Below are 72,089 nucleotides of genomic sequence, written 5' to 3' on the forward strand. Positions count from 1 at the left end.
CATCCATTATATCCCCTTTTCTACATGATGGTGAATCTAGGTCCATAATTATTTGAGGATATAGGAATAGGTTCTTTTTCTACTTAAACCTTTCCAATCCATGTAGATGTGTTTTCATCAACATGTTCCTCATGTAGGCCACCTCCACTAGTGAAAGTAATAGATAATTTCTTCTAAAATGTGAATTTAGGCTTGATCTACATAAGCTATAGTTTACCATATGACTTGGGAGAAAGAGGGAGTTTCCTAATGTGAAAGGTCTATGACATGGAATACTCACCAAAACCTTGGTCTTCAATTTTGAGCTTTCCTTTGAATGTGGGCATGAGTGTCGAAGGATCAACATATTTAGAAGACTTGAGTGGATTTTTTTCATGGTTTTTTGGGGCCTAGTATGTAGTGGTTCCTCTAAGATTGGCACAGAATTGGAATGGGTCTGGATTGCTAGGGATGGTAACCTATACATTTTTATAGGAAAATTCTAAGCATTCGTGGTATATAGAAGGTATTTATTTCATAGCATGGATCCAAGGGCATCCTAGCATCATGTTATAACACATTTCAATATCTAGGACTTGGAACAATGTATTCTTAGTAGCTGGAAAAACTCTAATGGGTAATATGATGATGTCCTTAGAGAAGCTTTCGCCATCATAATAGGCCTTTATTATGATTCTGTGAGAGGGATTCACACATTCTTCAAAGTAACCCAGACCCTTGACAACTTTAAGGATATAGATGTTCATTCCCTCTCCTCCATCTATCAAGACACATCTGACCTTCACATTATAGATAAAGACTTTGAGATGAAGGAGGTCATTGTAGTTTGGTCTATCTTTAGGAATATCCCTAGGGGAAAAGGTGATATGATGTGATGTGGATAGGTTCCCAAACATGGCCTAGAACTAGGAAACATTAATGTTATCTAGGACTACTAACTTTTTAAGGGATTGATCCAAGATCTTTTGAGGTTGAGGAGATACACATAGTAGGTCCAAGATGGATATTTGCATAGGGGTCTTATCGAGCTATTCAATGAGGCTATAATTAGATGAAGTAGGAGCATTAGGTCTACTAGGGGGTACAAGTCTAGTAGAGGCATTAGGTATAGAAGGAGTTCTAGGTAGAGTGATCTTGGTAAGACATGTAGTGACAACACAATGAGGGTTTTCAGCCTTTAAGGTGAGTCTAGATATGCGAGAGTTAGACTCATCGAAGCAATTTATGGTATAGTCATATCTAGTGCATGTGTAGTTCACATTAGCTTGTGAGTTTGAGTTTGAACTAGAGGCCTTATCTTTGTCGTGATTATCCAAGGGATGTTTAAAGATAGTGTGATCAGAGTTGAATGCTACCAATAAAGGATCTAAACTACTTATATCATCATCAATGAGGTCTTGGATTTCATATTTGAGCTGAAAACATGAGGTAGTCTTGTGCCCTCTACTACAGTGATAATCACATAATTTCTTTTCAGCTCACTGTTATGATTTTTTTGGTGTCTCATCCCTAATTGGGGGTAATTGCAAGAAGTTACTACTCAGTAATTGTTGTAGTGCAATGTTGAAAGGTATCCCCAAGGGTGTGAATTTCCTATACTTAGTTCTAGGATGTCTTCAAGGTTTGTCTTGTGTGGAAGTCTCAATTTTCTATTGTTGAGGTGGTGTTTGATTGGGAGTTTGTGATTTTTTAGGATTTATACCTTTCAAAGTTAGTTGAGATTGTGTTGCGCTACTTGTTCGTGCATCCACAATGCTATCATTGGTCACATACTTGTTTTTGGAGAAAAAATTTTCCTTGTCATTAAATGAGTTGGTGTTTGTGTTTTCCTTGTTCATTTTGAGGATTCCTTTATAGATGAGAGCATCCTCAATGCTATCCCCTTTTTCAAATGGTGCTTGGACTTTTGATCTTGAGTTCATACATTAAGTTGGGGACTAGGTTTTCAATGCACACCAACTTGTTGTTCCTTAGGAATATTCAATGAGAATTGACTAACTAATTTTCTCCAGTGTAATAAGAATGTGATAAATGGTTTTCCTATCTTCTATTTAGTTGAACAAAAATTAGAAAGTTTCACCTCATTTGTAATGTTGAAGGCAAAGTGGGAGATAAACTTGTTTGCTAATTCTGACCAAGATTTTATGTTACCAGGAAGTTTGAAGTACCATTTGAGTGTGGGCCCACCCAAAGAACAAGGGAACAATCTAATGAGGTAGGTGGGCTCATCGTTATGTTTAGTACAAGAGGCATAGGATTCCCTGATGTGATCAATAGGGTTTCCTTTTCCTCAATATTTCTTGAATCTAGGTGCTTTGATGTGTTTTGGGAATGGAGGCATATATAGACTTTTATTAAATGGATTAGGACGTAAGTCCCTTTCTATATATAGAGCAAATTTCTTTTGGACTTCCAATGCCTTGACTTGTTTGGATAGTTATTTGAATTGTTTTAGTAACTCTTCATTATGGTTTTGGATGATAGTCTTCTCTTCAAGTCATTTGTGTTTGTGAGTAGATCATTTTCTATGACGAGAATTATGTCTACTTGGTTCTGACATTTGTGTGTCTGAAGAGTCAAGTGATGTGTCACTAGGTGGTGGAGGTTTGTTAGTACCTCAAAGACAAAAGGTCCTTATTGTGGTACATGTTGGGGTACTTATTGTGATACTTGTTGTGGTACTTGTGGTATTGATTATGATTATTATACCACCAGTTGTTGTTGTATCACTTGTTGTGGTTTTTTTTGTGCCATTTTTTGTGATTGTTGTTACAATACCTCTATTGGTTTCATGTGAGACCATGTATGTGACTATTTTTGGAGAGATATCTGTTGAGGTTATTGCAGCATATGTTGTTTTTATAACAAGTGTTGTTGATAGGCAATTTGTTTCTCTAGATGTCTTTAGTATTCCAACTGTTATCTAAGTTGCTCTTATTGTTTAGAAACCAAGGCTTTCTGTTGTTGGAATTGATGTTGTTACATTGCATGTAAGTCAAGTAGATTCACATTGGTTTGTGCATTAGGGATGTTGGATCCTTGCACCACTTGAGGTTTTTGTTGCGGTTGATGTTATTGTTGATATGTTGTATGAGAATTAAGTAGATTTTTACTTGGTTGTGCATTAGAAATGTTAAGTCCTTTTACCATTGTAGGTTTTTGTTTTCTTGGGAGTTGGTTATGTCCTTGAGAATTGAACATTGTGTCTAGGTTGTTTTTTTGATACCTTCGTGTGTTAGATGTTTCTCCTTGGGATATCATATTAATTTGACAATGAGATGTGTTCCTTTTGGAAATGGGTGATATGTTGATAAGACTCTTTCTTTGTATGTCTATAGGGGTTGTTGCAATTGATGTTCCACATGGCACACTCATGGGAGGCTCCATAATATTTGATGTCATAACATTTGGTAAAGTTAGGAGCAAGGGTGCACTTTGTTGATTTTCCTCCAAAGGAGGTATGTTTGGCATCCCTAGAGTGAAAGTCCCTTAAGGCATGTCTTGTTGTTGTATTATGTGATTGAGATCAAGTCTTAATATACTTTTGGGATATTTAGGAAGAGTTGTGTTTCCATTTATTGATGGCAGTTCATCAAATAAGGGACTAATGTTGATGTGTTCAAATGTACTTTTGAGGATTTCAATGGTTGATTCTTGATGGGATCTTATAGCTATTGTTATTGTGTTTGAAAATTCCAAAGGTTGTTTACCCTTGTCTAAGTCCAAATTAATCATGGTTTGTATGGTTTCAAGTGTTGGGTTGGTTTGATGTTTGGACTTAGGTCCCTCCAAGTTTGGGTTGAATTTGACAATTTCTTGGCCTACCAAAAGTTTGAAATTTTTGCAGAAAGTCTTATCATGGAAAACCCTAGCCATTTCTTTGTCATTGATACCATAATCTATGTTAGAATCATCACTTAGGTGTAAAGTACCTTCTATGTTTAGAGGATTAAAGGTACTTGTGTCAGGTTTACTAAATTTGAATGGGTGAGTTTCTTTGTCCTCAGGAGTTGTAGGTACACTTCCACATCCAAGTGGTATAGGTACGAAAAATAGGTTTGAGATTTAGAATCCATTGAACCATTCCATGTATAGGGGAATTCCTTGAAGGAAACCTCATGATTGGTGTGTGTTTTATGGTTTTTAGTATCATTCCTTGATGTTTATGATCTTGTGGATATATGCTTAAGGGGTCCACAAATAAGGGTTGTGATGCATCAATTTGGTCTTCATCAAATGTTTGTTGGGGTTTCTTGTTCTTATTTTATCTTGGATGAACTTTAGGTTGTGTTTTTACCTCAAAAAAAAAGGGTCAATATAGTGCTTTAGGTCTTTGAGTTGATTGTGTCATTGTAAGTGCTAGGATGATACCTAAGGATGGAGATACAATGGAGAAAACACTAAATGGACACTCTGCCTCCCAAATGTGCACCTAAACTACCAACTATGCTTAGACAATACCAAGTGAACCCTTGGTGAACTTGGGGATGTGAAGGTAAGTAGTTGGTAAGTAGAAGGTATGCAATTTGTAAAAGGAGGTGTTAGGCTGATTATTATGTAGAATGTGAATGATTTGACTGTTTTTAGGTGTTTTCTAGGGCATAGGAATGTAGCTCAAGCTATGGAAGTGCATATTAGGATTCTAGAACCTAAGATGAAATCCCTAATTACCAAGTGTGCTCTAAAATTTCCAACTATGCACCTAAAGTGTGCATTTGGTAAAACAAGGGTGCAGTTGGTAACATATGGAAATACTTGGAAATCTTGAACTGGGTATGCAAGATATGATTATTTCTTGGATTTTTAAATGTTTAGGAATGTTATGCAACCTAAGGAAGTTCCAAATGAACTAGGGTTTTGATATGCAAGATGCAAATTTCCCAGGGAAACTTTGCAAATGCAAATGTAAATCACATTTTGGGTTTTGACTAAAGGGGATGAAAATGACTCTATGGTATGCAAAATTAAGATTAGGGTTGGACTTTGGACTTGGGAATGATGTTGGAGGTTAATGTATGCAATTTTGACTATGCAAAGGATGGTGTGCTAAGGTCGATAATGGCATTTTGAACATACAAAATGAGGATATGTGATCAAGGAAAAAGTTGATTGATAGACAAGTTGATAGGGTTTGATATTGGAAATAATGCTAGGGTTTTGGACAATGCAAGATGAAGGGGATATGTAACTATGGTAGGTCAAAATGAAGTTTAAGGAGAATAGAAATATGATAATGCTATGACAAGGGTGCATGAAAGGTTTTAAACTTAGGATCAAATATTTAGAAAATATTTTCTCTAAGAGTTTAACCTTGTGAAGATGGACTTTGGATCTTGACCAAAAAGAGATAAAATACAAAAGATCAAGTTGATAAAGATGAAAAGGTCAAATCCATCAAGACATAGATAGAGTTTGACCAAAGAAAAATGATAAAAATGACAAAAGGACTAGTCAGGATCCATCATCCATGAGCACCAGGAGATACTCCAGGACTCATACTTTGTTCTAATTATTGACTAAATTTAAAGGTTTAGGGTTCAAAATGTTGTTTAGGATGGTCAAAATGATGGTTATGCTGATCGGATATGCACTATGAAAAGGTTCCAAGATGAAAAATGATGTTTTGGGTGCAAGATGATGTTTTGGGTTACATATAGAATAAGGACCTATATAGACTTCTAGATGCAATTTTAGGGTTGCAAAATGTAGTTTGGAGGCCCAAAATGGTCATGCAAGTACCCAAGTGCACTCTGATAGCATGAAGTGCACTCCAACTACACCAACTACACCTATGGTGCACTTTTGGCCTAGAAGGGAACAACTGATTGTTTTGGAGCACAATTGCTAAGTTTTGAACATTAGAGGAGGGTTATGGTGACTCCTAGGCCCCTAAAACTTCCTCCTAGAGGTCCCAAGTGTGTCTTGATAGAACAGAATGTACCCTAGGAAAACAATCTACTAGAATGCATAAATTGAAATCTAAAATCATATTAATAGGCCCCATAATTAAACTATATGTGATAAGAAAGAGTATATAGCCATTATACCCTTCAAAACAAGTTCTTTCCTTGCACCTACAAGCACAAAATAAAAAACCAAGTTAGTTAAGCATGATATTCATGTTGAGTTCAGCAATTGTAAGACTAGAAAATGAGCTAATATCTAACATACTCTAATAAAACCACAAACTCAATAAACATACATTGATAGCCTTTACTTTACCATGAAAGGAAACTAAAAAATAGGAAAGAACACAAAATAAAACTCCCTCTTTAGTTTTAGCTCCCATGACCTTTCTTATCCATATGATATAGCTCCAATTGTCCACAATGTACACTAGAAGAAGTGATTTGAATCTTAATGATTATGGAATTAGGCATTAGGACTTGAAAGACTAAGAATCAAAGGACCAAAAATGGGAGGAATGTGGTTCATTTTATAGCTAATATGCAAGAGGAGAGCATTGGACTCATCACCTTTAATATGCGACTTGACAAGAGATTCCTTTGAGAATGCATGATACATATATCACAAAATGCCAAATGTAAGATTGTATGATGCTTAGAACTCAAACATGGGTAAAAATGGTGGAGGATCTATGACACATCACGTGACACCTCAACAAAACTTACAGCCAAGAATCTATGACAATGACAGCTAAATATAGACATATGTAAGTCTTGGTGTAAATACGTACTTTACTATTTACACTTACTTAAGTTTACTTAGGTTAATGCATTATTTTATTATTTTTATTTGTGAGACACTTAGGAGTTTGTACACCTTTTTGAGTTGTCATGTAGACAACATAGGAGTACGTAACTCTATTTGAGCACATGGTGTCTACAACATTGTTTTGTGTGTCCCACCCTTGGAGGCTTATCCTCACATCACCGTACTTACTTATGTGCTTAATGGAGGATAACCCATATCTGGTGGACATGTGCTTGGTTGTATGACACATCATGATGCTAACTTCTATGCATTCTAGAAGCTCTCCTGAGGCATTTATATTTAGGCACTCCTAGTGTACTCTTAAAAGAACCAGTTATTGAATACATTATTATTCTAATCATACTCTCTCTCTTTGGTCTACAGTGTGCTTGTGTTTGAGTTCTTAGTTTTTGGGTGAATTTTTCCCTTAGAAAAATTCTTACATGGTATTAGAGCAGCTTGGAGATTTTCTCATCACAAGCCATTCAAGAACTCTTTTTTGCTTTAGCACCTCAGCCCAAATCTAGAGTGCTGTAGAAATTGGGAGCATCTAGCACCAGATCTGACCTCGACATTATGTCCAAAATGCTGAACTAGTGAAAATTGACTATAAACTCAGCTACCTTGGCTCAAAGTTGACTGTGAGGCAAAAAAATTTTGCAAATCGAAACCCGGAAGCCCCAATTTGCGGTATGGGTATGGTCTTTTTAGGAGCTATAATTTAATTTTTGGATCTGTCATTTATTTCTTTGAATTTTCATCAAATTTTCAAAAATTATTTTTTCCCTTTCGAGCACTAGCAGAGAAACATATTTTTAGCATACCTAGGCAGTGACACCCTAGATCTACCTTTTTTGGAATAAATTTATTTCATTTGTCTGTAGGGCTCTTTTAACACCCTCAGGCCGTACTACTAAATTGCAACAAATTCAGCTAACCACAATCACTCGCAGGAGGCCAACACACCCATCAACACCAAACACTGACGACAGCCTCTCAACCACATAGTGTACCTTTGTTTAACTTTCTGCGGCATTTTCCTTTTAAAGAGCGCACTGCACTCACCCATAATACATGTGGGACTATTTGCCTAGTTTCAGCATTGCAGAGCCACACCCAACGAAGATAAAGATTCTAGTAGTGAATAGGTGTATTTTCTGACGTATAGTGAAGGAGATTTTTTATCTCCTATTTCTTGCCCATTCCACGCAAAGTTCTTCCCTTGACACATAGACTCTTCAAACTATGGCACGTGGTGATAAATAATTTTCCCACGCGAGATATATGCCAACTCAGCTACAGAGTCAACCTGGGGACTATCATGTCACCCGTGGAACCCTACAGTGCCACATCATCATATGGATTTCACACATGCCGATATTTCATATAGTACAGACAACCACATCAGCTGTCAAGTCATCAAGACAGCTCAAATTTTTGCTGACATCACATTTTCACTAAATTTAATTTGATGGCTATTTGATCGTCATTCCTAGCCATTTTATAACTGCATTGACGATTGTTTGACCATTAAATTTAGACTCACAGTTTTCCTTCTAGACCCCTCTCTAGATTACTTTTCAGTTTGGCAACCCGACTTTGTGAGCTTGTATCTTGGACATCTAGACTTCGATTCAAGTGCAATTTTTTTTTGAAATCAGGTAGAATTTCCTAAATTTCCTAGTGGCAGTATTTTTTTCTAGTTTTGGTGCATAGATTTTGCAAAAATTGCATTTTTTGGTGTCTGTACCTACATGATCTTGCATTTTTCAACTTTAGAAGCTCCGTACAGGCACATCTGATCACTTTTCAAGTTCTTTTTTTTTTGAAAGTGTGTATTTTTTCATCTACTTGCTAGATCTAAAGTCATATTCTAGGGTTGTGTAGACCAATTTCTCACTTTTAGAATTAGGCCTTCTTTGGTATTGTAAAGCTTTTATTCTTTTTTAGAATTGTTGTAAAACTAAGCTACAGTGCTTAAGAGACAACTTTAAGCCTCATAAGGCACTTGTAAAAGCAAAATTAGAAAGTCCACTTTGTTCATTTTGACAAGTGGCCCATTGTAAATGCACTACTTATAAAGTGCCAAAGCATCTTTTTTGGGGCAGTCTTTTGATTGAGTGAAAAGGGGGGGTGTGTACTATGTTTTTTTGTGTCTCTCTATTGTGCTCTTTTCATTTCAGCATCATGGGTTTTAAATGTCCTCCTTTAACTTCATGCAACTATTCTACATGGAAAGATATTGCATCGAGTAGATTAATGGAAAAAGGATATAGTCTTTATATTGATGGTACAATTACCAAACCTACTGATGCTAAAGAACTCATTGATTAGATAAGACAAGACCAACAAGATTCAGGTGTAATTAGGAGTTGGGTACATGGGGATCTTCTCTTTCACATTAAAAATTGTTCAGAATCTAAGGAAGCTTGGGATAAACTTAAATAGTTGTATGGTAAAGTGGATGAAGAAAAGGGATTTCAAATTGAGGATGATCTACTTCACTTGGATCCTAAGAATTATGACACAATTCAAGATTATATCATTAAATTCAATGAGTATAGGGCACTTCTAAAAGATTGTGGAAATCCCATGAAGGATGACAGGTTGATTCATCACATCCTAAAGAAGCTACCTACTGATTATGCCAACTTTGTTTTGAGTTTTACTACTCATAGGTTGACCATGGGATCTACTTACCAGAAGCCTTCCTTTGATGGATTTGCAAACATGTTGATTGTTGAACAATCTCACTTGGTGGCTTTTTGACTTCTCAAGTCATCTAAGACCAAAGCCTTAGTGGCTAGTGATGATCACAAATCTAGTCAAGGGGGAAAAAGAAACAACAACAAGAAGCAGTGGAAGCTAAAATCACAATTTGAGACACAACAATCATCCTCTCAACAAGGCATTTCTTCTTCAAACAAGAAGGGAAGTAATGAAAAGAAGGACAAACTCTTTTGTGCATATTGCAAAAAGCCAAATCATGATGAGTATCATTGCAAGACAAAAAGAATCAATGAGTTAGAAAATCTACTCAAGAAGAACAAGATTCAAGTGCCAGGTACTTCCAAGGATTCTACTCCTACCTCTTCGAATGGTAAAGGTCAAGCACTTATGGCAAACTAAAATTCTTCTTCGGAATGGATACTTGACTCAAGTGCCTCTTACCATATGGGTTCTTCAAAGCAAGAATTTGCTTCGTTGAAGCAGTCAAAGGTACCATACATCTTTGTGGGAGATGATGCTAAAATTGAAGTTGAAGGAAAAGGACATGTAGAAATGGAAGATGGGGAATTCAAAGATGTTCTTTACATTCCAAATATAAGCTTCAATCTCCTATCAATTTACCAAATCACTCACCTTGGAGATGGTCATAAGGTTGAGTTCCTTCTTGATTCAGTGATGGTGTTAAGTCTCAAAGATGATTCATTAGTAGCAGTGGGGAAATTCAATGATGACAAGAGGCTTTAATTCTTCTCCCACTTTGTGCCTAAGAGTCCTTCTCAAGCCTTGTTAACTCACTCTACTTCACAAATCAATTTATGGCATGAGCGGTTTGGTCACCTTGACTTCCTCTCTCTTCAGAAACTTTGCTTAAAATGCATGGTCAAAGGTCTACCCAACATCAACTTTTCTAAGGGAGAATGTTCATCTTGTTCAATCGATATGAATCTCAAGGAGAATTATGATAAAGGGAAGTCTTCTCAAGCTCCAGTTGTTCTTTAGCTAGTTCACATGGTATTAGCAGGACCCTTTGTAGTGACTTTAGTTAGCCAAGGCCACTACATACTCACATTTGTTGATGACATTTTGAGATTCACTTGGGTCTTCTTCCTTCATCATAAGAATGAATTGGTTCATAAGCTTCAAGACTTCAAGACTCATGTTGAACACAAGTCAAGGAAAGCCATTAAAGTACTTAGAGTGGACAATGAGAATAGATATGTTGACAGAAGACTTAAAAACCTTTTCAAGATTGAGGGGATTGATCTTCAAAACTCACGAGCATTCAGTCTGCACAAGACTGATGTTACAACTATGAGGATTAGAACTCTCAAGACCATGGAAAGTTGCATGATTAGGGCCAAGTCTCTCAATCCTACACTTGAAGTTGAAGCCATTAGCAGTGCTACTCACATACTTAACAGGTCTCCTCATCCAGCCTTAGATGGCAAGACTCTTTTTGAGGCATGGTGCAGTAGAAAACCTATTGTGAGTCACCTTAGAGTCTTCGATTGTCTAGCATAGGAAAACCTTTCTTCTCGGAGTTGCAAGGCACTGACACCTAGGCCTTGTACCTTTATTGGTTATGAAGACAATGTGAAGGCTTATAGACCTATGGATCTAGAGACTCATGCAATTTTTGTGGAGAAGGATGTTCACTTTGAGGAAAGTTCTCCTAGCTTGTCCTCTACTCCTCTCCACACATCATACACAGTGGAAACTGATAGTGACTCCAGTGATATTGCTTCAATAGGTTCAGACACATGGTGCTCTATCGATAGTTGTAGTGAGAGGTCACATCAGTCCAGTCCATGTGCTTATATTGCCACAATGAAAGGTCCAACACAACATGGTACATCTATTCTTCTAGATCCAACTTCGGTTGACTTGGGAGATAGACTTGAGGACTTACATCTTCTCATTGATGATGATTCTTCTATAGTTATTGCAAGGGCTTACTCTAACCCTCATGTCCATTCTCTACATGATCAATCTACATAGGTTGGCATGATTGTGGATCCTTATGAACAACAATTAGTGGAGGTCCCTTTGTCAGTAGAGGAGATAGATGGTTTAGTGGAATAGGTTCAACAAAAATCCTTGCCAGATTTGCATTCATTCTTTCAATACAGTTGGAAGGGGTGAACTTCAGCATCAGTATAGGGATACTTGAGTAGGTTTTAGGGCCACCATATATCTTTAGAAGTGTACCTTTTCCATTGTACCTTCCTAAGGGGAGGAACACTATTCTACATTCTTGGACTAGCTTCTTCATCAGAGCAGCTTTCACTTGCTGGCATTCTTCTTTTGGGGGGGGCTATTCTATCTCTCTTCCTTCTTTTATTCTCTTATGTATATACTGGATGTATGTCGTAATGGGGGGGGGTCTTGATTACTCCATCCATTGATGCATCCTTACTTATTTCTCTTTTTGGGGGAGGGTTTTTCCCATGAGGTTTTCCCTCTTTCCTCACTTTATGGGAGATTTGCATCTTCATTATGTACTTGGGTACCTAACATGGCCTAGTAGCTGGGATCCATTATGCATCTTCATCCTAGTTCATAAGCTTAAGGGCATTCCCCTAAGTTGCACTTAAGGGGGGGTTTTTGTGTAAATAAGTACTTTACTATTTACACTTACTTAAGTTTACTTAGGTTAATGCATTATTTAATTATTTTACATTATTTTATTATTTTTATTTGTGAGAGGCTGTTGGTGTATTTACACTTAAGTTTACTTAGGTTAATGCATTATTTATTTATTTTGCATTATTTTATTATTTTTATTTGTGAGACACTTAGGAGTTTTCACACCTTTTGAGTTGTCATGTAGACAACACATGAGTATGCAACTCTATTTGAGCACATGGTGTCTACAACACTATTTTGTGTGTCCCACCCTTGGAGGCTTATCCTCACATCACCACACTTACTTCCGTGCTTAATGGAGGATAACCCATATCTGGTGGACATGTGCTTGGTTGTATGACACATCATAATGTTAACTTCTATGCATTCTAGAAGCTCTCCTGAGGCCTTTATATTCAGGCACTCCTAGTGTACTCTTAGAATAACCAGTTATTGAATGCATTATTATTCTGATCATACTCTCTCTCTTTGGTCTATTGTGTGCTTGTGTTTGAGTTCTTAGTTCTTGGGTGAATTTTTCCCTTAGAAAAATTCTTACAGTAAGGAATAAGAATATATGGATTATGACATATCTTAGCCAAGTGTAAATGGAGAATCCATGATGTGTCATGATGATGTCAAGATTATGTCAATATTATGTGGAATATTAAAATTTAAAATTCATATATCCACACAAATGGAAATTAATGGTCAAAAATATGACTTAGGAAATTGTGAATTTCCATAGTTTGTGAAGATGAATCAATTCATTGAAAATGTTAATTAGGAATAATAATTAGCAATGTGAGATGGAAATTATTGAAATGACATAGGATTAAATTATGGGTTATTTAATCCTATAGAGAAAATTAGTAGATGATTGGCCAATTTGATTAATAAATGTGATAGTATCTTTCAATGAAATGTGATGATTATGCATATTGACTAGGATGATGATAGGTAAACCAAAGCCATGGTCAGATTGATTGAGTGACTAAAATTGATAACATGCTAAGGACACATGACATGAATTAAGGACATGTAAAATTTAATTGATATTGTAAATGCTACATGATTGAGATTGATTGATATGATAATAACATTGAAATTCATTGCCAATGTTATTAAAATGATTGATAATGTCATAATTTAACAGTGAGGGATTCAACAATGTCAATGATCAGATGGCAAGAATGATAGTTTGACCTAGCACTGAGAGCTAGGCCAATACTAAGGTAAACTTGATAGGTTTAATAGTTTGATAGGTTTTTGAAGCACAAAAAGCCACAATAATGCCTAGGATTGGACATATGATGATTGATTCAAGATGTTTGAGATGTTTTGGGTTGATTAGGACTAATTTGAGACAGATTTGGGATGATTCTAGGTTGATTTGATATGATTTTGATGATGTTGAAATGGTTTTGGGTTGATCAGATATGATTCTTAAATGATATGCAAATGATGTGAAAGGGGATACAAACGATGAAGAATATTGTTGAGATATCATCAAGCAGGTGAAAAGATTAGAATTAGTGAAATGAGGAAATGGGACAAGTTAGTATGAAAATGTGATGAAACCATAGATGTAGACTATTTTTGATCATCTATACACTTATCTTAAGTGAAAAAATCTTTTCCTAAGCCTACTCCTAAATGTAAAATTAACTATGACTCTAATAACTATCCTATTAGTAATGTGCCCCATTTATAGCTAATCATGTTCTAATTGTAACCCTTTCAATAACTCTAGTCGTAACTCTAACAATTTTTGTAACAATATCCTTAAATAATAACAACACAGAAAATTTATGCAAATTAAACATTACATATAGAATTAAATATGATTGAGGAATAATTTTGCACTAATTTTAACAAAATATGCAACTATTATTAAATATTAATTAATAATTTGATACTAACCTCATCAAAATAAAAATAAATAAAAATGTTTTTCCTATTGTGCCACGAGTGCCATTAACTTATATATACCTATGTATAATACACCAAGAATAATCATTCTCAAGATGCCTATTCTCATCAATCCCAACTAAGAAAACATAACCTTGTGATTAAATGAAAATAAGCACCTTGAGAACGATTACTCTTGATGTATTATATATATAGGTATATATAAGCTAGTTATAATAATAAGAATTCAATGGATGTCAATCAATGCATTATACATGTCCATATATATAATTAATTTAAATGTGACTTGACATAGGAAATAAAAGAATGCTAATAAATTTTATTATTATGTATTTGAAAAGATAAGATAAAAGATAATGTTTAAATAATTTTTGGTAGATTTTTACTATTATTTTTGAATTTTGATAGGTGTAAATTTTATTAGCAATGATCTCTTGTTTCATGTTTATCATTATAATTCTTAATTTTTAAAATCCTAGATAATGTTTGTATGCAAATGATGATGATGAATCAAACGAAAGAGTTCTAAATAAAAGTGATGATGACTTAGGACTTGTTACTATAAAAGAAGAAAATCCTAAAAAAAAGTTAGAGAAGAAAAATCCTAGTATAAAAAGTTGAGAAAAAATCTGTTTGGATTATAGATAGTATTTGTTCACAACATATGACTAGTGATATGAATAATTTTTTTGAGTTCAACAATTGTGATGGAGGAATTGTTAGAGTTGGTAACAATGCAACTTGTCACATTAAGGGAATAAGATTTATTACCCATCATGGTAAAACTAACATAAATGATGTTTATTTTGTTTATGGAGTGGAAAATAATATTTTAAGTGTTGGATAGTTGGTTGACAAGGAATATATATTACAATTCATAGAGAAGACACATTATTCAGGATAAGAATGACAAGATGATTTGCATTCTCATGAGATATAGATGTAATGTTTCTCAGTTGAATCCTATAAAGATGGTATGCTTAGTTGCTAAAGTTGATAATAGTTTGTTGTGGCATAAAAGGTTTTGTCATATCAAATTTGATAACATTGTGAAAGCAAGTAGCACATTTTCTATTAGGGATTTCTCTAAAATTGAGATTCCTACTAATATTGTGTGCAAGGAATGTGTTATGCATACACAAAAGAAAACTTTCTTTCCTAAAAGAAATTAACTACAACAAAAAAATTGTAAATTGTTCACACAAACATAAGTGGTCCTACAAGGACAAGATGGTTCTATGCTGAAAGATAATTTATGATTCTTTTTTATTATTTTACCAATATGATGTGGGTAGCATTTTGTAAGGAAAAGTGTGAAGGATTTGATAATTTTAAGGTGTTTAAGAAAAGAGTTGTGAATGAGTTTGGATTAAAGATTATGTGTTTAAGATCTGATAGAGGTGGAGAGTTTACTTTGAATGAATTTAATAGTATTTGTAAAGTGAATGGTATTAAAAGACAAATTTCTGCCCCTAAAATACCTAATCAGAATGGTATAACTAAGAGAAGAAACAAGTTTGTAATAGAAGCATCTAGAGATATGATGTTTGAAAATGATGTATCAAAGACATCTAGGAGATAATTAGTTAACACAAAAGTGTATACAATGAACAAAGTGTAGATCTGAAAAGGTATAAAAAGACTCCTTATGAATTATGGCTTGGACATGCACCATCAGTGAAGTATTTTAGAATTTTTTAAAGCAAGTGTTATATCAAGAGAGATGATGATATTGGCAAGTTTGATTCAAGAAGTGATGAAGGTATGCTTATAGGTTATTTATTGAAAAGAAAATATTATAGATGTTTTAATTAAAGAAATAAGATTACTATTGAGAGTGCAAATATGAAAGTGGATGAGAAGTTTGGAGTTCAAGAAAAAATACTTGATTATAATTCTAATGAAGAAGATAATCCTAAGGATAACCAAGAGAAAATTGAGTTTTTTTATGAAACTAAAAATGATTTGAAAAATGAAATTCAAGTTGTGGAACAAATAGAGGAACCAAGATCAGATTCTACACTAGAAGTAAGACTTGAAAGAGTGAGACCAAATAAGAATTTGACAAAGAATTTCCCTAATGATCAAATTATTAGAGGCAAAGAGAGAGGAGTTATGAAAGGAAATAGAGTGCAGGAAGAGTTATGTTTGATTTCTCAAGTAGAGGCTAAATTGTTTGATTAAGCCTCTAAAGATGATCATTAGAATCAAGATATGAAGGAAGAACTAGATCAAATTGTGAAGAATGAGACATGGGAATCGGTCCCTAGACCTAAGGAAAAAATATTATATGAAGAAAAGGGGTCTTTAGAAATAAGATGAATGAACAAGGTGAGGTTGTGAGAAATAAAGCTAGACTGGTATGCAAAGGGTATTCACAATGAGTATACATAGACTATGAGGATACATTTGCACCTATTAACAAAATTGAAGCACTAAGAATTTTCCTAGCTTATGTAACAAACAAAATGTTTAGAGTGTATTAGATGGATGTAAAGTCCACATTTATAAAAGGAGAACTTGAAGAATAAGTCTATATTGATCAGCCTGAAGGATTTCCTCTTATAGAAGAAGGAGATATAGTATGTTAGCTAAAGAAAACATTGTATATATTAAATAAAAAACCTAGAACTTGGTATGCAAGGTTGGATAAGGATTTGGAAAAATTGGGATTTTCTAAAGGTACTAAAGATAGTAATCTATATCTAAAAGAAATCAAGAATGGTCTATTAAGTATTGTGATATTCATGGATGACATAATATTTGAAGGTAAAAATGAGGGAAGTGATAAAATTATTGGTGAAATGAAGAAAGAATTTGCGATGAGCATGATTGGTGAGATGAAGTATTTCTTAATTTTGCAAATTGTGTAGAATAGTGAAGGTATTTGCATTTCATAGAAAAACTATTTGAAATATTTATTGAAGATATTTGGTTTAGAGAGTTGTAATCTTGTCGGTACACCTATGATAACTGGTCACATGTTATCTAGAAAAGATAAGACACCTACTATTGAGAAGAAGAAGGAAACATCCATGATTGAAGGTTTACAACATTTGACTCATACAAGAACAGACATAGATAATGTATTTGGCATTGTTTCATTTTTGGGAGAGAAGCACTTTTCCACTTTTATGGCATGACTCAAGAACTAGATCAAACATCACAAATATGATCTTTTGACATATAGTTATCTAGATCATATGAAAGAGAATAATCATGGACCTACAATTTAATATATACTAGAACCGGATTATCAAGCTATTACTAATTTTCAAAATACCAATTTTTTCAAGATGATCCTAAGGAAGTACATTATGGATTAGTAAAGAGAATTTTCAAGTATTTGAAGAGTACACTTGATTTTGGGTTGTGGCATGATAGATCAAATGACTTTTCTCTATGTGCATATACTAATGTAAACTAGGAAAGCATTACAGATGAAAGAAAGAGTACAAGTGGTGGAGCATTTTTCTTGGGACGAAGATTGGTTTCTTGTCTAAGAAAGAAACAATATTGTATTTCATAGAGTACAATAGAAGCAGAGTATGTAGTAGCATCAAACAAATCAATAAGATCATGTGGATTAAAAAAATGTTGAAGGATATTGGGATAGAGTTTTTGGAACTTGCTATCATACATTGTGATAAAAAAGTATAGTGAGTATGTCTAAAATCTTGTGTTACCTTCTAAGACAAAGAACATATTTACTAAGGATCATGTTCTAAGAGAGAAGGTTGTAGAAAAAGAGACGAGAATTGAATATGTTAATACAAAGGAGGAGATCATAGATATATTTACAAAGCCATTTCCTAAGGATACATTTGAATATTTGCAAGGAATTGTTGGGGTTATACCCCTATCCAATTCACAATAGATGATGCAAAGATTGTAACAGTCTAGTGCTACACAACACTATTGATTATCTAGACTAAATGTTGATGCTTCCTTTATGGGGGACAATTTTTGTTTGAGATGAGTCATGCAGGACTCTTGGTAGTTGGTATTGGACACTGCATTTAGACACTTGAATTTATTGAAGATATTCGAGTAGAAGATTGACATAATGATTCATTTTTCATTGATGTTAATGGGGGGGAATGAGAATGCATGAAAAATATCTCCTGTATATGGGGGGAAGTAGTATATGAAGAGAAGAATGGTGGAAAGTTGTATATGAATAGGGTATTGATGTCAATAGGAAGTATATCGATGGGGGAATGATGATATTGATGTAGAGTTATTCCTAAGAGATTTAGATTTGATTGTTTAAGAGGATTTCAAAAGATGAGATTAGTAGGAGCAATAGAGAAGCATGTTTGGTATTCTTGGAAGTTAGATGTTTTTTATCTATGTTGCCATGAATGCTAAAGGAAGATATTTTTAGGATGAATGCTAATGATATTCCTATGGGGAAGTATCCTAGAAATGATGGGGCATTGCAGAGATTGACAACATAATTATGTGTTGCATTAATGACTATGTTTGTCATTAATGTCAACATACTAAGAAGATTGACATAGTATCAGAAAAAGATTGAGATGGTATGTGTATATGAGCAATGTTAGTATGAAAATAGAAACCAAATTTAAATAAAGCTTCTACAAACTAAACAAAATTCATAAATTTCAAGATAGACTAAGATGAACTTTCAATTGAGAATATGAGCCATTAATGGACTCTCTCAATAAGAAGCTCTCTTGTTGAGTAGCTTTATCTAAATGGATAGGATGTATGCTCAATATGCTTCCAAAGGCTTCAATGGATGATTGTGGATTTTTAGTGTGGATAGATGGCTTTAGTATGGATTTGGCTCTCAAAATAGCATTATAACTTTACTTCATGGATTGTGTTATTTTGCAAAGGGGAAGGATCCAATTTATAGGCAAGAGGCTTGAGGGATTGAGGGCTAAGATGCAAGAATCGAAAAAAGCTCATGGAGGGCTTAGATTGCATGAGAGGAGAGCACATGGATTGTGCTTCCTTACAACCAATCAAAGAGTGACACATGTCACATGGTGAGAGGATGGAGGAAAGGGGAAGGATGAGTCAACAAAGGAGGCTCAAGGGATAAAATCTTCATAAAGACCCTTCATAAGTGCTTTGTAAGAACATTTATGACTTTGTGGGCTTTATAAAGTTTTGTGGTTGAAGATATTTGTGAGAGATACCATGAAATTCAAATTTGAGGGTTTAGGGGGGTTTTAAGCTTGCTTAGGGTTGTAAAAATGATTAGAGGAAGGGTTAGAGATGGCTTAGGACTAGGCAAGTGGATGGAAAGTGGATTGCAATTAATGAGGGTGGGTGAAGGAGGAGATATTTGTTAAATTTGGCTTGAGTTAACAAGTCTTAACCCATGTTTAGGGAATGTGACAAGGTTAGGAGGGGATTAGGATTAGGGTTAAAGACATCTTCTAGAAGAGTCTAGGCTTTGGATGAGGATGAAGACTTTCTAGATGAGTCTAGAACTTCCTAGGATAAGATTTTATGAAATAAATAAAGTTTTATTTATTTCAAGGGTTTGGGTTGAGGAGATATTTATTAAAACTTTTTTAATAAACATGAGGATTAATATTTAATCTTAATTAAATATTTTGAGTTGGGATTAGGGGTAGGAAATGATGAGATTAGCCTTTAATCGAAATTAAAGAAGGATTAGAAGATTTTGGAAGAGGTTATTGGTCTTAAGGAAATTGGCCAACTTTTGGGAAAAAAAAAATAAATTATTTATTTTGGAATTTTTGGTCAATTTATTAATTAAATAATTAATAAATAAGGAAATAATGTTTAAATAAGATTTAAACATTTTTGGGAGGGATTTCTTAATTAAATATTTTTAATTAAGATAAAGGGATTTAATGGCATAAAAATTAATTAATTAATTAATTAATTAATTAATTAATAAATGATGATGTCATCAGGGATTTTTTCAAAAAATAAAAATACTTTATTTTCTAAAGGTTTTTCTAAGTGTCTACATTTTGCCCCTCTTTGATGTGATGCCGCAAGTGGCATGGCATCAAAGATAAGAAAATAAGATGCCCAAGGCTAGAGCAGAAGAGGAGAGAATGGACTATGAGATGCCCCCTTAAGAAGGCAGCGGGGAGAGAAAGCGAGGCTCGGTGGCTTCTTGAAAAATACAAGAATCTGGGATGAGCAAGGAGACTCAGATTGGATTAAGAGAAGAGGTTTAGTTAGCTCAAACTCTCACTATGGGAGAATGATAAAGGGAGAATTAGAGGCACAAGAGGAAGCAAGCTTAAGATCTCAAGGATTGCAGAGGATGAAGGAGCGGAGCGCTATAAAAGGAATCTAGGATGGGGAGATGGATGAGGAGATTAAAAAAGCTAATGCAACAAGATTTCAAAGAGTCAGATTGGCGGAAGATTGGTTTCAGAGATCCCTAGGACTAGGATTGTGGATCTCGAAAGATGAGGCTTGGTGGATTGATTTGGATTGGTGGATCCCTAAGACTAGGATTGTGGATCCCTAAAGCTAAAGGTGAGGAGTGATTCAAAGAGATACTGATGCATAAGCTAGGGTAGGAGAGACGGATGCTGGATATGGATGGGGGATAATGGAGATGAAGGAAAACCATTGAAGCTTTTTGAGCGGGGGGATACTTCAAAGAGAAGTACCACCATGTAGTTGAGCACTAGATTTAATATAGGACTATTGGTTAATTGCCAAGGTTACCAAGAACATCAAGGCCTTTTCACCAACCGTCCAAAGGACTGACAAATTGACTCAAAACAACATCCTAGGAAGCTTTCTATAAGGATGAAATTTGGTTTAGCTAGGGAGTCCTCGATATATGCAAGGTACGTGAGGTCCAAATCCATAGATGAAACAAAAAAGATGTCACACAGCCGAGAGGAGCGGTAACCCACTTCTCCTCTTTCACTTCTCAATGGTATAAAGTTCCTTGAGGCTTAGCCCGAGTGACAAAATCTTGATCCCAAGAGAGGTGTCTTTGGATTCACCTCCCGATCTTTATACTCCGCCGGAACGCTGGAGTTGAGGTCATCCCAAGGGGTGATGAAATCCCCAAGCAGGCCTCCTAAAAAGTGTAAAACAAGATCACATACATGATCTTGGGCTTTAAAAGACATGCGTGGAGTTGAGGTCGTCCCACTGGGCATGCCAAAATGTATATGCGCAATGTTAGTATGTAAATAGAAACCAGATTTAAATAAAGCTTCTACAAACTAAACAAAGTTCATAAACTTCAAGATAGACTAAGATGAACTCTCAATTGAGAATATGAGTCATTAATGGACTCTCTAAATAAGAAGCTCTCTTGTTGAGTAGCTTTATCTAAATGGATAGGATGTATGCTCAATATGCTTCCAAAGGCTTCAATGGATGATTGTGGATTTTTAGTGTGGATAGATGGCTTTAGTATGGATTTGGCTCTCAAAATAGCATTATAACTTTACTTCATGGATTGTGTTGTTTTGCAAAGGGGAAGGATCCAATTTATAGGCAAGAGGCTTGAGGGATTGAGGGCTAAGATGCAAGGATGGGAAAAAGCTTAGGATGAGAGGATAGCGGGATGGTTCAATGTTGTGCAAGATGCGAAAGCTAAGGGTGGGGTGATAGTGAAAGATATAGATTTGGCAGGATGCATCCAATGATGAGGAGAGATTTTGTGACCAAGGATAGCTAGAGGAGCAGGATGAGATGGATGGATAGGATGGTAGATAGCTAGGATTATGATGGATATAAAGAGATGACATTGGGTTTGCATGAGGATAGCCTAGAGCTAGATACCAATGACAAGGGAGGATGGACAAGACAAGATCTCCAAGGAATATAGTGCCCCCAATCAGAAGATAACATGTAGAAGGAGGTCTTATGATGGATGTGATAGGATTGAAGCTAGGACGGAAAAAGCTGAAGGGGCTAGGGAGATGGATGATAGCTGAGATGATTGGCTGAAGCTGCATAAGATTAGTGGATGGTGTGAGATTGAAGCTGGAGGATGGAGGATAGGTGGATAGATTGGAAGATGGAGTTGGATGTCAAGAGATGACCAAAAGCATGAGGGTGATAGGCTAAGCTGGGGATGGTGGGATTACGCATGACGCTTGTTTGCCAAGTTTTCATCATGGTACTTGTCCAAGGCACTTGAATTGCCAAGTTTTCACCAGTGGACGCTTTATTTTTCTTTTCTTTTTTGACTTTTTGACTTTGGACTTAGCTGGAATGATTTTGGCTTTCTTCAGCTATTTTGGCTTTTTTGGGATTTTTCACTGGCTGTTGGAATGTTCAATTTTGTTGCTAGTCGTTGGTACACCGGATGTGTGATTTATGCAATAGATCGGATTAGATGGGATTGATGGTAGGAGATGAAGGGATGAAAATGCTGGAAAGGAGCATGAGATGGGGATGCTTGCAAGAGCAACATTGGCACATGTTGGAACGGGTGTAAAAAGAGAATATGGGGGATAGATGGTAGATGTGGGCATGATGGAGGATTTGTGGAAGCGTGCTTGGGGATATAGGCACCCAAGATGGAGTTAGGAGATGGGGGACATGAGTCACTAGATGGGGGATTAGCAATGGTGGATGCCATTATGCATTGGGTTTCAACTTTTTTCTTGGGGATCCACATGGTTTTGGATTTTCTTTTCATAGGCTTTTGCATTGTTTTGCATTCTTTGATTAGATCTTTCCTTTTCGGAGTATGTCTTTTAGAATAGACATATGATTGCCTAGGATGTGGATTTTTAGCTTTATGCATTTTGAAGTTGGCATTCACATTGCTGTGGTAAGCTTTGGGAAGATGGTTAGGAGAAGCTTTGTGAGATGGAGAGGATATGAAAGAGCATGTAGGGGGATGATGATGGATGATGTGCCCTGATATGTGCCTTTGTTGATCTTGCATAGAAATGGATGGAATAGGATTTTTATGATGGCTGATAGGAGGATGGAGGATGGTAGATTTTGGGACATAGGGACCCAAAATGGATTTAGCGGATGAAGGGGGGATATGGTAGGTTGTTTTGGGTTGTAAAGATGGTGGAGGGGGGATGACATAAGATTTCTTGAAGGAGTGATGGGAGGCTGGCATGGTGGGCTTGGAGATAGGCTTGGTTTGGGGGTGTGGTGTACCAACACCTTTAGATGGTGAGCCTTTGGATACATATCCAAGACCATGAAATCCTAGATTTTTTTGTGCAATAATAGGCTCTCTGATTCCTTGCTCTTGTGGTCCTAAACCTTGACCTTGATAATGCCATCGATTGAGCATTTGAACAAGCTGAGGAAAATTTTTGCTTGCAGAAAATGGTAGAAGTGATTTATTAGGTGTATTGCAATGGGGAGATATTGTTCTTAATTCTTCTGTTGAGAGAGGGCCACCGTGGATGAATGTAAGTGAACCAAGAGGGTAGATTATAGATGGTGGAATAGCTTGGATAGGTGGTAAGATGGAAGCATGGAGCGGGGGAGATGGAAGGATAGGATCTTGATGTATCTGGTGGGATGACAAGATATCTTGTAGTGGAGGAGATATGGCTTGAGGTTTTGGAGATGGAGGAGATGGTGACTGCACTATGGATGGAAGACATGGTATGATGATATCTTCATTTATGCTTTGGGGGATGTCAACATGCTTTTGGGCAGGATCTTGATAGGATTGGTTTGGAGTGGATGGTGTGATAGGAGGTGAAGGGATGGATTCTTCAAAGGAAGCGGATGGATAGATGGGAGATTCAGTAGTGGAGATGGGTGAGTAGAAGATGGATGCATAAGGGTCATTACGAGAGATTTGGGAAATGCTTGGAGGTGATGTGGATAAGATTTGGAGGGATTTGACAGGTGGTGGGATTTTGATGCTTGCGAGAAGTGGAAGGATTTAAAGCAATTTGATGGATGGTATGGGGATGATAGCTATGGGAGATGGAGGTGATATTATAAATGGGGAAGCTTCATCACTGACTACTTCACATGGTTGGATTAGATGACATGGCTTATCGACTGTTGGAGGCAACTTTTCTTGTATTTCCTCTAGGAGATTCCTTGGAGACTCGTGTGTCGAAGGTGGAGGTGGATTGATAGGAATAGCTAGTGTGATGGGGGTGGAAGATTGGAAGCTTGGTTGATGGGGTGATGGATGGGAAGCTAGAATATTAGATGGCATGACTAGATAGTTTGGAATAACTCTTGGATTTTGGGGGATGCTTGGGGGAATGTTTCTAAGGCTTTCAATATACCCGTCATAGTCAACAAGATTTTCATCATCATTGGAATAGAGGGTGGTGGGAGCAAAGACAATGCGACCAAACACATCATGATAGGATTGATACTTCATGCTTTGATGATGGGTTTGGTGGGGATGGGGTCTTGCGTATGGATGAACACGGAAGCTCATGGTTGGATTTGGATTAAGCATAGATTTTGGATTGGCTAATGAAATATTTCCTAGGGAGAGTCAAAGCGAGATTGACCACTTGTGGATCCCAACCTTTAGCTCAAGGTGATGAGGGATGCAAGTGACAAATCTAGATTACCCTAGACAATGCTCTGTCAAAGGGATAACCTTGGTGAGATTGGTTGATTGGTAGGATAGATTGATTGGATAGCAAATTTTGGCAAAGTGACAACAACTCTTTAAAGGCTTGGGTGATTTTGGATTGGGTTGCTAGCTAGCTGGGGGGATGATTTGGATGGACTTTGGATTTGGGATTGTTCTAAGGCAAAGAACTAGATAGATTTGGTTGCAACAGGGGAGCTTGGATGATTTTCTGATAAGGCAGTGACTACGCTAAGTATGCCTTGAGTTGGGAGATTTCTACTTTTTCGAGATTTCGACCAAAATTGGCAAACATTCATTCAAAAGCTATGAACAAACAAGCAGAAAAAAGTTTTGAGCAAGCACGTCAAATACACCAACATCCTAGGAAGCTTTCTACAAGGATGAAATTTGGTTTAGCTAGGGAGTCCTCGATATATGCAAGGTACGTGAGGCCCAAATCTGTAGATGAAACCAAAAAGATGTCACACAGCCGAGAGGAGCGGTAACCCACTTCTCCTCTTTCACTTCTCAAGGGTATAAATTTCTTTGAGGCTTAGCCCGAGTGACAAAATTTTGATCCCAAGAGAGGTGTCTTTGGATTCACCTCCCGATCTTTATACTCCGCTGGAACGCTGGAGTTGAGGTCGTCCCAAGGGGTGATGAAATCCCCAAGCAGGCCTCCTAAAAAGTGTAAAACAAGACCACATATATGATCTTGGGCTTTAAAAGACATGCGTTCATTCCAATTGATGATTTAAATTTTGTAAGCTATGATTGAAGACACTTGTGATTATGGCATACAATGTTCATTCCAATTTGACAGCATCATTAGCATAATGAAAGTCGAGAGATTGTCAACATAAGAAATGCGAGAACCATTGAAAATGTGTCCAAACCATGCAATGTTCATTGATTTTTAGGCATTCAAGATTGAGTGTTAGTTTTTTTTAAGCCCAAAGAAAAGATGTGTGAGACTCAATTTGTCAAGCGCGCGCCCAGAGGCCCTCCACGTCAATAGTTGTTCAATTTCAGTACCCAAATGAAGTGTGAATGAGATTAATGCGCATTCAAGGAATTTTATAACTTAGAAAAACCACTAAAGACCCAAGTGAGTGGAGTTTGATCTTTGTGGAGCACTTAACACCCTCTTAGGTAGACCCATCCCCATAGATGGCGTTGAGATTACAACCAATGGTTAAATTGATGGGTGATTAAAGAGGGTGAGTCCAACTACAAACTTAATCAAAGAGTCTTTATAAGTTTTTATAACTTAAAAGATTTCAAAAATGTGGATTCTTTTTATGCCCCAAAAGATGATTATTTGATCTATGGCATTCAAGATTGGATTTGTTGTTTTAATCATGCATTCATAAAAAAAACAAACTTGATTTTAATCCATGGCACTCAAGAGTGATTTTAGCAACATGCATTCAAAGAAAAGTGATTAAACATTCAAGTTTTTTCCTTTGAGCATTCAAGATTAAGATTTTGTGTGTTGTTTTAAGAACTTTGAAGTGCTTTGTTTTAACCTTAGATCATTAAGGATTGTTTTGGACTCAAAAGTGAAAATGACTCTTTGGACTTTGCTTTTCATTCAAGATTTTGTGTTCTAGTTTGCATGTTTTAAGCCCAAAAATGATATTCCTAGATTGTTTTGATGCATGAAAAACCTAAGAAACATTCAAGATTTTGCAACAAGACATTTGTTTGGAACAAATAACAAAAATTTTAGGACTCTTAGTTTTCATGAGAATTTTAAAAGAACTTTAAAATATTTTCAAATGAGGTTCATTTTATCCTTGATTGATGCTTTGAGTTTGATTTAGATTTTAGTGTGCACTTAGTGTTGATTTTGAACCTTTTGAAATAGAAACTTGAAGCTCTTTTTAAATTCCCAAAAATGAAGTGTTCCTAACTTTGCATGAATGCATCTAAAACCTTGATGTTGCAAGGATGCAAATGATTAGATTGGTTTAGTTTCACTTGTTAAAAGATTTTTTCTTTTTTGCAAATTTTTAATTTTTTAATGGATTTAAGTATGATTTGGGGGTTCATTTTAAGCACTAAAAAGAAGTGTGTATGATTTTGCTTCCTTAAAAAAAAAATGGCCAAGATCTCCCACAAGAAGAAGAAGAAGAAGTAGATGGAATAAGTGTTGAGATAATGGGTGTTGCACACATTGCATAATATTGTTATTTTATTATTTTATTTTATTATGTAATGTTGTACCTAGATGGACGTGCAACATGTAAAGATTCCCATAGAATATTCTTGATGAGTTGTATTGTAACATTGTAAAAAATATTTTATGTAATTATTTAATATTGGGGAAAAGAATTAAATGCCCAATATTAAATGTGGGGTCAGTGGGTTAGGTAGCACATGGTTTTAGCACATGGTTTATGTAATACCACTTGGTGGTTTTGTGGGACTTGCTACTATATAAGCAGCCACAAGGGTAGTTGTTGTGAGAGATAGAGAGAGTGACAAGGAGAAGACAAAAGGCAAGAGTCGAGCGGGACAAGGCTTGACAGGTTAGCCAAGGGAGCATTTGTGAAGGTTGAAAGCATGGCATGGGATGTGTGGATTCATGCGTGTTCGCATAGTTTGCTCGGTTGTGGCTATGGCCATAAAGGCTTCCATGGTTGTATGGCAATGGAATTTTTGCTGAATAATACATGATGATGGATGCTTTTGGAGGCTGGGTTTTTTCCCTCAATGAGGGTTTCCCAGGGTATATCTTGTGTCACATTTTGTGGGTATGTTGTCTATTCTCTTACATGTGGATTTTAATTCCGTGTTTATTTCAGATCTATTATGGGTTATGTGGAAATGGTTATATTCTTTGTTGCCAAGTTTTCTTACAATAAGAAGAATATAGACAAGAAGAGGAAGAAGAATTCCAAGTTCCTTTTCCACCTATAAGCTTGAAAAATTTGCAAACACTATGAGATATACTATGAGTTCCTTTGTCTTCTTCATGCTCATGTGGACCTACAAAACCAATTTATACAATCCTACCAATCACAAAAACAAGCAAAATTAGCCAAAATCAGAAAATGACATACAAAACTTGACTAAAAAAGCTAATGAAGATGACCCATGCGGGGTCCCATTGGGCGTGCCAAAATGTATATGAGCAATGCTAATATGCAAATAGAAACCAAATTTAAATAAAGCTTCTACAAACTAAAAAAAAATTATAAACTTCAAGATAGACTAAGATGAACCCTCAATTGAGAATATGAGCCATTAATGGACTCTCTCAATAAGAAGCTCTCTTGTTGAGTAGCTTTATCTAAATGGATAGGATGTATGCTCAATATGCTTCCAAAGGATTCAATGGATGATTGTAGATTTTTAGTGTGGATAGATGGCTTTAGTATGGATTTGGCTCTCAAAATAGCATTATAACTTTACTTCATGGATTGTGTTATTTTGCAAAGGGGAAGGATCCAATTTATAGGCAAGAGGCTTGAGGGATTGAGGGCTAAGATGCAAGGATGGGAAAAAGCTCATGGAGGGCTTAGATTGCATGAGAGGAGAGCACATGGATTGTGTTTCCTTACAACCAATCAAGGAGTGATACATGTCACATGGTGAGAGGATGGAGGAAAGGGGAAGGATGAGTCAACAAAGGAGGCTCAAGGGATAAAATTTTCATAAAGACCCTTCATAAGTGTTTTGTAAGAACATTTATGACTTTGTGGGATTTATAAAGTTTTTTGGTTGAAGATATTTGTGAGAGATACCATGAAATTCGAATTTGAGGGTTTAGGGGGGTTTTAAGCTTGCTTAGGGTTGTAAAAATGATTAGAGGAAGGGTTAGAGATGGCTTAGGACTAGGCAAGTGGATGGCAAGTGGATTACAATTAATGAGGGTGGGTGAAAGAGGAGATATTTGTTAACTTTGGCTTGAGTTAGCAAGTCTTAACCCATGTTTAGGGAATGTGACAAGGTTAGGAGGGGATTAGGATTAGGGTTAAAGACATCTTCTAGAAGAGTCTAGGCTTTGGATGAGGATGAAGACTTTCTAGAAGAGTCTAGAACTTCCTAGGATAAGATTTTATGAAATAAATAAAGTTTTATTTATTTCAAGGGTTTGGGTTGAGGAGATATTTATTAAAACATTTTTAATAAACATGAGGATTAATATTTAATCTTAATTAAATATTTTGAGTTGGGATTAAGGGTAGGAAATGATGAGATTAGCCTTTAATCGAAATTAAAGAAGGATTAGAAGATTTTGGAAGAGGTTATTGGTCTTAAGGAAATTGGCCAACTTTTGGAAAAAAAAAAAAAAAAATTATTTATTTTGAGATTTTTGGTCAATTTATTAATTAAATAATTAATAAATAAGGAAATAATGTTTAAATAAGATTTAAACATTTTTGGGAAGGATTTCTTAATTAAATATTTTTAATTAAGATAAAGGGATTTAATGGCATAAAAATTAATTAATTAATTAATTAATAAATGATGATGTCATCAGGGATTTTTTCAAAAAATAAAAATACTTTATTTTCTAAAGGTTTTTTAAGGTGTCTACAGTATGGATCAATAATTAAAGATAAGGTCAAGAATAGTTGAGGGCATGTTTTGAAGTGTGTCTTTATGTTGTGGTTAAGTGTGCATGAAGAAAGTCAAAGACTAGTAGTAGTTATTTGATATTTATAAAAGACAGTTTGTAGGTAGATTTCCTAAGGAATAAATTTTGGTAATTGTATTGTATATCATAACAGAGATAGAATCTAGTTAAATGTAGTTAGATAGAGGAATAAGACATCATGTTGATGACATTAACGAGTGTGTGACATGTATGAGAAGTTTTAACTACTATGAGCCAATAATATTATGCAATTATTAAAAGATATAATGTAGTGCATTATCTTAATGAGGTCCTATTGTAATTATAATTGGGAAATCCTTTGTTATGACTTAATGAAATATTTTTAGGACTTGGTATAAAAGAAAGTTATTTTCCTTGAAATAAAATGAGCAAACTGTGAATTGATCAATTATGTATGCAATAAGTGAAGAATATTGGTAAATGCGAGTAACCAATCAAATGGATTATTGTGATGCAAGTTTGCAATTTTGGTATTGAGATTTGAGAAGTGTTTGGTGTGAAAGATGCATGGTAAGAGGAAAAGCCGAGAATTTGAGTTGATGAGATCAGTTATACTTCTATTATTTTAAAAGGAATAATATAGAGGCCAATTGGACAATGAGTTTGGTTGTTGTTCCCCTAAAGCTATTTGGACAGTGGGTCCTTCTACCTTCTACAACTCCTAACAGGGTTGGAATCTCCTCATAGGGACTTAAAGTCTCCTAATGAGGACTGATATATACTAAATGTATGTCATTGGCTCCTAACATAGTTCATCCTCTTACAAAAAAATTATATAAATTAGTACATCGTTTTGTAGGTACCATACCCATAAAAATTTTCCCTTTGATCAAGGGTTTCCCTAGTTAACATATCCAATATTAGTATGTATGTATATCTTCTTATATTTATTTCTTATATTGATCACATAACTGAATTTTAATAAGATTGATAAAAATAAATATTAATATGATAATTGACTTAACCTACCACCCCTCTCAGTTATCTTGGTGGAATTTACTTTATAAATATTGGTATTTGATCATTAGATCCTTGAAGGAAAATGTTAATAGCTTAAGGAGATCCATGGTGGTTCATTTCTAAAAAGAATGTCATAGGTTTGATGGAGTTAATTATTGTAGCTAGAGAGAGAAGATGAAGACACACATTCTATGTGTGGGTCTAGGATATTGGTTGATCAAAAAGAATGGAAAGACCATGGTTAAAGAAAGAAAACTTGAAGAATGAACTAAAGCTAAAAGAGATTTTTTCATGTGTAACATGCTTATGAGAGAAGCACTTTTGTTAGGTCTTCCTTATAACGAGTATAGTAAAGTAAAATTTTGGGGATTATCTAGTGAAATTTTGAAATCTTTTAAATTTACTTTTGAAGGTGATAAAAATTCTAAGAGGGTTCAATTATAAAATTGGATATGACTATTCCAAGAAGCTATATTGGAAGAATATCAGACATTATTGCAAGAATCAAGGCTTGTGGAGGAACTAACAAAGAAGATGAAATCGTATGAAAAATCTTGAAAATATTAAAACCACCATTCAAAAAGACAACAAAGATGATTGAGCGAGTAATACCTTGTACTAAGAAGTTCTCTAGAGAGTCTCTTCTTGGAAAATGGAAGCACTACAAATAAGTTTGAAACAAACTAGAGATATGCCTAGAGTGGAGACTACCTCTAGTGCACTGAGTGTCTGTCCTACCCTATCAAGAAGTGCAAGCACTAGTGGATATTATGCTAGTAGTAGTAGATCAAGATCCAAAGAAGACAAAAATATTGAAGAAGGAATTAGATTTCTTGTGAGAAAAGAACTAGATGGTAAGAAAAGCTTTAAATATTAATATTGTAATAAATTTGGTCATTATGATTCAAAATGTCTTAAAAGAGTAAATAAGTATAAAAATAATTTCTAGTCTAGAAATCCTAAAGAATGTTAGAATGTTTGTATGAAAATGATGATGATGAATCAAATGAAAAAGATTTGAGTAAAAGTGACAATAAGTTAGGATTTGTTGTTGTAAAAGAAGAAAACCCTGAAAAAGAAGTTAGAGAGGAAAAATTCATAGGATCACAAGTTTAGAAGAAAGATGATTGGAATACAAACAGTGGTTGTTCTCATCATATGATTGATGATATGAATTTTTTTTTTGAGTTCAACAATTATGATGGAGTGATTATTAGAGTTGGTGTCAATGTGACTTATCACATTAAGGGAATATGATCTATTATTCTTGATGGTAAAAATAACACATGATGTTTATTTTTTTGATGGACTAAAAAATAATCTTCTAAGTGTTGAACAATTGGTTAAAAAGGGATATCAATTAGAGTTCATAGAGAAGAAATGTGTCACCAAGGATAAGAATGGTAAGATGATTGACACTAACACAAGATCCAGAGCTAATGTTTCTCAATTGAATCCTACAAAGATGAAATGATTGGTTGCTAAAGTTGATAACAACTAGTTGTGAAATAAAAGGTTTTGTCATATGAATTTTGGTAAAATCATGAAACAAAGTAGTACATTTTCTACTAGGATTTTCCAAAAAATTATGAAGCCTACTTATGTTGTGTGCAAGGAATATGTTATGGCTAAACACTAGAAAAGCCACTTTCTTGGCAAGAAATCCACTACAACATAAAAATTTGTAGATTTTTGACACATACTTAAGTGGTTCTACAAGGATAGGATGATTCTATAGTGCAAGGTACTTTATGAATCTTGTTGATACTTTTACTAGGATCATGCAGGAAACATTTATTAAGGAAAAGTCTAAAGCATTTGAGAATGAGTGTTGACTAAAAACTAAGTATTCAAGATATGATAGAGGGGGAGAGTTTACCTCAAATGAATTTAATAGTTTTTGTGAAGTGACTGGTATTAAAAGATAGCTTTCAGCCCATAGAATACCTAAGAAAAATGGTATAGTAGAGAGAAGAAAAAAGTCTATAACATAAGAAAAATGATGTATCAAAGACATTCTTGAAAGAAGTAGTTAATACAACTATGTATATAATGAATAAAGAGTAGATCAGATAAGGTAAAAACAAGACTCATAAATTATGGTTTGGACATGCACCATCAGTGAAGTATTTTAGAACTTTTGCAAGCAAGTGTTATATCAAGAGAGATGATGGAATTAGTAAGTTTGATTCAAGAAGCGATGAAGGTATATTTCTTGGTTATTCATTGGAAAATAAAGATTATAGATCATTAGATTCAAGTAATTATGGAAGCACTAGATCAAATTATGAATAATGAGACATGGGAATTTTCCCTTAGACCTAAGGAAAAAATGTTGTAGGAAAAAATGAGTTTTCATATATAAGATGAATGAACAAGGTGAGATTGTGAGAAAAAAAGTTAGATTAGTATGCAAAGGAGATTCAAAGCAAGAAGGCATAGAATTTGTGTAGACATTTGCACCTATAAGTAGTGAGAATGTTCTTGGCTTACACAAAAAACAAGATGTTCAAAGTGTATCAGATGGATGTGAAGTCAAAATTTTTGAATGGAGAACTTGAAGAAGAAGCCTACATTGAGAAACTTGAAGGATTTTCTTTGGAAAAAGGAGATATGGAATGTAAGCTAAAGACGGCATTGTATGGATTAAAGAAAGCACCTAGAACCTAGTATGTGAGGTTAGATAAGTATTTTGTAAAATTGGAATTTTCTAAAGGTATTGCAAATAGTAATTTGTATCCAAAAGAAATTGAGAATGATATATTAATTATTATGATATTCATGGATGACATAATCTTTGGAGGTAATGATGAGGAAAGTGATAAATTTGCTAATGAAATGAAGAAAGAATTTGAGATGAGCATGATTGGTGAGATGAAGTATTTCTTGGGTTTATAGATTGTGTAGAAAAATGAAGATATTTTCATTTCTTAGACTAAGTATTCGAAGTATTTATTGAAGAGATTTGGTTTAGAAAATTATAAGCCTATTGGTACACCTATGATAATTGGTCACAAGATATCGAACAAAGATGAGACACCTACTATTTAGCACAAGAAGTAAAGATCCATGATTGGAGGTTTGCAATATTTGACTCATGCAAGATCAGACATAGTCAATGCATTTGGTATTGTTGCAAGATTTCAAGATAATCTTAAGGAAGCACAATATGCAATAGTAAAGAGAATTTTCAAATATTTAAAGGGTATACTCAATTTTGGGTTATGGCATGACAAATTAAATGACTTTACACTATGTGCATATACTAATGTGGACTAGGAAGGTAGTACAAATGGTGGAGCACTTTTCCTTGGAGGAAGATTGGTTTCTTGACCGAGAAAGAAATAAGACTGTATTTCATAGAGTATAATAGAAGAAGAGTATATAGCAACAACAAATAATTGTAATTAGATTATGTGGATGAAATAGATGTTGAAGGATATTTTGATAGAGTTTTTAAGAACTTGTTATCATACATTGTAATAACACAAGTATAGTGAGTATGTCTAAGAATCCTATGTTACATTCTAAGAGAAAGCACATATCTATAAAGTATTATATTTTGAAAGAGAATTTTGCAAAAAAAGAGACTAGACTAATATGGAGTAGATTGTAAATATATTTACAAAGCCTTTTCATAAGGATACATTTGAGTACTTGTGAGGTATGCTTTGGGTTATGCTTCTAACTAATTCAAAGTAGATGATGCAGAGATTTCATTGGTCCAATGGTACAAATTACTACTATTTATCTAGACTAAATGTTGATGCTCCCTTAATGGGGGAGTATCTGTGATTGAGATAATTCATGAAGTACTCTTGGTAGCTAGTATTGAATAGTGTCTTTGGAAACTTTTTCTAATTGAAGATATTTGAGTAGAAGATTGACATAATGATGCATTTTTCATTGATTTCAATGGGGGACAAGAATGGATGAAAAACATCTCTTGCATATGGGGGAAAGACGTATATGAAGAGAAGAATGGGGTAGTGTTGTCTACGAGTAGAGAATTGATGTCAATGCGGAAGTATATCAATGGGTCTTAATAGAGTCCATCCTCTTACAAGGAACTTATATATTAGTACATTAGTTTTTAGGTACCATCCTTGCTAGGGATTTCCCTTTGATCAAGGGTTTCCCTAGTTAACATATCTAGTGTTATTGTGTATGTATGTTTTCTTATGGTTACTATTTATATATTGATCACATCTTTGAATTTTTGTAGCATTGATAAAAATAATATTAATCTAATAACTTATTCACCCCACCTCTCAATTATCTTGATGGACTTTACTTTCTAACAAGATTATCCTAGTAAGAGAATAAGAGAGTGTATTTATTTGTATTGTATTCCTCTTTACATCCTAGATTTAGTATTATCACCCTTTTCCCTTAGGCCCCATTTGGTTGCAAGAATTGGGCATGAATAAGAAAATCTAAATACTCGCATTCACCAATTTGATGTTTGTTTAAAAATTACAAAATTAGAATTATAATTCACTTATCCTAATTTAACCTGATAATGAACATAATGGAACTCGTAAAAAAAGGTGGAATAATAATAGCTTATTCTTATTCTAGTTTTTAATAAACTCAATTTGATGGGTTGTTAGGTCTGTAACTTTGTTGTTTGATTTTATTTCACCACTCAAATGCATTTTTGGACTATTTTCTGAGTTCATCATAAGATATAAACTAGGTCAACATTATTTAACATTTAATATGCTTTTTTTTTAAATGACAAAAAAGACTAATATCATATTTGAGATCTTTTCTAAACTTTCATAAAATTATCTTTACAAATAAATCTTGTCTTTAGTCTTATAATAAAAACTATGTTGAAAGATCATTTAAATATCATATTAATGGTCTCAACTTATTTGTATTTTTTATTTTCTTTAATATATTTAAAAATAAAATAATATAGGTGTGATCTTATACTCATTAAAATAATTTGATTTAATTTAGAATTAATTTTATAATATATAATATAATATGTCCTAAGAATTTTGATGAATTTCAAAGGTTGTGGTATATCTTTCACTTATAAAGTCAATTTTTGAAAAAAAAAAAATTGGCTTTTAAAATAATTTGGCTTTTAAAAATTAATTAAAAAACTAGTTTTTATAAATAAAAAATCTTGTTTATTTTAAAATATTACTAAATTAAAAATAATAATTTAATTATTAAAATTTTAAAATGAAACTTATTCCAATTCCTATTTCAATTGTTGTAACCAAACATAGAATATGCATCTTTCGACTCCTCTTCCACATCAACCAAACATGAAGTTAATTTAAGAATGCATGAATACCAAAAGAGACCTTATTCTAGCATATATGAATGTTGCATTTAGTAATTTTTACAGCCAAAAAATCCCTTAAGGTCCTAGCTAATCTAATTTGGATCATAAGTGGAATCAAACTTGGGAATCTCCCTCTTTCTCTCACACACATATTTGAATGGCTCAAATACCTGTAAAATGGTGGCCTACAAGCTTATTTAAAGATCTTCCATTTTACCATTGAACAATCCCCACTCCAATAATCATATGGTTTCCCTTCTACAATTTATTCACTTAATTACTACTTCTCTCTAAAATTTTAACTAAAAAAAAGAAGATAGACATAATTAAGTTAATTTAAACAATTTACTAAAGCATTACCTAAAGTAAACTTTATTTTACATATTTAAGAGCCCATTAAGTAGTACATTTCTTAATATAAAATACTAACCTTCATGTCACTCTTTTAATATTGGGTCACCTTATGAGATACTATAGTTGAAGAAAATGGTCAAAGAGTTCTTCCCTAAAACCTATTAATCATCTAATAAAACTTTGCATATATGTGCATAATTTTTTGGAGGTTGATTATGTACACTTTTCACATTAATGATGTGGATCACACATAGTAGTCCATCATGGTTAAAACAAAAGTTCTAGAGAGAAAAAAAGTAACACTTTTAACGCAATAATATCGCCTTACTAAACTTTGTTATAACTATTTTCAACTAAAATATTATTAATAACCTTTATATTCCAATCATTCAATAACATAAGTATTTTATTGAAAAGTAATATTATAAAGGTGTTGGATTAATTTGATTTTCTTAGTATGCCCTATGCCAACTTTGTTTAATCCTCTTTATCTTAATTTCAATCCTTATCAAATAAAACTTCATCAACCAAGGTCTTAAAAGAAGAGTTGATCACTTACTTTATAGAACTAAAAGCACATAATTAAATAAACAAACTTTGCCAACTCAAAAGGAAGTAAAGATACATGAAAAAACTAAATGTAACACATTAATAATACACTATAATTCTTACCCATCAAGTTTAATGTTATAATTATGACTTTAACAATGATCATGACTTAACATTGTTACATCATGTAATTTTTAATTACTAGAGTGGTGAAATCTATTTACTCCTAATATTATTATTTTTCTTTGAAGCTTTTCTCTACCAATATTTTCCTTATTATAATTAAAATATTGAAGGAAAGAAAAAGGAAAATACCACCACCAATATTGTTCTTATTATAATTATAATAGTGAAGGAAAAAAGAAAGGTAAATACCACCACAAAACGAGTTGAAAAATATAACCCAAATTCTAACTTTAGAGAACTAGAAATTCAAACTAGAAGTTCAATTAAATGTAATCCCTACCCAATTAAAGAATTTAAAATGATTTTTTTCCCAACCTAAGTATGGTTTACCAAAATAACCCAAACCTAAAACCCAAATTGCATATTCCCCCTCTCCCAGCAATGTTTCTCAATCCTAACCCTATTATAGTTATAAATGCAATATGTGAGTAGGGGTCGATGCCAAAGAGTGATAAAGGCCATGGAACTATGGCAAGACTGTGTGTCATGGATAGAACACAATGTTGTATAACGGGTAGTGAAACTTGTCTCTATCCCTATTGGTTAACAAAGAGGGGACTTGGAAAATATCCTGTTAGGTAGAGGAGCATTCAAGGAAGGGAAACTATTACCCAAATGGGTAGCATTGCTAATCCCCTTGTAGAGGAAATAAGGAGGTTTTTTTGCATTTCTATAGGTTGATTTTTTTCAGCGGCATTGATGGCCAGTGCAACCCTCTAATGAGGTGGCTGTGGGCCTAGGGTTTTGTAGCCCTCTATGTGAGTTTATAGCTTGTTTCCTTGATATTTTACTCAAGGAGTTAGAAAAAGTTTTGGTTCTAGATGGAGAGAGAGATTATTTTCTCACTATTCAAAACTATCTCTCTCCATGTACTTTTCTCTCTCTACATACTAAAAATCATCTCTCAATATGCACTCAAACTTTTTTCCCTAATCTTAACCCAAACTATCCAACCCAAACTCCAAATTTAAAAAAACCACTAATTGGAAATAAAGTTAACAAATATAATCTGAAAGACTGGTTTTACCGGCAAGGAAGGACATCCTTAAAATTATATAGTTATTTGATAGAATGTTTTAGGTCCGAGCTTGTGACACATTAAAAACCAGTCAAGGAAGAGTTTGAAGTGTTTGCAGGTTGCACCAAGATCCAAGCATCACTTTCCAATCTACGGAATAATTACATTGATCTTGAGAAAACATAACCAAATTATATATGTTGGAGGTAGATTAAAGAAATAGTCTTTGACAGTACTATAGCTCTTGTCACTTCGATGTCTTCATGATAACTTTATATATATAAACAAAGCATGCAAAATATTTGATAGAATGATCATTGGAGTCAATATTCATGGTGTGAGTGCGGAATAATAGGTGGAGAGGTCTGAGTTCCTTCTCTAAAATTGCATTGCTAGGTCCATAGAAAATTCAAGCCCATAATTCGCCATTGGGAGTGTGCAGCACAAAAACTTAGAGAATATACATTCATATTGATAAAATCCTCCTATTTTGATAAGGGCTTTTCATATAGAAGTGGCATTGACCACACAAGACATGAGAACTATTTGATTAAGGCTGTGAGTAGAGAAAGTTTCAAGCTAAAGAAAAATGTTCATTGAAACACATGAATTATCATGTTTGACCAATCTTCTACTTCCTTCCAGCCTACAAAATTTAGAATGGTGGTCGACCATAGATAGGGTGCATGACCTATTTGAAAAATTATCTTTCACTTCTCTAGCTACAACATTACATGGGAGCATAGAAAAGGCACATGAACTTTTTAATCAAATGTTTTCAAGTCAATCAAAGCCACAAGCATAAAGTTTTGAAATGATAACATTGGCAGGCACACAAACTATTTGATAATATGCCACTACAAAGTTTGAAGTTCCTTACTTGTAGATATAATGCAGAATTACCTATGAGGTGCTAGAATGATCATTGTTCAATAGTTTCCACAAACACCAAGCTTGATCCCTGAGATTCACAATTCACAATGGAAAGATATTGTGGAAAAGATAACATCCAACTATGTGAAAAAATGCCTAATGAAAGTTTAGTATACCAACTAATAGATTCACATAGTGTGTAATGAACAGGTGATTCATATGTGGCATGCCAACCATTTGAGAAAATGCTACAAGTACATAAGTTTCTAGAAATAAGGATTGAGAGCAATTGGACATTGACACTTTTCCCTAACCATTGATTCAAATTTTGAAGACTCGGGAAGTAGCCATAAAGGGTCTTGGTGATAAATGGGTAAGTTCATCAAGTCACAAGAGAGACCAAAGATATAGATAAGACACTAGATGTAGTCATACAAATGTTATTCATTTTCTTGCACTTGATAATGTCTTTAAATATAATTATGTGAGTTGAAGGACTTGATTATCCTATGCTAAAAGTATATCCATTTTTTAAGATGATTGAAAAATTCTCTCATGGCTAGAGGAAAGTTGGCGTTCTCTATAAAAAATAATTAATAGTGATGAACTTTCTTTGGAGAACCAATATCAATGTGAATAAAAAAGTGAACATTTTGATTGAATAATAGAATTAAAAGAAGTCAAAATTATCATTTGATCCATCACTAGAATTGGTAAAGGATGTACCTTTAGTATGCCAACCATTTCATAGAGTGCATTAAAGAGCCACACCTAACACATTAATGTTGAAGTATCTCTTCTATAGCAAATAGTCTAAAAATATGAAGATAGAGGAATATCAATCAAGGGATATGGTAAGCAATACTGTGAGGTACAAATTTTAAGGCAAGGAGCCTCCTATGATATTAACAAGCACACTTCCTGAGATATCAGAGACAAAGATGGGACATAAGGAAATTGCAGACTTTTGGAAGATGCTGAGTAGAGAAGATAGATCACCTCTAGCACAACGAACATTGGAAAGTGGTCTAGCCCATGTAGGAGGACATCCACTTGTAGTTTAGTGTGTAGAACTAGTTTTGGAATGTGTCAAAGTGTATGATTAGAATTCTAGGGACATCAAGACCTCAGGAGGTAATATCATGGTGAGGCTAGATCTAATATCTATCTCCATCTCATTTAGATTGCCAATAAGAGAAGAATTCACATAAATCTCTAAAGAGGGTGCCTAAGGATACTTCCATCAAAATAAGAAAACATGTTTGAATGTTGTTGCTAAAAGTTGGCTAGATCAACCTAGAAGAGGATAGTTATAGTTACTAAGAGTGCTACTTAGAAATATCTTTAATGAATACATTTCTAATATGATAATTCTCCTCATCAGGGTAGCAGGAAATCAGACTGTTGAAGATTTTTAGGATTGGATGTTTTTGTACATTAATACCATCACCATTGGAAAAAAAATAAAATTTATAGATTGGGTAGAAATGATTAGTGATGCCCTTCATCACTAGTTAACTAGATTAATGCAAGTCAGGGGTTTTACATGTCCTCGTATCTAATGTACACAATTGCAAGTATGAAGTCATGGCCTAGTCTTAATCCTTATGGGGAGTATAACTTAACCATGCAAATTTATAATTTTTACCCCCACTTGAAATTAAAACAAATCAATGCACACTTCCACAGGGTGAATGACGCTTTTTCTATGCTCATAGCCAAGGAGCTATAGGGAGATATAGGACTCTAAATTTCTCCTAAAGTAGCTAGTCTCATTAGTACTTATGGTAGCTTTTTCATACACTACCCCCAATTCACTTACATCCACATTGGAGCTTTTCAAGATTTTCCTCTCATGTTGCCTCACTTCGTAGATAACAGGTTCGTGCTTTCACAAGTTTGCAAGCAAATTGTTCAGGTAAACAAAAAGTGCAAGAACAAAAGATCAATTCCTTTCCCAATTGGTATTGGGCACTATAGTTGTCTTTCTTCTTCAAATGCTCAAAATATTGAGAGATCCATGGTGAACATAACTGTATACTCTTTCCACAGTTATTTCCCATTTGATGGAAATGAGTATGTTAAAAACAACTTGAAACTAGGACCCAGCTATCTATATTTCCCTACAATGTAAGATTATTGGGAAAACTATGAAAATGAATTCAAAGTGAGGAGAAGGGACTAGATGAGATTCACAATACAATAAATCATTGATTATAAAATGGGATGTGATGTGATAGGCATACAAGAGGATGGGTTAGACTTAATTGATCCTTTCTTCTTTGAGCGGATATAGTTGTTAGAATTGTCATATATTAATTGGTCTCTACTAGAATTGAAAGACCTCAAGGAAAGAACCTTCTTCATGATTCAACAAATTGAAAATTGGTTAAAGAAAAAAGTAAAAGAAGTCACAGCTACTAGATCAATAGGAAGAGGCAATGCAAAGAAAAATAATAATTCCCAAGAAGGTATATTAGTTTCAGCCATTCTACCTTGTATCCCTACTTCTTCTAGTTCTTTACATAGCACACAAGGTGGAGATGATGGTGAAGATCCAAATAAAGGAGTTGATCTAGTTTTAGCATGTGAACTCAATGTAGTCACCAAGAAGATGAGATCAAAACCCAAGGAGATGACTTTAGAACCACTTCAAAAGATGATAGATGAAGCTCCTAAGATGAATTCTTTAACATCATCATTCATAGATGAGATGATTAAATCTATAGCATCCACTACACTCTCATTGTCTCCTGAAAGTGCAGAAGTAACTCAAGAGGTGCCAGTTCTAGAGAATGTGCATGACTTGGATTTATTATCTATACTCCTATAGGTTCCTTTAGTAATCAACTCATCTACCAATATCTCAAAATCTTGGTTACAAAAAAGTCTAGAGAGAAATAAGAAAAGGATGATCCAATTGGAAGCACCAAATCTAGATGCCATATTTGATTTAGTGCATAAAGGTATGAAGGTAAAGAAGAATAGAATAGATTCTAGATTAGCAATGAATCCTACCTTAGGAAACCTATTTGTTGAAATTTCACAACCAGTCATAGAGAAGGACATAAATGAGGAAAATGAAGCTGATTTTAGCATAACTAAAGTGAATCTAGGTCGAACCACCTATGAAGGAAGAGAGTATAATTTTCAAGTGTCAGCTGCAATCCTGATGAAATAGTCAAGGAGAGGTAAACAAGCTAAGAATCAACTCAAGTGTCAAGTTCAAGCCCTTTCTTCATGCATCCAATTGAAGGTCAGTGATTCCTTTCCAAATCTAGGCTCATATACATAAATAAAAAGAGATCCCAAGAAGATGTTTGATGAAGAAACCATTCAAGACATGGAAGAATGCCAAACTTATGGTAAGATGGTGAAGGCATGGATAAAATGCATGAAAGAATGAGCATCAAGCCTATTTCAGGAAGTTAACATTATATATGCTAAGGCGGATGATATACAACAAAACATTCAAAAAGAGTTAACAACTCTTAAGGAACAACAAGCATTGTGGAGAAAAATTAATGCTAATTTAGTAGAGATTAAAGGAATGGACAATGATCTAGTCAAATCATTGAAGTTAGTCACCAATGGAGAAGAAGAGAAATTTGACATTTGGGTGGAAAACATCAGATGGAAGATTGATAGCATGAATCAACAATTGGATGAAGGAGAACAGTTCTTAAACACTTGCAAGTTACTGATAAAGAAGGCCTTGGGGAACATATGAATGATTGTAGAAGGTATCCCTATTAGCAAACACACTCAAGATCTAGACATATCTTCCATTTTTGAATGCATAGAGGCAAAGATTAGCACCAAACTTGGCAATAAACAAAGTTTAGATTCTAGCATTGTGATGAGAATGAGTAGTCTCTCAGTGGCATTGGACTCTTGTATTCAAAACTTACCAGGTTACATCCTAGAGTTGGATGAAGTTAGAAAGATACATGATCTATGCAAGCTGAAAATGCAAAGTTTAATCATCATCAAAAACATGGCTTTGGCATAGGTCACCAAATCATTTAGAGCATACAAGGCAAACCTAACTTAGCTACTCACAACACCTACAGATCAAAGAGAAAACTCAAGAAATATCATTGATCATAGTTGAAAGTTAGAAGGGAATATGTCTAAAGTTGTCTCATATTTTGGTTTATATGCTTTGAAAAGAGGTCAACTTTAGAATCAAATTTCATTTTGGTCAATGTCTTAACTTTTTCTAACTATAGTTAAGCATTCAAAATTAAATTTGGTTACGAACTATCTTCAGAGTAGTCCAAACTCTAACTTTTTGAGTAGTTATGAACCTGAAAGGTTAGTTATTTTAGAATAGCTATAAATTCATGAATCTCAATGCAATAAGGAAATTTTTTAGACTTGGAGATAGGGAACGTTTATGTTTTCATAACAAGGCAATTTTGGAAAGTGTGTACAATTGTTGTTCTTGTAATCAATCATTTCACATGTTCTTGGTGTTAAGAGATAAAGAAAGTACATTTTGTGTTCTCTCTTCTACTTAACATAAATTGTTGAAGTGTTGTTTCATTAGTCTAAATATTTTCATGGTATGGTGTAAATATTCTTGAACTACTGAATTAGCATTGTGTTGATGATAGCTCTCAAGCATAGTTCATGTTTGTTTTCATTAGCAATCTAAATCATTTTATTGAAACATTGAATTCTTATGGTGCATTCATCATTAATAGTTTCCCTTAAAAATTCTAAGATGTACTCATCTTTATTGAAAAATAAAATTTTTATCTTACGAGGGAGCTACCCTCTAAATGTAGAGGAAGGTCATATATCAAGGGCCTATCTAGCTGTTGGAGGAATTGATTTTCCACAAACTTCACTCGGCTAAATCACGTATTTTATATGGGACAAATTTTTTTACCAACACGGCTTCAGAACCATCACAATTTGTGTGATAACCAAAATATGGGGACCCTGCTCATTCAAGTCCCCCCTCGTTCCTTTGATCAATTTAAATTTCATTTTTAATATAAATTTATCTATTTTTTTCTTCTTTAAGATATATAATGTAGATGACAATAGGGAACATTGGTTTGATTAATAGCATAATTTAATTAAATACACATCTGTAAAGCTAGCTAAATACTAGAAGCTAAGTTGATTCTACTTTTATAATTAGTAAGTAGTCATATATATTAACACTATAATTTTTATTTATTTTTATTTCTATTTATTTAATATTAATTTTTATTTATTTTAAGAGGATTATAATTATTTCATTAGACTAAATAAACATCTTTAAGATATAAACATGGGTATGTCATATTCTTTCCATAATCACATTTGACATTAATATATCTTTTGGTTGTATTCTTTAGTAATATGCAATATCTAACTAAGTTTTCACAATATTTACACTACATAATATGATTTTCTTTTTTAAAAGAGAACATCCTATTTCTTAATAGTTGATTTGATGTTGTGCATAATTTTTTTAATGCAATTAAGCTCTAGACTTCAAATATGAATATAAATATAGGAAATAGTAATTTTGATTTTAAAATAGAATTTAGGTAATATAATCTACAATACATATAAAACCATATTATACCTCCAAGTAGTTTCATCAATTAAAAGGATCAAATAATAAATACCTAAAATGAAGAAAGATTATTTCTTTCTTCATTAGACAATAATATTCAAAGGTTGACAATAAACATACTCTCAAGCTTTAATATACAAAAATTTGCAACATCTCATCCCTTTTTTCAGTGACAAGAAATAACATGCATCTATAGATAAAATGAGCTTCACATTGCATGAACCTATTAAGAACAAGTTTATATATCAATTTGAACATAAGAAAGTTTCCTTTCCCTTTCACTTTGTTTGCTCTATCTTTAAACTAGGACTTCATCAAATCTTGCAATAACTAAGTCTAACCATGGATAGATCACCTTCCATCCTAGGCCTAAATAAGGCCACCCTCAAACTTGGAGAACTATGGATAAATAGGATACACACACACATAAGAACATGTAATGAAAAATGAAAAACATACATAAATTGCAAGCACAATCCCAACCAAGGATTTACACTAATTCACAAGAGGAGCTTACAAGGGGGTGAAGGAGTACCAAATAGTATTGGGAGAGGCTAGGTATAAGAAATAATTCTACTATCTTCACAAGGAAACCATGCCTTTACAAGGCTACATACAAACCCTTCTTTCACATGATTTTTCAAGAGAAACAAACTCTTATGACCTCCAATTAAAAATAAATGCAAACTAGGAATATGAACCCCATAATCCATTCTCTTCTCTTTCTCTTCATCAAGAAGAGACACACTGCACCTATAGTTTTAATACTCCCTTCACTCCAAGGATACGTATTCCCTCCCAAGAGTGAATAATTTATTAAAATCCCATTTACATACATCCACAAAAAATAAAGAAAATAACAAGATCTTTCAAGAAATTCATATAAAATAGAAATATCTCAACATTAACTAAAATCATTATAAGACAATACAAAATCTACCTTCCTAGAAAAAAACACATGAAAAAAGAATCTCCTTTCATAGAAAGTGATAAACTAACCTTGAATCTAATTCTATGGAAAGTCAAAAATAAGATAATATTTTCCCTTTGTCATTCCCAAGGTATCTCCCAAAAAATCTCTAAAACTCAAAATTTCTAAAAAATTAGAGAGTGGGTGAACAACCTCCAAATCATACCATGTCCCTATAAAAAGGCCTCCTACCCATTTCTTAAACCACTTTCCCTCATGTAAAAATACCTTTAGTCCTTTCTCATATACCCTCATCTCTCACATGAACCAAAAGTGTGAAGAAAGGGAATGGGCTTGATCTCCTCTCATTTTTATCACTTTTAAAAAGAGGTACTTTTGGAGGATAATAAAAGATATTAGGATGCTCAAATGTTCAAGAAGTAACCCACAACCCATGGTACAATTATTGGGGTGGTTGATTTTGGCATAAGCAATCCACTAGGTCACATTTAACCTCTCTAAAGCTCACCTTGAGTCTAACTACAAGTTCCAAGTGATGGGACTATACTCAAGAATCAATAATAAATTTGGTTTCTTAGATAGCCTAATATCTACTATCCTAGGTTAGGTTGTGCTTACAAAAACTCTAAGTGGACATGTCATTTCTACATACAAATGGTACAAGTATTAAGTGACACAAAAAAATACACTTCACAACTATACATGGTATGTCCACTCACATATTGAAAATATTCTAATTAAGAAAAATTGACATTTATATTTATAAATAAAGTACAATATAGTGAGGTTTTTGTCTCATCATTAGACTTAATCTTAGTTTCACTATTCCATAGTGGTCTATCCTTGGTTCTCTAGTTTTGTTTCCATGAGTAATTTATTGCACGCTAAATTTAAACATCAATAGTCCAAGAAAATTGAATACATAGACAATTAACAAAAACAAAAACAAATCAATAGTAACCATACATAATTTACATTCTCAACATCCATCACTTATCAATGTAATATTCACAATTAAAATTCAAACAAGAAAAATAGAAAGAATTAAACATGATATGATATGTCAATGACATCAATTCCACTCAAAATAATAATTCATATATCAAATATCATTAGACAACACTAAATATCAATAATCTTAGTTTCGTCATCATATAATCTAAATCCATCAATCACCAACATATAGAGTATATGAAGTAACCTTAAAGCAAACTATTTAATAATTTAATTCACATTTCCACATAATCAATCAAAAATCATTACAATATATAAATTTAACCTCTTGCAACACAATATCCTTATAAAATTCCTTGTAAAATAATTCATTTTTAGCATCTATCATTAAGTTATCAAAGAACACTGAGCTGTATCGAATTTTCTAACAATTCTAATGAAAGTACGTATCAAATTATATTAAATCAATTATTCATAAGATAGAATGAAGTATCATGATACCATCAACATGAGTTCTAAAATCAAAATAACAATGATATTGATACCTTGTCAACTAAAATCATATCTTGTAATATGTCAATATATAGTATCCAATATGGGGTCTTCTAAAAATGTGGCTAAAATGCTATCATAGCTTAAAATAGGGCATTATGCACATTGATCAAAGAAATTCAAATACAAAATGCCAAAATATACATTTATTAGCCATAATTCAAAAATGTATTAACTTTGAGTTATCACAAGGATGGAGATAAATCTTTGTGATTAATTCCTGGCGAAAGAAACTAAACCAATTCTTTAATTAAGTGCACTAGAGGAGGGATCTTACACTTTTGAAAAATTTAATGCATACTTTGTTTCTATGTTTTTAATTTCACATTTTTTCACTACCATAATTTATTTTCACTATATTAAAAAAAAAGAACTACAACACGATTATGAGCTTTGCCTTAAATTTTCTCAAAGTTTACTTTTCATTTATGGTACTTATTTTTTGTATTTACATTTAATCATTCACAACCTCCATCATTTAAATTTTGCATCTCATCATTTATAGATTTTATTTTCACAATGCAAAATTTATTTAAGTTTTTCATTGACCTTTTACCATTCACAACTCACTTTTGTATTTTATATTTTATTTTCATAATCTATAACTTTGTTAAGAGCTTTGATTTTTTAATTTCATAAATTTTATTTAAACAATTATGAAGTGTGTAATTAAATTTCAGATTTAATTGAATTTAATTTTAATTTATCCACTTCTTTTCTAATTGTTCTTGTAAAGGATTTTTGAAACTTTCAAATAAAGCACTATTTTAATTTTAATTTTATCATACATATATCTCACTTAGCATTCACTTTTTTCCAATCACAACTTACCCTTTTGAATTTTACATTCATTTTTTACAATCATAAACTTACCCCTTAGCATTCTACATTCACTTTTCATAATTCCCAACCACATTATGAGTTGAAATACATTCTATTTTCACTTTTTAGACCTCATTGATTGGTTATGAGTTACGAGTTTTTATTTGAGAACCTTTCTTTCATTTATTATTATTATTATTAAGAACTGGAATACATCTTTGTTATTCTATTTTTGATGTTTTTACACCATTTTTAGCTCACAAGGAATTTTGACTTGAAATTGTGTCCAGCTATAGAAGGAGAGGAAGTGATTACAAAGCACAAAGATATATTTATGAAGGAGATTTTGACAAAAATTTATGATGACAAATTTTGAACTATCTAATATTGAACTTAATATAAATATTAAAAATTAGACTAGTTCAATATATTAGTATAGAATAGAACTATGCACTCATTTACCAATTATATATTAGAAAAATAAAAAATTGTTCCCCAAAGCAACATTTTTATTATGTATAGTTAAAAAATACCATAAAGTTATTATGAAAATAATCTTCATACATTAATTAGTAATATAATATTTCTAAATACACATCATGACTGGCCAAAACAAACTAAAATCTACAATACCATTCATGACGGCCTTGTGCTACCACAAGCATGGATGCACATGTGGAACCAATCTATCCAAGATGGCGTTAGATGGCTGCTAGTTCATACCATAATCGTAGTATCAACACGCATTACGTTTCCAGTCATGATATAATATGGACAAATAAATAAATTTAGTATACATAAAAAATTGTAATTAAAAGTTGAGCTTAGTTGAAAAATAAAGAACATGGAACAATATAATTATCAAACGTATTAGCAAATAGCCACCATGACTACGAATATTATGCGAACATAATAGAACATCAAACGTTATTAGTGATACATCAGAGAACACATAACACATAGGGGTACCATTTTAAGATTCATAATAGAAATCAATAGGCAGATTGAATTAGTTTATATTTATTATAACTAAATAATGATAATAAATCTAAAATTAAAAAGATTTTGATTTTTAAGATCGGTTGTTAATATTTGTTTTATTTGAGGAAAATAATTGAAGAAATAGCCTCAAATCTAAATTAGCTTGTGTTAATCTATTGATATAAAAGAATAATTTGAGACAATGCATAAGAAATAAAATTGCAATGAAACACTAGAACATGTAAACTAAAACCATGACTTCTCTAACCATTAACAGAATCGCCTAATCATTTCATCCTTCTTATCCTAACAAATTTTTAACTATAAATATTTAAAGAAATAAATTTATTGTATATTATTTGAAAATATCTTAAATTTATACCTGGATAAATTAATTTTTTTTTTAATAAATCAATTATAATGATTCTTACGTGTTTATCAAATAATGAGCGTAAAGCTTAATATAACAAGGGCTGTGTGCAGCTCTAGTCGCTGCCTCAGGTGGGTTTAGCAAAAGGTGCGTCTGATATAAAGACTTTCTCAGCGGGGTATGTTTTGCTCCTACAGCTTGGATGTTTGGTATGCCTTGAGGCTTATGCAAATAATGGAATGGCTAGTTTTCAGCACTCCCTATTTCTTCTTCTACACTCTTGGAGACAATGACTTTGTAAATATCATGCAGTACTATAAACATTTCATTCATACTTTAAATCTAAGCTAATTGCACATGATCCAGTAGCCATTTCCGAGTCCATCTAGACAAGGCCAAGTAGAAGTAGAGTGACAAACCTATTGGAGTACAAGTACAAATGCTTTTCCTATTTCCAGGTGCAAAATATGTGATAGTAATTTATGAAGAATTTTCAGTAGGGCACTGGACTGCAGTCTACCAGAAAATTTTCTTAGGCTTAGGCCAAATGGAACAGGATCAACTCTTCCAGCTAGCCACTGGATGATAGGTAGGGAGGCTGGAACTACGGAAATGTAGATTAAGAGTGACAGAATTACACACTTTTCCTCGGCACTCGTTGCTACTATGACAATGGGAAAATGTTGATTGGCCCTTACTTCTAATAGTAGGGTAGAAGGATTGGTCCAGGGATGGAATTTGCTCCTACACCAGTAAAAAGGATTGTAGTTAGATTTCATAAACCAATGCGGATGAAAGCCAAACACATTAAATGCTAATGAAAGCGAAAAGAAATTAAATGCTAATGTAAGAGAAACAAATTATGCAAATTCAGCTATGCTAAATTGTATCATGTTGATTTAGATAAAGTTTGCTTTCTAAAATGATATTTGATATTCAAAAATATTGAATCAAACTGCAGTTTACAAAGTGGATAGCTAGCTGAAATTGGAGATGGAATAGAAGTACAAAAAAATGTTTATAACACTAGATTGACAACCATAGAAAAGTATCATATCAAAGAATTTAGAAAATTATTGCAATTTTTTGTAGAGAATGATATTGATCCCTACAAACCAACAATGAGTTGTTTAGATTATTTTACGCACATTCCCTAATTATGGTGGACAACCTCTAAACATTCTTTATCCACAGCTCAAGTAGAATGCAATTCTATAATTGCATTTATTTATTACTTACAAACAGGCAATGTAATATGTTTTATAGAGTTAATAATAAAATATTTGTTATTCAATCTTTTGTAACACCAGTTGTGATTCTCTGTTTATGGTTTTGGCATATATAGATTTTTGTTTATCAATTCAAACTGTAAAACTTGACGAGTTGAGTTTTGAGTTAGCCTAAAAATCCCTTGCATAGAGTTTGAAAACCGGCCAATGTTTTTTTTCATATATATGTAACGAATTCATGCTAATCTTCTGGAATGACATGCATAATATATTAGTTTAAGTTCATTCTCGAGAACCCATGATAGGGTTAAGAAATGGTTTTTAATAATGGACATATTTGTTAAAAAATAATATTTGTCCATTTTATTTAAATAAATTATTTTACAAACGAGACAACTGAGTAAGCTTGTGATTCGGGTAGTACCATAATTTTGAATAGGTTTGACCCATTAGCATTCTAATGGCATATCAAAATTTTCACTATTCTAAGTAATCAATTAGAAGGGTGATAGAAGTGTATGAAGAAAAACTGCGTACCTATTTTTTTTTCCAATGAACGTGTGATCCAGCATTTCCTCCTTGATTTTTATTAAGCAAGAAACATAGATCCTATTTTGGACAACCTCCAACTTTTGTAGACTCTACAAAGTCCACGATTAAGTCATGTTTTACTCTTTTTTGTTTTTATCATTACAATAATCTTAAAAGTCAGAATATGGGCTGTGAAAACCTAATGTACGCAATTGGAAGCACACAAAAAAAACAAAGTTTTAAATTTATAGAAACAAGACATATTTTGAACAATCATTCTCAAACACAATTGTTTAATAATGATGGAATAGTCATTCTCAAAGATGAAACTATCTAGCACAGAATATAGAGGCTCGGTCATAACCATTTCCTAGCAAAAGATACGTTGAGAAGGGGTTTTGAGCAGACCGTGCAATCGGCCTTCGATGGATAGGATCTGCAAATATCATAAATCTAGCGGTTATGGATATGGAGGGTAAATTAGTATGGGTGCACTTACAAGCTGTGTGTCTCTATCCATGAAAAGGTCTTATGGTTCATGACGAATGGGTATTGCACTGAAACGTTGGGACTCTACTTCAGATGGATTTGGAAGTGAAGGGATGCTACCTCTACTACAAGCCATTGAACGAGCTATCTTCCTCTGCATTTAGGATGCTACAAAAGGGCTTGGATGCCTCCGCTCTAGTAGGCTCTTTTTTTGTGTTTTTTGCCTAGGTTGCATTATACCAAGATGGATATCAAGTTTCTGCAATTGCCCTCTTTGAAAAACATTTAAGACTCAATCATTCAGTACCCAACCCAAACAGCAATGGACTGCATCATTGAACTTTATATGCAAGATTTAAGCTAAAACTAACAAATTTCAAGTATTAAAAACCTATGTTATGATTTAACCCATTTCAGTAATCATTTAGTTTATTCCTCCATCTAATCTAATCTGTATACTAGCAAACTTAATGCATTTTAGAATCAGTTGAAGAATTGCTCAATATACATTTTTAATGTATGTTACCTGCCCAGATACAAGCTAAGTAATGAACTTTCCACTACACAATTATAAAAAGGATAAAGGAGGGCTCCCATGCATGCAGAGGAACAACTACAATGAAGCACAAACAGAGGCGAGGAGTGCAACCCCACCTATGCTTTAAAATTCACGTCTATACCAACAGGTGGCCTTGTTACCAGATTATTCCCTATAATTCTATGGGAAGAAGGAAAACTTGGAATTTGAAGGAAAAGCCCTAACAGTGTCTAGACAATTACAAGCATGGAAGTAGACTACAAATAAAGAAAATAAAATAAAATGGAGTACAGTTAAAAGAGAGACATAGAAGGTTGTACCTGATTATCTATAGCACAAAGACAAGGAATTTGGTGCAGTGCTAAAGTAAAGTCATCGGTAGTAATAAAGGAACCCATCAATAACAGTTTGACCTATTTTAAGAAACAAGCAGAAGCCACAGAAGTAAGTTGACCCAGGTGGATGCAGTAATGTTAGCGAGGCATGCAAGAGGGCACGTACTGTATGCGTGAAAAGAACAGGTGGAATGCAACCATTTAAATCTTCAATTTTATGCAGACAAAAAGAAAAAGACTACTAGGAAATTTGGCCCAGACCAATGGAAATACTTGAAAATCTAGAAAAAAGATAATAGTAAACAGAAATGGAAAGAGAAACCAAATTTTATGGGATTTTTTTAAGGTTTTCCCAACTTCCAAAGCACAAATTAATGAAAGAGTGTTGTGAAAACATTGGTCCCCGCCTATAGGCAGCAGGGAGTAAAAATAATGTTATACAACATAAAAATACTAACAAAAATATATATGAAAGTTAAAAAAAAATAACAATATTGATCTATTTTTCTAAGCTTAAATAGCAAAAACTCTACAAAATTAAATTTAGTGCAGACGTATTGTCACCGTCTAAATAAAAGGTACAGTTACAAGGAACACATCACTTTGGGATTCGTTGTACCAAGAAGGATTTGCCGAGATGAGCTCCATAAGAAAGAGGCAATGCGACATATAATGATTATAAGTTCTGATATCTTTGAATGAAGGTTTTGGATGAAATGTACTTAATTAGATACTCTAATAACATATAACACCAATAGATTGTAAAATCCTAATTTAACCGGTAGATTGCAGGATGGTCAAAGCATAGAAAGTGTTACAGAGTGGTGAGTGTTTGTCATTTTTGTATTGTAATACAAATAGTGGCCAATTATCTCTAGTTTGAGGTGAATGATATAGTTAAGATGTGTTGGTAAACAGATTTGTCATAGTAGAATTGCCTAACGGAGTGTGTGGCAAACCGTTCACAACAGTTGGATAGGCCCTTGATATCCGGCCTTCCTCTGCGTTTTGAGGGGCAGCTCCCTCGTATGATATAATTTTTAACAGATTTTCAAATAAAGAATTCAAACTTCAAAGTTCAAGGAGAGAGTCATGGAAGACGAATGCACCACACGCCCTCACAACCCTCTGTGGTTAACAAGATCGATAACGGTGGTGTCCAAGAACTACGCTTGAAAGCAACCAATGTTGTCAAGCATATTCATTATCATTTGTAAACACTCGCATAGCACCATGAGAATGTCTACCACAACGTATAACAATTTGGATTTTAAAATAAGAAACCCAAAGCACATCTCATTTCTTTTTCTTGCACCAAGAAAGCAATAGAGATTTTTCAATTCAGAGATAAAAAGTGTACATACTTTCCAAAATTTATCTCTAGATCAAAATTTCAGCATAGTGTTCCCTTATTTTTCCAACCAAAAAGTCCCCCCCTTTTACAAAGCCAACAAGAGTTCTTATATAGACATAGAGGTTAATAACTACCTCTCTGTGGTTAGTAACTACCCCCCCAAATACGTGATTTGGGTGAGGTTAATTAACCTCCACAAAATTAACCTTAAATGAAAAAGATCACTAATTGAAATTTATGACTTGGAACATGTCTTTAGATGGTCAAATCATTGATTTTTTGAGTTATTTGATACAGACTCTTCTTCATGATCATCGCCAAGTTTGACAAAGAAACAATCATTCACAATATCAATTGCCAACCTTCATCCACCAGGCCTGCATGACTACATGTTGACAAAACACAAATATAGGTAATGTGATCTATTTTAGCACACATTGATCAAAGTATAAAGCTATACACTTGGTGTGGATATCAATAAGGGAAGTGACCACAGAGATTTTTGAATCAAATCCACTCTTGATTATGTTAGTATGGATCCATTTTCCCTTCTCTAAGGCTATTAGATGAGCACATGCTGGAAGCACGCATCTCATTGTGACAGAATCTGGTTGCACATTTGCAAGTTTCATTTCACGAAAAAGTGTCAAAGCTTTGGTAGCATGAATACTCTGAGCATAACCAACAATCATGGCGTTCCAAGAAACCACATCCCTTGTTGAAATTTGGTCAAACAATTGGCTGGTAGCTTCTATATCCCATCATTTGGCATACATGTCCAAAATTGTAGTTTGCACTGAAACATTGAAATCAAATCCACTTTCAATTATATGATTATGAAGATGCTCACCTTGCTCCACGAAGCCTAAATCAGCACATGCTAGGAGCACATTCACAAGCGTAACGGCATTGGGTTGCACATCTGAACATTGCATTAGATTGAATAGAAACATCACGTCATTGGACAATCCATTCTGTGAATAGCCTTCGATCATGGCAGTGCATGAAATCACATCTCTACGGGGCGTTTACATATCTATCAGTGCATTTCCCACATAGATATCCGACTAAAATCCACCCCTACCAACATGAAAATGTATCTCTTTACCCTTCTACAAATCTGATAATACTGGGCATGCCCAGATTACAATGGGAAAAATTAAGAAGTCAAGTCGTGTGCCTGCAACTCGCATCTCAAAATACAATTCAAGCATCTGCTACCAAAACCCTTTCCCAGAGTACCCTCCTATTATTGCATTCCACAGGAACACATTTCGCTGAGACATTTCATCAAATATTTATCATGCATCTCCAATTTTTCCAAACTTCCCATACATCTAAACCAATTTAGTTGTGAGAAAGACATCAGAGTGCTTCCTAGTTTCGATGAAGTGGGTGCGAAGCTTCTTGGCATCGTACTGCTCTGTAGAAGATTATCGTAGCTTCCAACTTGAACTATCTCTCCATCATGCATCACAATTTGTACTGCTGGCATGAGGCTGGGAGACACAAGGTGGCGTCTTGATTATATCAGTTGGCAAGTTGATACGTATATCGTTGTTTACTCATAATATATGCTGGCGGCTTTATGTCATCCGAGTTACCAAACTTTGAACACCCCCTCACCATAAAGGAAACAATAACTGCAGGTTGAGACTGATTACAATAAAGCTGAATCATGAGTTGGCAATGTATTGAATGGGGTGGCGCACTGTTATTGCGTCTTTAGCAATATTGGTAGCCTGGATACCATGGCACATTGTTAATTCAAATTAAGACATCTCGCACTTCTTTCACGTGGTGAGATGATAACAGGAAAGCGTTCCAACTTTCCCTTTACTGATTTTTAATGTGCTATGGGCTGGGAACTAGAACATTCTATCAAGCATGGTCTTGTTTAGCATATGAATTTTTGCTCCCCAACAAGGCATTTATTGAGTAGAAATTTATAGATCAATTTCTATTCTGGCATCTTTTCGAACACTTTCTACGCTTCACCCATTCTTCCACCCTGAGCGTAGCCTATAATTAGAGCATTCCATGAGACAACATCTCGTTCAGGCATTTCATCAAATATTTGGCGTGCTTTATCAATGTTTCCCATCAATCAATTCTTCGTGTTTTACTCTCATTGCATCATTTTTGTCCTGAAATATCGCATCCAACATATCAAAAAAACACACTGGATTGTTGAAGCACCTCACTCAATCTTTCACAAAAGATGGAGAATCATGCTTAGTTTCAATTTATCTGAGACCTCAACTTCTTGATAACACTCAGAACGTTGACGAGAAGCACTAGGTCAAATAACAAACTTCTGAGAACAATTGGAGCGTAGACTACCAAGGCCCTTCCTTAATCTCCTCCATGCTCTGCATCTCCTTGGGTGTAAAGAAGCTTTTCTTCATCTTCTATCTGGCTACTGCATTATTAACAATTTTGCATGTATCACCTTACCAGGTTAATAACTACCTTATAGAGGTTAATTAAAACGTATTCTTGGTAGCTCTCATTAACCTTTTGAGAGGTTAGGTTAGGAAAAATGTGTTTTCAAATGCTATCATTAACCTATAGGAGAGGTTAAGAAAAACGTATTTTTAGTGGTTAACATTAACCTTTTATTTGGAGGTTAAGAAAAACACGTTTTTGATGGTTAACATTAACCTTTTAAGAAGTTAAAGGTTAAGAAATACGTGCTTAGGTGGCAATCATTAACCTTTTATATCTGGAGGCTCAGAAGTTGGATTTTAAAAATTTCAAATGCTGTGCGGAGCTGGGAACGAGCCGGAGACGTAGAGGCTTAAAGACTTGCAAATTTCACAGATAGAATGATCCATTTAAGGCTTAAAACCAGGAAAGTTTTAAAAATTAACAACGGCTTATAAAATTGAAAGAATTTTATAACCGCACAACAAGATGAATGATATTTTTGTTGTTTAAGCTTCAATTTTTTTTTGATATTTATAATATTAATTATAATTGCAGATAGGTAATTGTAAATGTAAACTTAGTTTTATTATAAACAATTTATATATTGTTTATATAATCAATAATTGAATGATTGTATAAGTATGGAGGAAAAATTGTTTGTACTTGTAATTAATTAAAAATTTATATTTTACAGTTTTTTTTTTTTATATATCGTTCACTTTATTTTGATTTAATTATTTCAATCAATAACATAAGTGCAAATACAAAAAGTTGAAATATGCAATTTATTCTATTTGTACTTATATATTTTTAATATAATTTTACGCAATAGCCATGAAATTTTGTATGACTATAATATTTCCTATTCTTATATAAATTGAAATTTGATCACATTTTAATATGAAAGTGATAAAAAGGGTGAGTGAGTAGCCGAGTTGGTGTGAAGGCGAGTCGTGAGGCGTAGTGTTAGGCTAATGATCCCGGTGCTACGCATCAACTCCGGTTCGAGTCACACTAGGTTTACCACAAACCCTTTTGCCAATAGTGGCATGTTGTGTTGTTATCCTTGCCATCAAAGTTCAAATCTCATGGGGATGAGGTCCCCCGTTTGTGGCCTCACTGGTTCATAGCTCCAGGTCAAAGCGTTTACCCCTCTTTAAAAAAATACGAAAGTGATAAATTTATCTTATGTGGGAAATTATAGAAAATAATATTGTTATAGTAATTAGAAAGAAAATAATGACCAAAAATGTCAATCTCTACTGGTATTATATATTAGACACTAATATGGTAACTCTTGGAATTTATATATTAAGAATGTGATGTAATATAGAAATTCATTTATCTTTCTTCTTTAAGTAAATTGTTACTAAAAAATAGTTTTCATAAACTCATAAATTTGATAGAGAAATTGAAAGCTAATTATTTATATTAAAAAAAATCAAAATTTTAGAAGTTGATACAAAAAATTACACTTCAATTATTTTTTCTATTTTTAAGAATAAATTATCTTTAGAAATTTTTGCAATAATAATTTTATTTTACAAGAATTTATATTTTAAAAACACTTTATTATATTATAATTTTAATAATGAAATTGAAAAAAAATATTATAAAAAATTTGTAGATAATACGATCTAATACAAATATCATCTATTAATATAATATTATTTTGGTAACTTTTAGAAATTGATAAAGATAGTATTGGTAGTTATATTGCCTATAAACGTTTCATATTTTAAATTATTAATATAAGATAGAAGATATTATACTCGAAATTTTGGAAATCATCATTAATTGCAAAATTGTTTAGAAAAAGAATTAAAATGATAATTTAATGTTAGAAAAAATAAAAAATGGGTCTACCAAAATTATTTAATATTGATTATAATATTTTAATATAGATTATTTATTTTATTTTCCTTCATAAAAACATTTATAGTTTTAATAATAAAAGTAAACATTGACTAAATTAATGAAAAATGTCATTACAATATCTTCATGCTCATCATCATAGTCATTAAGCATATCGATTAAAAATATCTGATTTTCCTCACCACTAATGGGATTATTTTGAGTGAACTTGTTGGTGTTATCTCTTAACTCATTTGGGATAGGGTTAGGGTACCGAAGGATATCATAAAAATAGATTTGCCTAAATCTCTCAAGATGAATAGGTCTTCACTAAAAATTTACATTAGTAGCCCCATTAGAACTGACTATATTACAAAAACTTCCACTCACATTTATCTTTACCTACTGCCAAGAGGTACTATGGGTCATCGCAAGAAAACAAAGTGGAGGATTACCACCAGAGAAACAAATAGTATTTGTTACAACACTAGAAACCACCCCAAAAGGCATACCTTGACCAGAGTTGGGTGGACTAAAAACACTAGAAGAAGATTTTAGAAATTAAATTTTTATTTGCATCTCATTATCTCCTTTATCATTCTTAGCTTTTCCATCTCTTTAGCTAGATCTTCTCATTCCTTCATTTCTTTCTCCAATTTGATATCAAATTTTGACGTAGTAGGAACACCTTTTGAAGCAACAATAGGATCATTGATTTGAATCCACATCACCTTTTACTTACCTTTGTTATAATTAGTTCTTACAATTTTAGTTGAGGTAGCTTCAACTCTATTTTCCATAATAGCTTCACACTGGTACACTTGTCTAATGAATGGAACTTCAAATTCAAATTCATTTTTCTTTTCTACTAAGCATTCTCTTTATTGTAATCCAATCCTTGGGGTTCATAAATCAAAAACGACGTTCAAATTGAAAGATTTGGGACATTCTACTAACATTTGGATCTTTTCTAAAGAAATTGCAATTCTTCTTAGTAGATTATTTATTTCTAGAAGAGAATTCATGGTATCCATATTTCTCTACTACATGCACCTATACATATCATCATGCTCTACAAATTGACTTATGTTATTTTGAATATTTACCATTAAATCAAGGAATTATTTAAATGTTGGTTTGAAAATGACCCTCCATCATCTGGAACCACCACATGATGAAGAGTCTCCAAGGTGCTCTAAGTGCGTATCAAGGTCAATCTTCCAAGGGTCGTAACTTGGAGCTTGTGAGGGCTATCGATGAAACATCAAATGCTATAGGAGGGTCATGCCAAGGCCTAAAATAACTTATCTCATTTTTGAGAGATCACATTTCATTTGGATTCAACACAACAATCTCACTCGATGCCAAAACTTGCAATGTGCCTCAGTTCATAGGTGCACCATAGCTTAACTTTGAAACCACTTATCTTGGCATTGAATCATCAATGCCATTAGCTCTAAATGGAAAGGTGAACCCTAGTGACACCCTTTTTCTAGCCATGGAGAGCCTCCATTTTCTATGGCCACCTCGTACTAAAGAGTCTCCAAGGTGCTCTAAGTGCCTATCAAGGTTGATCTTCTGAGGGTCGTAACTCAGAGCTTGTGAGGGCTATCGATGAAAAGTTGAATGCTATAGGATGGTCATGTTGAGGCCTAAAATAACCTATCTCATTTCTGAGAGATGACATTCCATTTGAATTTGGCACAACAATCTTGCTCGATGCCAAAACTAGCAGTGTGCCTCAGTTCATAGGTGCACCATAGCTTAACTTTGAGACCATTGATCTTGGCATCAAATTGTGAGCTCCATTAGCTCTGAATGGGTGGGTGAACCCTAGTGACACCCTTGTTCTAGCTGCGAAGAGCCTCCATCATCTGCGGCCACCTCGTACTAAAGAGTCTCCAAGGTGCTCCAAGCATATATTAGCTTAGATTTGGCGAATCTTTGTCATTTGAAATAATGCAGCAACTTAGCACTATTGAATTACTAGTGCTCAGCACATACTGTGTTACTCACCATCAAATATGTTTTTCCTGATGCTTAGCACCTGAAGATCACTCAACACTAACTAAGAATTTTCTGATGCTCGACACCTGATCTTCACTTGGCACTTGAAGATCACTCAACACACACTAGAATTTTTTGTTACTCGACTTCAATTGGGAATTTTCTCGGCTTCAACTAACTTGCACCCACTAAAGATCTCAATTTAAACTTTGCAGTCAACCTTGTTACAACTTCTTCCTCTAATGTTTCTAAGTGTGGCCAACCTCTATATCTTTGAGTATGTTATCAATACATCATTTAACCATTGTCTTAATTGATCCTTGCACTTCATTACAACATCATAACTCAACATTTCCCTTAGGCATTCTTGTTACATCTTGTTGATCTAATCCTCTTCATCAATCAACTAAATGATAGTACTTGGCTTATAAGAAAATGTCATTCTTACAATTAGTAGGTTTGACATCAATGAAAAAACAATGATTGAAAACATTCTTTTACAAAAATATTCTTTCTTTACAATAATCTCCTTCTTTGATCTTCAACAATGAGCTTTTCAATCAGATTTCCAACAATCTCCCTCTTTGGCATTGATGGCAAACCAAAACTGATCACCCATCAGACTCAACTATTCAACCACAACCTAACTTGATTAGAATAGTAAGTCAAATACCAAAAAGTAAATTGTAGCTTCACATTTCCTTCTACTATTCTGATTGCTTCATTTCTGTTTCTCCCTCTATCTTGTTGTATCCTTGTTCTTTGTCTTTCTCCCTCTATATTGCTCATCTTCTATTGTTCTAATCAGCCTCTAATTATTGTCAAGTTCTCCCTCTATCTTCTTTGACTAGTTTCTTGCCATTTCTCCCTCTTGATCCTACTATTGTTGATCAGTTTCAAACATCTTCTCCTCCTTTGACAACAATTCCAAAGACATAATAACATCTCAATATGCGAGTGTAGCTTTTGCAGTATCATTCAATGTCTCGCTCTGTCACCTTGCTTGTGACTAATTTGGAATTTCAGCACTTCTACTACTTCAGGCATGAATCCTAAAGTAAACATCCTCTACATCAATGTGTAAAATCTTCATTATTCAGCTTATTTGATGCGAGACATACTTTCTTTTACTTCAAGTAGCCTTGGCTAGGGGTATTGCCTCTAACTTACGTCTAAGATACTCAAAAGCATCTTTAGGTAATGCTTTTGTGAAGATGTCAACAATATGTTCCTTTGAGCTAACATATTCCATCTTCACTTGTTTGTCTTCCACCAACTCTCGTACATAGTGACACTTGATTGCAATATGCTTGGTTTTAGCATGCATTACATGATTCTTTGATATGTTAATAACACTTGTATTATCACAATAGAGTATCTAAAGCTTAGTTACCTCTTCCTTCATACCTTGCATCAAATGTTTGATCCATACAATATTGGTACAATTTATAGTAGCTGCCACATATTAAGCTTCAGCAGTGAATTGTGAGGTGCAACTTTGTTTTTTGCTAGTCCATGTAATCAACCGTTTTCCTAAGAAAAGTGCTCCTCCACTAGTGTTTTTTCTATCATCAATGTTACCTCCCCAATCTATATCAGTATAGGCTCTCAATTCAAACTTCTCATTCCTCTTGTAGTACAAACCAAAGTCATCAGTTCTTTCACTTGTATCTTAGTATTCTCTTCACTACCATTAAGTGATTTTCTCTTATATTTGTAGAAAATCTTACTACTATTCCAATAGCTAATGAAATGTCTGGTCTACTGTATACAACATATTGTAGCTTTCCAATCATAGATCTATACAATGTTTGATTTGCTATAGCAGACTCATCATTTTTAGATAGCTTATGACCTATTGCCATTGGTGTGCTAACTAGTTTTGTATCTTCTAATCCAAATGTTTTGAGTATCTTCTTGATGTATTTGGATTGGGTCACAAATATGCCATGCTTTAATTGATGTACTTGTAATCCAACAAAGAATTTGATTTCTCCAAACATTGACATCTCAAATTCATGCTTCATTTGATCAGAAAAATCTTTGCAAAGAACATCTTTTCCTCCAAATATTATGTCATCAACAAAGATTTTTGATATCAAAATGTCCTTACCTTCTTTAGCTTTGATGTATAAGTTGTTGTTGTCATCTATTCTTTCAAATCCTATCTTCACAAGATATTTGTGCAACCTCTCATACCATGCTCTAGGTGCTTGCCTCAATCCATAAAGTTCTTTGTGTGGTTTGTAGACCATGTCTTTGTTCTTCTCATCAAAAAATCCCTCAGGTTATTCTATGTAGACTTCTTCTTCTAGTATACCATTCAGAAAAGTAGACTTCACATCCATTTGATACACTTTGGAACCTTTGTATGTATCATATGCAAGTAATGTTCTTACTCCTTCCATTCTTGAAACAGGGGCAAATGTCTCCCCATAATCAAGTCCTTCTTGTGCATAGCCTTTGCAAACTAGTCTGGCTTTGTTTCATGTTATCTCACCATTCTCATCAAGTTTGTTTCTAAACACCCATTTGGTACCAATTACATTCTTATCAGCTAGTCTAGGAACTAGATACCATGTTTTGTTCTTCTCAATTTGATCTATCTCTTCTTCTATGGCTTTATACTAGTCATTATCTTGTAGTGCATCTTTTACTGTCTTAGGTTCAACCTTACTCAGCAGACATGATTCATTCCTCAGTCTATTCCTTGTCATAGGTCTAGCATCCTTGTCACCAATGATTTGATTTGTAGGGTGATGTCTTCTCACATATTTTGCTAATCTTGGTTCTAACCTTCTTTCCATGTTTGATCCTTTAGCTTCAGAGTCATTTTGTTCTTCTTCATCTGGTAATTCATCATTCCTCTCATGTATACTATTTTCAAAACTAGAATGTTCATTTTTACATTCTATAACTTAGCTTCTGAATGTAGCTCAATATTCACAGGCTGAGACTTGACAGATACTAAAATTGGTTGTTGATTCCCAACTTGATTTGCAACATTGTCTTCAACAATCATTCCTTTATAGAAGTATAGAAAGGATCTATAATCCTCTAATTGCTTGGACTCATCAATATGAACTTCTACAAGCTCATCAAAATTTACATTTCCACACTCCACAATCTTGTTAGTGTTAGTGTTCAAACACTCATATGCCTTACTTCTAGAGGAGTATCCAAGGAATATGCCTTCATCACTCTTATCATCAAACTTTCCATTTCTAGTATCTTTAAGAATATAGCATTTACAACCAAATACTTTGAAATGTTTAACATTAGGTGAGTGACCATACCATAGTTCAAAAGGTGTTGCATTTGTACCTTTCTTGACTTGAACTCTATTCAGTGTGTAAATTGTAGTACTTATAGCTTCTCTCCAGTACTTGAGTGCAACATTCTTCTCCATCATCAAAGTTCTAGTGCAATCTATAACTGACCTATTCTTCCTTTTATAAATACCATTCTATGGTGGAGTTCTTGATGTTGATGTTTTCCTTTTGATACATTTGTCATTGCAAAATATTTCAAATTCTTTTGATGTGAACTCACCTCCTTTGTCTGACCTTAGGCATTTTAGAATTTTTCCAATTTCCTTCTCAACTCTATCCAAATACCACTTGAACATTTGAAATGCATCAGATTTTTTCTTCAAGAACATAGCAGTCATCATCTTGGAGTAATTGTCTACAAATAACATTATGTACCTATCTCCTAGGTAGCTTTCTACTTCTATTGGACCACATAAGTTTGTATGAATTAACTCTAGTACTTCATTGGAAGTGTATGTTTTTCTTTTGAAACTAGTCTTAGTCATCTTCCCTATTTGACATTGTTTACACATTGTGTTTTTAAGATTCTTCAACTTAGGCAACCCTCTAATCTTCTTCTTCTTGCTGATGCTAATTAGATTGTCAAAGTTAACATGACATAGCCTTTTATGCCACAACCACACATCATCAAATCTAACAACAAGACATGTTGCATCTTCCATATCAAGATAAAATAGATTACTCCTAGTTTGTTCACATCTTCATATCAAATTTCCATCAGTATCATAGATCTTGACAGTTTTGTTTCCAAATTCAACTTTGCAACCTACATTGCCTAACTATGATACACTCAACAAGTTGTAGTTCAATCCTTCAACATAGTATGCATTATCACATGAAATTTTCTCTGTGAGATTAATAGAGCCTTTTCCTTTGATTTGACAGGGGGCATCATTTCCAAGGCTAAAACTATTTCCATCATATTCAGTAAAGGTAATGAACTTACTTTTGTCTCCTGTCATGTGATGTGAGCATCCACTATCTATGATCCACTTGTCATTCTTGTTTACAAAAGTAACCAATGCTATTGCTTCATCTTCATCTTTATCTGATTCATCCTTCATGGCTACTTAGACTATTTCATCATCATTCTCATCACAATCTTCTTCAATAATGTGGCAACTTTTTCCTTTCTCCTTGTAATCTTTGCTATCATCTTCTTTCTTGTTCCTCTACTGGTTTTCTTTTTTGTAGTTCTTCTTCTATGTACATCTTATAGTAATATGACCTACTTCATTGCAATTGAAACATATGATAGGGATCTTACCTTTGAATTTACTTTTGCCTCTATGGAATCTCCTAGCCAGTAGTGCTTCTAACTATTCCAAACTTTCTCATCTGTGCTGCTATCACTGGATGCATGTTTTTCTTTTCTTCTCTTCTTTCTTGATGTCTCCTTCTCAATGTCTTTTATTGTCATCTTGGCCTTGAAAGCAGATTCAAGGTTCTCAAGTCTATAGTTGTCAAAATTGGATAGCTCAAATGCGGCCAATCTTTTGACTATTCCTTCAAAGGTTAGTGTGTTTCCTTGTACACACCTTAGCTCTTGGATGGATGAAACTCTAATAGCATAGATAGGGATCATAGTTCTTAAATATTTGTTGATAGTAGTTTCTTCTTCTAGTTGACCACCTAGACTTCTTATTGCACTTACAACTTCTTTCATTCTCGCAACATATTTAGCAGCATTCTCACCTTCCTCCGTTTTCATGTCATCAAAATTTCCTCTTAGGCTTTCCCTTTTCTCTCTCTTGACATTTTGATCACCTCCATAGATATCTGATAAGGCTTTCCACAGCTTGAATGTAGTGTCACAATCTTTGATGTCATCATATTCAACATAGTTAAGTGTAGAGGCAATTTCCAGCATTGCTTGATTGTGCTCCTTCTTTTTATTCAAATCATCTACAATAAGTGGTTCTACTAGAGTTACATGTTTTGTTCTAGTTGAAGTTTGTGCATAGTCACCGATTGATCCAAGGTGCAATTTCATCAAACTCTTCCATGTAGCAAAGTTATCCTTGTTGAGCTTGGGAACTTCTCTCTTGGACATCTTGATCTTCTTGCTTCTACTACCTTGAAACTAAATCAGCAGATGGCTTTGATACCTTTTTTTAGAAATGATTTAGAATAACTAAGAGGGGGGGTGAATTAGTTATTCAAGGTCCAAATGTCCTATTCAAACTTTTCACTAAGTATAGTGAACCCATTCAACTATTCATTCATCAAAGCTTTAACTTATCTAATAAACAAGTTACTATAAATCAACATGCAAGTAGAACACATAAGAAATCAACAAATGACAAGGTGATTTATGTGAAAACCCAATTTGGAAAAAACCACCAATAACATGCTAGTCAATTCTCACTTTTTTGAAGTGATGGCTTGTGAAAGGCCTGCCCTGTTACAGGCTTACAACATACTGTTAAATGTGACCTTGTTAGAGGATTTATCCACCCTGTTAGAAGTGGGCTTGGTTAAAGAACTTTAGAACATTCACTTGGAATGCTACCCTATTAAAGGATTTAAAAATGGCTATTAAACCAACCTAAGTCCATAGGATTTTTCATATCTAATACAATTGCTAGAGAGTATTATAAAATCTTGACCTAACTACAACATACAACTTATCTTGTAGATCTCATGGCCTTCAATCTCTACAACTCTTGACAACTTTCCCTCCTTTCAAGATTTGTCTCCTTTAGTCTCCATACTCAATATATTAGTATAATCATCTCTTCATGACCACTTATAGAAGTAGAGCCTCTATGCTCTTCCTTCTCCTAGATGTCTCCTCCTTGACACCCTTCTAACCAATTCATAGATTTGGCTCTTTAGTAGCAATAGTATCAGTAGCTCTTTGCTTCTTGGTCTATGAATTCTTAAGAAGTCTTGGAGTTTCTTTTCTTGCTCGATTCTTCCATTCTTTAATTTTTAATTCATATGAATTAGGTAGGATTCATTGCATCTAACCCATATTATGTTTCCTCTAGAAACTTCTTGAATAATCCTTTAGAATTTCCCCAAAAATGGTTTACATAGGATTCTATGCAAACAGTTCATAATCCTTATCTTCCAACTTATTCACAAAATTCAATGTAACCACTTTGTCGGCTCAGATTTGGTGAATCTTCATCATTTGAAATAATGCAGCAACTTAGCACTATTGAAATACTAGTACTCAACACATACTATGTTACTCACCATCAACTATGTTTTTCCTGATGCTCAGCACCTGAAGATCACTCGGCACTAAATAAGAATTTTCTGATGCTCAACATTTAATCTTCACTCGGCACTTGAAGATCACTCAGCACACACTAGAATTTTCTGTTACTCGACTCCAATTGGAAATTTACTTGGATTCAACTAACTTGCTTAGCACCCATTAAAGATCTCAATTTAAGCTTTGCAGTCAACCTTGTTACAACTTCTTACTCTAATATTTTAAAGTGTGATCAACCTCTGTATCTTTGAGTATGTTATCAATACATCATTTAACCATTTTCTTAACTGATCCTTGCACTTCATTACAATATCATAACTCAACCTTTCCCTTAGGTATTCTTGTTACATCTTGTTGATCAAATCCTCTTCATCAATCAACTAAGTGATAGTACTTGGATCTTATAAGAAAATGTCATTCCTACAAATAGCAGGTTTGACATCAATGACAAAACAATGATTGAAAACATTCTTTTACAACAATCTTCTTTCTTTGTAGCAATCTCCTTCTTTGATCTTCAACAATGAGCTTTTCAATAAGATTTCCAACAAGATGTTGATTAGATTAATAATGGGAAAAAAATGTAATTACAATTTAAATTACAATTAAAACTTGACAATAAGTTGTCATCAATTGATTCAAAGGGAGTAGAAGTTAGTTAGTGGAGAAAGTTGGTCAATTTATAACTCTTAGAGAGTATCTTTAAGGTATCTTGTTCAAATACAAACAAGATGTATGGTTTATGATTAATAAGAAGTAACAAAACAAAGTTTCTTTCTAGAATTTGTATCATTTTCCATTGTTACACTTTGTTGGTAACATGTTTTTAATGAGATTGTCAAAGGAAGATTGTTTTGTCATAGAATTTTAATGCTTTTGTGGGGGCCATATCTTAATTTTCCACCATTGGATTGGCCTGATTTTTGGATATGTTATGGAGGGCCAAGTGATCTAATTATATGATGTTTGGATTGAGGGAATGATGTATGGTTCAAAAGTTATGAATGATTGTGTTTAGGTCTATACAAAGGACAACAAGAAGGTATGTTTTGGATGATTTGGTTCCTAAGTTTTGTTAAGTGGATCATTATGGGTAATCTGATCAATGTGAGAAATTTATAGATGTTATTCACATGGATATGGTATTGGGTAACCAATTTTAAAAGGTTTGAACTAATCAAGTCTCTTAAGTTGGGATATTTTGAGGTTATGTTGAAATTTAAAAGTTGTAGTATGAGGATAGTAAGAAAGTGAAGGGCTAGTTATCAAAGATTATGAGTCTAAGAATGATTTCATGGTTGGGAATAGAATCCATAGTTGAGGAGTGGATTCCTTAAGTGTGTTGAGATTAGATTTGAAGCCAAGAGTTAGTTTCAAGGTTTAAGGTGGAGTCTAAAATCAGATTTGGGGTTATGTGAACCTTGTGTAGGAGGTTAAAAAGTGTGTTGATGTTATTCTCTAAAATGCCATGGATCTTTGTTGAAGCCTTTGAGTTCATCCCAATTCCTTGATAGAATACCATCCTTTTGTGAATCCCCTTACTTAAATTACTATTTATTAAAGGTGTACCAAAGGGCTCTACATCATTCTACTAAGATAAAGAATAAATCCAATCTAAAACTAAAACCACAAGGAAAAGAATGGTTTTCCATATGTCACTCATTTCTATGGTTTCTGTCTATAAATAAGGTTTCCCTATTTTGCTTACTCTGAATCACATGATAGAAAGTGAACTCTCATATATTAACTATAGAATTTTGATAGAAAAAAGATATAACTCATGATAGCATTTCAAATTAAACACTGCATCCAAAGTTGATAATAAATGTTGTTAAAATGTTATTCACAAATTATTTCATTTGAATCGAATATAACAAACATGATCAAAATTAATGATATTCCATAAACATGAACAATACACATGATCCATGATAAATTGAACAATACTAGATACTAAATTAATATGTATATCATTGTGCACATAAATGACAAAAATATATATCAAAATACATGTATCCATAGAGAAATTACACAAATATATATATCAGATCCATATACAAAATGTAGTTGATCATGCCATCAGAATGTGTATAATATCAATGTTTCTATAAACAATGTGGCATATGTCATCCCAAAATGTCTCATGATGCATCCTATGACAACTATATTATCCTAGGTTGTTGGTGGATGATCAAAATGCAACCTCTTTCCTGCACTAGGTGGATCAGATGCCTTCTACATAAACAAAAAGGGAAAACTCAAAGTTAGACTACTAAATTTATATGATTCTTTGTATCTAACATTGAATTACTGAAATGCATAATGATCTTTTTTTAATGAAGATTTATACTATTAAAATTTCATCATAAATACCTCTTTTGTCGACCTCCTGCACTGGTCAGGAGTCCTCTCATATCTCCTTATCAATGCTTGTACCTTGCTAATTGTGGCCTTTGTATGTTCAAATATGTTTGTCAGATGAATCTACAATTTAAACTATAACATTATGATTCATAGCATGCTAAATTTATAACATATAATCAAGAATTCAAACTACAACTTACCTGTGTTGACTCCTCCTCAAGATATAGTGGCTACATCATCAAAGATACAAAACTCTACCATCCAACCTCGTGTGCACTAGGAGTTTCCTATGAGATACAAAATACTAGTTGTTAATATCATCAAACTCAATTTTGAATTTATTTATGAAAATAAGGAAAATAAAAAATAAATGATACTTATACATACAATGGGGCTCTCAAGGCGAATGAAAATGCCAAAGCTTCTATGATGTGGAATCTACATGGGCTCATTGCTAGTAGCCACGCCCTATACAATAAAGAATGTAATTAAATTTCATTACCATAAAAATTTTACAAGAATAAATCAATATTTAATCAAATATAAAGCACCTAATTACCTTTCCTTGTCAATGGGTCTTGGTTCATCCCTTGCATTTTATCCCCCAGGGACAGGTGATACCTGCAAGGAAAAAGAAATATTAGAAACCATATATGCTACAATATCAAATAGAAAAAGCAATGAGAACAAAACATAATGTATCATATATGTCTCAATGCCAAATGAAATAGTCGAGAGCATGGCATCATCAACCTGTCTCAACTCCTCCTCATTCATTGACTAAACATGAATGAAGATCACATACATGTATAAGTTAGTATGGCTTAAAAATTAAAATTACTCTATTATAAAGATAAACTTTAAATCACATATGTCATAACAAAAAAATGTATACACGTACTGACATAGATGGATTCCATGCCTCTACATGCCCCTCCTCTCTCACATCAGGTTCTGTAGCCTCTACATGTGCATCTGGTGTATCCTCATCAAATACAAATTGATACTAAGAAATATCACCTATGGGACCCAAAAAAATATTCTTGCATGTTATGCAAGTATTGGGCGCACAAACATGTGATGAGATCACTAATGATGAACTCACGCCAACATCATCAACATAAGGAGGCAACATTGACCTAGCCTAGGATATCAATAGGCTACTCAATCTATGGATGGCTCTAATAGTTTGAGAGCTAGCGTCTACAATGATATTAGGATGTTGCACTCAAGGAGGCGAGGAGACATCAGTAGGGGGGACAAAAGTGCCAACTTTCTTCTGCTAGGAAAAGGGTCTATGCTAAGGAGCTCCTCCTCCTACACCCATGTTGGGCTTCATCCTCCAATAGTTCACCTTGAGGCCCAACACTGTAAATTCTACATACAATTTTCTAAGGAAATAAAATGGCTCCTCTAAATTTCTATGTGGAGAGATGTCAAAAACCATCCACCAACGATCCCAAAATTCTGTACGTATGACATCATTTGTGCACCATTTAATCGATCATTTGGGCTTTTTACGATTGACTTGTAAACTAGTTTTTTGGTTTATAAAAAGGGCAACCAAATCATCTTTACTTATATTGACTGTTGGAACCTCATCATAGTCCAACCCATCATCAAACATCTCATGCATTTCATCACGCCAATGAAGAGTGACATTTTGTTTGTTGGTAAGTGTTTCAATGTTATCCACTATGGTGTTCAACATGCTTAACATAGGAGCCAATGTGGGTACAGTATTATAGGTTGTTCACAAAGCCCTTAATTCAGTGAGATTTTCAAATATCAAATCCTCAATTCGAGGAGGGTTTTGAGGGGGTATGAGATCATTTGGTGGATGATTTTGAGGGGGCACTAGATCATTTGGTGGGGGATTACAAGGAATAGTTTTTCTTCCCTCAGTATCATCATTTCAATCAGCCATACCTATTAATTTGCAAAACATAATTTCTATTAGAAAAAACCTAAATTTCAATAATTTCTGTCAAAAAAACCTAAATTTTAACAAATTCAATTAAAACTAACAAATTTATAATAAAATTGATTGAAAACATTAAAAAAACAAAAATTCACTAACCTATATCATGTATCCATTCATGGATCAGATATCGGAGCTCAAAACACAAAATGCAGTGTGAAAAAATAGTCCTCAAGTTTTTCTTTAAAAAAAAAAAATCATAATAAAAGTATCGAGTATTTGAATTCATATTAGATATTTGATAATATTGAGTATCCGATATGAAATTGGATACTTGATAAGGCTTGGGTCTATGTTTTAACTTTGGTATCAGGATGGGTGGAAAAAAGTTAGAGTGGATTTTGAAATGCTTTTAGATGTTTTCAAACTGTATTGTTTTCACATCGCCACTTTTTGGTACACCATGATCCTACGCATACCCTTCAAGTAAATTGTGATGCTAGTGGTACTACAAAAGGAGTTGTTTTGAGCCAAGAAGGTAGATCTATTACTTATTTTAGTGAGAAGTTGAATGACGCAAAAAGATAATATTCTATTTATGATCAGGAATTTTATGCTATAGTCCAAACATTGAAGTGGAAACACTATCTTCTTCCTAAGGAGTTTATTTTGTATACTTATCATCAAGCTTTGTAATATTTTAATAGTCAAGGAAAATTGAACCAAAGGCATTTGAAGTGGGTTGAGTTTTTGCAGAATTAAGCATTTGTTTTGAAACATAGGAGTGGGAAGTTTAACAAAGTTGCAGATGCTCTTAGTAGTTGACAGAAATGTAGATAGAGGTGGTTGGGTTCAAGGAACTTAGTACTTTGTATCTAGATGATGCTGATTTTGGTGAAGCATGGAAGGCTTGTACAAAACTTGTTACACTTGATAGGACAAAGTGATTAGATTTCATGATCCAAGATAGTATGTTATTTAAAGGAAGCCAGTTGTGCATTCTTAGAAGTTTAATGAGAGAGAATCTCATCAAGGAGAAGCATAGCGGAGGATTGGTTAGACATTTTGGCAAAGATAAAACCATAGCTTTTCTTGCTAAGAATTATTAGTAGCCATAATTGCAGCAAGATGTGAAGAAGTTTGTACAAAGTTGTCGAGTATGTCAGATGGCAAAAGGAGTAAAGAAGAATACGAGGTTGTATTAGCCATTACCTATATTAGAGAAGCCATGGGAGGATGTCAACATGGATTTTGTGTTAGAAATAGGGATTACTAGGGGGGGGGGGGGTGAATCAGTAATCTACAAAATTTAGTCACCAACTGGATATTATTACTTACTTTAAACCATGCATACCAAATTAATAAAGTAATGTTGAATAGTAACAGTAACAATGCACAAAGATAACTCATAACACCATATTTTGTTAACTAGGGAAACCCTAGCCAAGGGAAAACCCTGGTTGGGATGATACCCACTAGATAATATACTGATATATAAGTTCCTTGTTAGAGGATGGAACTTGTTAGGAGTCAACAAGAAAATTTAGTATAAGCATTCAATGTTATGAGACTTTGAATCCTTGTTAGGAGATTCCAGTTATGTTAGGATTTGTGGTATAATGTATGCAAGAAGAGCCCACTACCCAAACATGCAATTTCAACTACAAGAAGAGCTCACTGCTCAAACAAGTAATTTACTATTAACTTCCTCCTTGACTAATCTTTGATCTTTAGCTCGATCTTAGATCACCAAATTGGTCATATAAACTTTACATATATCATTTTCACAAAAGTTTTCATATAGTCAAAATTTGTAATTCACACTTGCACTTCGCTTACATAATTTTTCTACATCTTATCGCAAAATGTCCTTTTCATAAATACCATGCCTTT

This window comes from Cupressus sempervirens, chromosome 7 (genome assembly GCF_028749045.1).
Source record: "Cupressus sempervirens isolate cs-2001-9-10 chromosome 7, ASM2874904v1, whole genome shotgun sequence".
In the NCBI taxonomy this organism is placed as follows: Eukaryota; Viridiplantae; Streptophyta; class Pinopsida; order Cupressales; family Cupressaceae; genus Cupressus; species Cupressus sempervirens.